Source organism: Euphorbia lathyris, chromosome 6 (assembly GCF_963576675.1).
Source record: "Euphorbia lathyris chromosome 6, ddEupLath1.1, whole genome shotgun sequence".
Lineage (NCBI taxonomy): Eukaryota > Viridiplantae > Streptophyta > Magnoliopsida > Malpighiales > Euphorbiaceae > Euphorbia > Euphorbia lathyris.
Genome location: NC_088915.1, coordinates 7,202,132 through 7,274,220, shown reverse-complemented (window position 1 = coordinate 7,274,220; position 72,089 = coordinate 7,202,132). Strand labels below are relative to the sequence as shown.

At 33.9% G+C, this 72,089-nt stretch overlaps 2 protein-coding genes and 2 non-coding genes across 5 annotated transcripts; all 4 read right to left on the bottom strand.

Annotated features, from left to right (window-relative positions):
- Window positions 1–46,191: 46,191 nt before the first annotated feature.
- On the bottom strand, window positions 46,192–46,274 carry LOC136234532 (small nucleolar RNA snoR114). Its single transcript, XR_010691406.1, has one exon. It is a non-coding gene; the product is annotated as a small nucleolar RNA snoR114 (small nucleolar RNA).
- Window positions 46,275–46,285: 11 nt separating this feature from the next.
- TRNAG-GCC (transfer RNA glycine (anticodon GCC)) lies at window positions 46,286–46,356 on the bottom strand. Its single transcript has one exon. It is a non-coding gene; the product is annotated as a tRNA-Gly (tRNA).
- A 3,455-nt stretch (window positions 46,357–49,811) lies between these two features.
- LOC136231919 (pheophytinase, chloroplastic) lies at window positions 49,812–59,052 on the bottom strand. 2 transcript variants are annotated; one of them, XM_066020943.1, is made up of 8 exons: window positions 58,708–59,051; window positions 56,683–56,775; window positions 54,438–54,649; window positions 52,571–52,715; window positions 52,390–52,462; window positions 51,126–51,272; window positions 50,908–51,033; window positions 49,812–50,068 (listed from the first exon to the last, which is right to left on the bottom strand). In XM_066020943.1, exons 1-8 carry the CDS (start codon window positions 58,959–58,961, stop codon window positions 49,979–49,981), a joined length of 1,140 nt encoding a protein of 379 aa, XP_065877015.1. In that variant the 5' UTR covers window positions 58,962–59,051; the 3' UTR covers window positions 49,812–49,978. The 2 variants fall into 2 exon arrangements, with proteins under 2 accessions (XP_065877015.1, XP_065877016.1); XM_066020944.1 differs by lacking the exon at window positions 56,683–56,775 and having other exon boundaries at window positions 58,708–59,052.
- Window positions 59,053–67,304: 8,252 nt separating this feature from the next.
- Window positions 67,305–69,512, bottom strand: LOC136232909 (uncharacterized). Its single transcript, XM_066022387.1, has one exon. The coding sequence runs from the start codon at window positions 69,233–69,235 to the stop codon at window positions 67,559–67,561; it is 1,677 nt and encodes a 558-aa protein (XP_065878459.1). The 5' UTR covers window positions 69,236–69,512; the 3' UTR covers window positions 67,305–67,558.
- Window positions 69,513–72,089: the final 2,577 nt, after the last annotated feature.

Below are 72,089 nucleotides of genomic sequence, written 5' to 3'. Positions count from 1 at the left end.
CACCAAAATAAAAAATAAAAATCAATTATACCATCTTCTCCATCTCTTTAATTTCTTTATTTTTCCTTGCTTTAGTTACCATCCCAAGATCTGATCTATCTATTCATCTATTAAAGAAAAGATGAGGTAAAAATAATGGCAGCCATATAATTTCTAGGGAGGTATTATACTTGAAGGCTTTTATGCTCGGCCAAGTAGTGAAAAAGAGTTTGTACATTGTATGTTTCAAGCATGGATGATTAGACATTTTGTTGATGATGAATTTTGGTGGATTTTTTTTAAGTCATTAGCCGTGAGTTTGCCACCAATTATTTGGCCTGGCAGTGATCATATATGGCATATGTTGAACGGTGTGCTCAATCTTGAGCTGCCACAAGATTGGAAAATGCTTGAGGAAATGGTAATATACGAGGATGTAGTGATGTATCAGCAGCGTTATGGAACTAGTCAGGATAGTCCAGCTCAATTTTTAGAGGATAATGAGATGGGGTTAAGAGTATGTGAACATCACTATGTGAACCTCAGGTTTAGGATGTCACACCCGACCCTAGACGGCATCAGGTATGAACGGAAAACAAGGTAACGAATTTTTGACAGTCTAAAAGCCAAACATATTTTCTAATCGATAACGATTCATTTGCACTACATAAAGTTTTATTTAATTATTTGGCTTGGACTTGATAATTCTATCAAGCTTTCTACGTATCCCGAACATACTTTAAATCTTTAAACCGGGAATCAAAGCCACGTAGTTCTACCTATTTTAGGTAGTTCTCTCAACTTATTGACACATTGATGAATTCAATAGACTTCACTTTATAGCTATATAATTTCGTTTTATCGCTACTACTATTCGCCATATATTTAATATCCTGATCTACGATTTCAATTCGTCGATTAACCCGTTAAAAGCTTAATTTAATTTCCTAATAGCTTAATTTAATTTCGAAATAGACCAAAACGCTTATTCAGACCATAGAAATTTATTTATTATATATATACGTGAATACTTTATCGATTCGACAACATAAAACTTAAACTTAAAAACTTTAAATCACGTTATCCAATCAAATCAAATCACAGATAAATATCAATATCGTTATATCGGCATTTTATCAAAATAACTCGTAACTAATCAAATGTTTTATCAAACCAATTCGTAATCAATCAAAAGTTTTATCTAACCAAATCCGTAATCAAATAAACGCTTTCTCAAACCAAATTCGTAATCCATCAAACGTTTTATCTAACCAAATCCGTAATCAAATAAACGCTTTATCCAACCAAATTCGTAATCAATCAAACTCGTAATTAATCAAACGTAAAACCTTATATCAAAATCAACTCATAACCGAAGACATAAAACCTTATATCAAAATCAGCTCAGAACCGAAAACATAAAACCTTATATCCAAATCAGCTCATATTCGAAAACATAAAACCTTATATCCATTCTAGAGTCTCTCCCCTATGTATCAATCCATAACCACATATTCACATAATCGAGACGTCTCTTTAACCTTGCCTAATCCCGTATTGGTCTTACCCCACACTTCGCTGCCAATACCCGACTAGGTCTTTACACTGTGTACACAGGCCATGTCCCTCACTGAACATGGTCTTCAAATATCAAAACCACCTATCCGGATTACTCTAGATGGATATAGAAATCATATAATCGCAATATACTCAAATCTCTTTTCACAATCAAATTTCCAATTCATATCATAACCATAAACCAATTGATTTCAAATAACTGTTTTCGTAAAAATAATCACAACTATTAAAATTAAGTATTAAAAATTTGTATAAATCACCGATTCGTAATTTAATCCAAGTCCAAGAATTAAATAGCTTAAAATATTATATCTATAAAATTTAATATCGTTAAAAGTAAATATTCTTATCGGATTACCTTCAATCACCGAAACAAAAATTCTAAACCGAATTGCTATTAGACTTGTTAAACCACGTTAAACTACTAAGAGTATATTCGTCCTAATTTTATATTCAAAATACAGTTACCGAATTGTCGTTATTAGTCACCGAAAATTAATCAGTGTGATCTATTAACAGCTGATCCAAAACGTCATCGTCTTCCTGAACAGCCAAAACGGTTTTTTTCCTCTCCTTATTTGAAAACCATTCTTTCTTATCAATGAGAAATTGGATCTCTCCCAAAATCCTCCGAAAAAAATCAACCATAATACTAATTATATATATTTATAGATATAATAAAGACTTCTTAACATATAAGTTTTTTTACACCTGCCCATATACATGGCAACATAAAAATTATGTGCATCATGGTGTAGGACACGTGGAGTTCTACTCCATGTATGTATAAATAATTCTTTTTTTTAATAAAGAATATAATTACTTATCAACAATAAAGCTAAATTTCCTTTAAAAAAAAAAAAACAATATCTTTATAAAAATATATATATAATAATAATATTATTATTATTTATTCAAAATCAAATTATATAACATATGTTTACGTAAGGTAAATAAGCGAAGGAAATATTAATTTTGGTCCTCCTTATTTATTCTCTCTTTTAAACTTATATCAAAACTTTTAATTTATACATTAACACATTAAATTAAGTGAGCTGCTAAATACCGCCCCTAAATTACTATCACCGCCTCCATTTGGACTTTTTTGCCCTTCTCATAATTTTGATCAAAAACTAAAAATTTTCTCTCCAAAATCATAAACCCGAAAAACAATAATCGAAATTATGAAAATAATTGATGTGTAACAACCTGAACCACGAAAATGGACGATTACGAGTGGGAAACATTAAAATTTACGTTTTTTTATCAAAGAACTCATGAAAATAATACATATTTTTCATGACGATTTTGTATTTTTTGTCACAAAAAATTGGGAAATTTTGCAATTTCGTCATAAAAAATTGAACGATTTAGTATTTTTCGTCACTAAAAATTTTACGATTTTGCACATTCAAAATTTGGCCTAAACGGATGCGGCATCCGTTCGGCCCATGGTGGGGGCGGACGCGGCACTCCGCCCCACCCATGTTGAGAACGGATGGCGCATCCGCCCGGCCCATGGTGGGGGCGGATGCACCATCTGTTCTCGCCATGGGTCGGTCAGAGTGCTGCGTCCGCCCCCACCATGGGCCGAACGGATGCCGCATCCGTTTAGGCCAAATTTTGAAATTTTCTCTCCAAATGTTTTTCTCAAATTTTGAAACAAAAATTATGCAGAGGGCAAAATTGTCAAAAGGAGGCGATAGTAAGGAATTTAGGGGCAGTAAATAGCAATACCCTAAATTAAACTCAATAGTATATTTAAAATAGTAATTAATTAATATTCCAAAATCTATATCGAATAATTTTAGACACGGACATGACACATGATCTATAGCTGCCATTATTTTTACCTCCTCTTTTGTTTAACAGATGAATAGATAGATCAGATCTTGGGATGATAATTAAAGCTTCATTAGAGGGGATAATGAGGTGGGGTGTTTGTTTGGTGGTTCAATTGATTTTAGAGAGAGAAAAATTAAGAGAGAAGAGAGACAAAAAGAAAAAAAAAATAAGAAATTAAAGAGATGGAGAAGATGGTATAATTGATTTTTATTTTTATTTTGGGGTTTGTTTTTTATAATTAGATAATAAAGAGGGTTAATTTATAAAATAAATAAATATAAGGACCAAACTAACTCTTTTCCCTTTGACTTTTAACACCGTTAGTCAATTTGGTATGTGTTTGCTAACGAAATGAACCTCAAGGTACCATTTTGCAAACTTGTAAACCACATTGGTGTTGTTCGAAAACAGGTGTAACCACAAGGTATATTTTTGTACTTTCCCAATAATAAATAAAGAGTGAATCTCAAGAGTCGATTTTGATCACATGGACCTTAATGACTATGTAGTATTTGGTCATTCACCATTAGATCTAAACTTATTAAAATCTTAGAATGGGGATTCAAAGCATCCTAAGACTTAGGTTTTATAAGACTAGATCCAACGATGAATGACCAAATTTGGTCATTAAAGTTCATGTGAACATTGTTGTGTGAGCAAATATATTATGTTTAGACAGTAGACGAGGCTCTAAGATGATAAGCAAGGCTCAATATACCTTTTATTATAATATGTAACACGCTAGAGTCATGTTTGCATGTGGCAATAATTGTAATTGCAATTTTATTATATTTATTAATTATGGTAGGATTTAAAAATATGAGAGAATATAATAATAATTTAAATATGTGCCATCAATTCCCATCATTTTTCGAGTTAGTATGTCAACTCCAACCAAACCCAAGAATCTATGTGTCATTACGTGTCAACCCAAAAATTACCTATTATATTATAAAAAAAAATCTTATTACTTACTAAGCTAAATTCAATTACATGTCGATTTCGTATAGTATAATCGGGTCGTGTGAAATTTTGCATCCTAAGGTATGAGATACAAATGTACAAAATATAATAATAAACACTAGGGATGTAATGGGGCAGGGATTCCCCGTTCCCATCGGTGACCCGCCCCGACGGGAATGGGAAATCCCCAATAAGGATCCTCATGGGATGGGGATGGGCATACTTTATCCCCTATGACGGGGATGGGGCGGGGATCGGGAATGGTATCCCCGCCCTGTTAGTCTCCGATGAGGATGATTTAAGTACATTTTAATTAGGTGATTGGTTGTTTTTAATTTTTAGTTTTTTTTAGTTGAAAAATTTGAGAATGGTTGTTAATACTAGCTATTATTAGCCACTGTTTCTTAAATGTTTTTATCTTTACTCATTTTTAAACATAAACAGTGATTCCCCGCGGTGAATGGGGAATACTAATAATTACAATGTCTAATTACTATTCTACCTTTGATATTTATATACATTAATACCCCTCCTCAAAATGGAGATTGTGATAAAACATGACCCAGTTTGTGAAGAAAACAATGAAGTACAATTGGTAAGGAGATCAGTTGAAGTTTGGTATAAATATGAGGTGTGGATAAAAACAAGGAAATGATGCGATACAATATGGCAGACGATGTTCAAGTGTTTAGTGCGTTAATAAAAAAACTGAAATTGAAGCAATATGAATGCAAGCTTCACTATCACAATGCAGAGGAATGGGTAACCTAAGTGAAATTTGAAATGCATGGAATAAATAGGAGATCCATTTTACATATGTTCATAAACCCAATTTCTATTTTTCCAAATCTCTTCGTGGGCTTTCTCTCAAATCACTCCGACCTCTTTTAAACCACCGTTGTTGCAGCATACAGCAATGCGACAATCTCCACGTACGTAACAATCTTCAAGGTACGATTTCGCTTAAGAAATTTCTCATTTAAGAAGGGTTAAGGATATAATTACCAAACTCATAAACAACCGAATCAAGTCTTTTTAGGTATTTATGGCAAATTTTTCTTAGTTTTTTTGTCCTCAAGTTGTTCGTATTAGGTCTGCAAGAACAATCGCACTTTTTTGTTTTAAAGGCGAAATCAAGATTTTGTACAAGAGATAAGTATATCAAGATTTCTGTTATACTTATCTAATTTTAAGCCCTTCTGCATTTTGTTGGAACATTTAATTTTCTTGTTTGTGTATCAGATTTTGTTGGGGCAATTGATTATCCTTATAGCAAATCCAATGCTATTGAGGATCACATGAGCTTGAAAAAGAAACACTGAAACATCATAATAAAAGAGCGTAAAAGTTGAAGTACATTGGTCCCAGGACGAGGAGTACAAATTTGGTGTTCAATAATCCTGGAAGCAACATTACTGCTTCTGAACATCAGTAATGGCAAGTAAGCAACTTTAATTGGTCCTCTTCCTACAAACCAAAACTTAAACTAGAAAAATTCAATATTATGCAATTATAGTATTCGTTCATAAATAAACCCCAAGTTTTTCCTGGAAACTGAAGCAATTTTAAAGAATAGTAGAAAGAGCTAAAGCTAGGTGTTTTCTTAAGCAGCGAAGGAACTAACCGAACTTCGGTTTTAAAGGACAGATGGTTGCATCAAATCAATCCGAGCAGCAGATTCATTCAGAATAAAGATTTAAATTCTGTATATGAGATGCAGGATTGAGCAGGAACCTAATGAAGAGGATAATAAATTGGATTTTGCGCAGAATCTAGACTGGAATTTTGAACTTCGAACTTCAAACTACAGAATGGTAAAGAAGAAGTAGAAAACTTTAAAATCTATTTTTATAGGTATTTTTAGAGAGAGAAAATAGAGAGGGAGAGTAAGTGTATTTAGAGAGAATGAAAATAAATTAAAAGGTGTATTTGATATATTATTTTTGTTATATTATTTGATATATTATTCATGAGGAAATGGTGTATTTGATATATTATTTTTGTTTTGGGTATACTTGTGATAATTAAATATTAAGGGGATTAATTTATAAAATAAATATAAAGATAAAAATAGCTCTTTATCATTTGATTTTTTATTTTTTAACACCGTTAGTCAGTTTAGACTGAATTTGCTATTAGACTAAACCACAAGGTACCAATTTGCAAACTTTTAAACCACGTAGTTTATATTTGAAAATGACTCAAACCACAAAGTTTATTTTTTGTACTTTTCACTGAATCTGTTATAGATTTAATCTTTAATTAATTAAATTGTTTACTACTTAATAAACCAGCTTGACCTATTCAAAACCCACAAAAAAATTTGAATCCAAATTAATCACTTCACTCGATAAATAAATTAATCCATTTCTAAGAGAGAGGAGAAAGAGAGAGAAAGGAGAGTTAGAGAGAGATAAGAAAGAGAGAAAAAGGAAGAGTTAAAGATAGAGTGGAAATGCTTAAAAATGGAGGAGAGAGAAAGAATACAATAAGGGACTAGGGTTAGGCACATATTCTATAGATACGAGATTGAACTAAATATTTAAGGAAAAAGATTCAGAATTGGAATGAAATTTTGACTATTTTTTACCAAATTCGACCAGTTCGGTCAAACAAAATCAGCAGTTTGGTCCGATTTTGGATTATTTTTCTAGAATATTCAATCTCATATAGTATCTTTAAGATCCGATCCCATTTTTCTTTAAGTATGAGTTAAAAATTGATGATGTGGTAGGTTGACTCAGAGTTCACCGGTCATTTTTTCCGGTTGTACAACACGTATGAAGTTTATACACCAAAGTGTGTTAAAGTTGTGCACCACATATGTAATGTACCAGGTGTACAATACAACCACATTCTACCATGTGCTGAAATTTAACCTATAAATTATATTGTTAGGATTCAAAAACCCCCATCGTTTGTTCTAACTAAGAGCTTAAGAGTATCTCCAACAGTCTTTTAGTTGGCTCTTAAGTTAAAATTTGAGGAGAGATAGTTAAAAATCAACTCCAACAATATCTTAGTGGTTCCTCAAATCACTAAGAGCCTCATCATCCTTTGTATTATTGAGGAGCTCTCTCCATTCCTAGTTCCCTCTTTATTTCGCTTTTTTTGTTAATAATTTATTATTGACGAGTTTTTTTTTCTCTCACTATTAGTAAATATAACAATAGTTAATAATTTTAATGATAAAATAGTTAATAAGGAGTGAATTCGAGGAGTCGATTTTGATCACATGGACCTTAATGACCATGTAGTATTTGGTCATTCACCATTAGATCTAGACTTTTTAAAATCCTAGGGTGGGGATTCAAAGCATCCTAAGGCTTAGATTTCATAAGCCTAGACCAACGATGAATGACCAAACCAAATTCATTTGGCCATTAAAGTCTATGTAAACATTTCTATCTGAGGAGTATTATTGGAGATGGTATGTATTAGTCACTCAAGTCAGTAAGAATCAACTGTTTATATTACTTTTAGAGAGTGGACTAAGAGTCTCTTGGAGATACTATAAGATGATAAACAAGGCTCAATATATTCCGCACTCGGCTATCCTCCAGCTTAAGTCTATGGTGTTGTTCCCACTCGCAGATGATACTGATTCTTGGTGTAAGCGGCTGACGAATTCGGGAAATTTTAGTGTTGCTACTATATATGCTCTTACCCATGTTGAGGCGAGTAGCACTATTCATCCTACTGTTTGGAAGGCGGGTTGGAGCTTACATATTCCAGAATGTATTCGGCACTTTATCTGGTTGTTATTCCATGATGGTACCTTTTCTAATGTTAAAAGGGTGGTGCGTCACTTGAGCGACGATGCCTTTTGTGCAGTTTGTGGCTATCCAGAATCTGTTATCCATATTCGTAGCGACTGTAGTAAAGCTACTGATACAACAACAACAAAGTCTTAGTCCCGAAATGATTCGAGGTCGGCTAACATGAACCATCATATAAAACCGTGAAATCAAGTCATGTCAGCGACACAAATTCGCTCCCTCCACTCCGTCCTATCCACTACCATATTTTCCTCAATTCCCAGTAAACTCATATCACTCTCGATCACCCTCCTCCAAGTTTGGTTAGGTCTTCCCCTACCCCTCACCACTACATCCATTTGCCACTCTTCGGTTCTCCTAACTGGCGCATCAAGCGCTCTACGTCTCACATGGCCAAACCACCTTAGTCGGTTTTCTCTCATTTTATTCTCAATAGATGTGACCCCTACTTTTGTCCTAATTATTTCATTACTCACCCGATCCTTTCTCATATGACCACACATCCATCTCAACATACGCATCTCCGCCACCGACATCTTATGGATGTGGCAGTGTTTCACTGCCCAACACTCCGTACCATATAACAATGCTGGTCTAATTATCGTCCGGTAGAACTTTCCCTTCAATCTATTAGGCATGCCGGGGTCACAAAGGAAACCCGTAGCACTCTTCCACTTCAACCAACCAGCTTTAATCCTATGAGCAACATCTCCATCTACTTCTCCATCCGTTTGGATAATAGATCCTAAATACCGGAAGCAATCCGAAGTCTGAACAACTCTCCCATCTAGGGTGATTGTCCCTGCCTCCCTACTCCTATGGCCGCTAAACTTACACTCCAAATATTCTGTCTTACTTCGGCTCAACTCAAAGCCTCTAGATTCTAGAGTTTGTCTCCACAGTTCCAACTTCCTCTCCACTCCTTCTTTCGTCTCATCAACCAACACAATATCATCTGCAAACAGCATGCACCATGGTATACCATCTTGAATTGAACTTGTTAGTTCATCCATAATGATGGAAAAAAGAAATGGGCTTAGTGCGGAACCTTGATGCACTCCAATCGTAATAGGAAACTCTTCAGTCTTCCCAACACTAGTACGTACACTCGTGCATGCTCCCTCATACATGTCCTTTATGATGTCAATATATTTTCGCGAAATGCCTTTCCTTATCAAGGCCCACCAAAGTACTTCCCTTGGTACCTTATCATATGCTTTCTCCAAGTCAATGAAAATCATATGCAAGTCTTTCTTCTTATTTCGATAGTGCTCCATTAACTGTCTCATTAGATGGATGGCTTCCATAGTTGATCTTCCCGGCATAAAGCCAAACTGGTTTTCCGAGATCTTCACCGTCCTCCTTAGCCTTTGTTCGATCACTCGCTCCCAAAATTTCATAGTGTGACTCATTAATTTGATTCCCCGATAGTAAAGCTACTGATATTTGGCAAAATTTAATTCCAGTAACAGATTTGTTGGTTTTTAATAGCTTGGAGTTTGTGGATTGGATTCGCTATGGTTTGAGTAGAAGAGGGACTTGGCTCGAGACTGAGTGGTCGGTCCTTTTACGGCCACAGTTTGGTGGATTTGGTGATGGCGTTGTTCGTTAATCTTTGAGACTAGCATCCTGATAATCCCCATTAAGCTGGATTTATTTTGGCCAAGGCAAAGAGAAATTACCAAAGCGTTCCGTATAGAACAGAGGTACTGTGATTGGCCTATTGGAGAGGTGTTGGTTAGGTGGGTTCCCCCGGATGCAGGATGGGTTAAATTTAATGGTGATGGTGCAAGCAATGGAAACCCGGGGCTCGCTTCGGCTGGAGGGATCCTGTGTGATGAGCATGGTCAGTGGTTAGGAGGTGTGGCGGTGAATCTTAGTTTTTGCACTGCAGTACAGGTAGAACTATATGGTTTGTATTTTGGCCTCAAGTACGCATAGGCTAGACATTACCACAAGGTAGAATTCGAAATGGACTCTTTGGTAGTAATTCAGCTTGTTAGTCATGAGGTGGTTCAACGACATCATTTTTCTTAGCTTATTATGGTGTGTCGTGATCTATATGATAAAGATTGGGAGGTGCGGCTCGTTCATATCCTACAGGAAGGAAACATGGCACCTGATTGGATGGCAAACTACACAGGGAGTTTGAGTTCAGGTTTTCACGAGTGTCATGCGCCTCTTGCAGGCATCCAATATATTCTTTTTTCTGATTTTTGTGGGTTAGTCATGTCTGAGCTGCCAAGGCACATTGACTGATTGAGTATGGAGAAGATGGACTGCGGTGGATGAATCTGATTCAATCCAAAGCCTGTGCCAGTTTTTCCCAAGCTAATTCAACAGCAAAAATAACAGCTCGTAACTCGGCTAAATGTGCATAGGAATTCGGAATAGGAAAGGCAAAGCAGCCTCTTGTGAAGCCCTTGCCCGTTCTGAATACTCCACCTGCTCCTATGGCACTTGGCGAACCAATCGCGGATCCATCTGTGTTAACTTTAATCCATCCTGCCGAAGGTGGTCTCCATCGAACTTGAATGTCATTTGGAGCAGGAGGGGGCCGAGTTCTGTCCACCGAAACGGTAGGTTTGTCGATGGTGTAGCGGGCTTCTGTTAGGTAGCCTTGAAGTCACATAATAGATGTTTGGATTGAGGGGAGCTCTTCATCAAAAATTGAATTATTTTTTATTGGAATTGAATTCGATTATAAAAACAAACATGTTAACAATTAAAAAATATATTTAACGCAAATCTTTTTAAGTGTTTATTGAATATTTTATGCCACAAGGGAAAATTTATTCTATGATCCCTTTTACCATAAAAAAATATTTAACTAACAGGGTTTTACAGTATTATGAATTCTAGACTTAGAGACTAATAAAAAAATTTATAAAGTTAAAATTTGAAACTATCTTGTTTTTAATATATGTCATGGGATTTTATTAAGATGAATTAAATATTAATTAGATATTAAAATGACTAATTTGTCTGGATTACTTTTTTTTTTAGAAAAAAAATAATTGTTTTATTTATAGGAATAATAGTTTATAACATAAATAATTAAAAAATTACAATCCAGGAATACATCAAAGAAACTTGAATTTGTATCTCAATATCATAAATCGTGATAGAGCAATAGTAGTCGATGCTTGAAATTGTCTTTAGCACAACTGCGAAAACCACACTCTCCCCACAACCGATTTCATAATCTTTTTCTCCAGACATGACTTATGATCTTTTACGGCGCCAGATAGGGAGACATACCATATATCATAATTACCTAAAGAACAAAAAACTACGAATATAGAAGAAACTACCAAATCTAGCATAGTATATAAATAAAAAAATTATACAATAAAAAAAACCAAAATGGAGTTTATCTTTCGGCTAAAAGCGGACAAGAACTCCAAAACTTGGATGAAAAATAGAGTTTCTTGACGGGTTGGTTTAGATTTTTTTTTGAGAAATTTGATTACTGTTAGCGATATTTTCAAAATATGCTAATTTCAACATTGTCACGTGTGGTTAGGGTGCGGGCGTGCCAGAGAAGATTACTTCTCAATTGAAATAGTTAAGTTTATGGAATTTGCGCGCCAAAACTTGAAATCTAATCGAAGCGATTGGCGAGGGACGCAAGGATTGAAAAAAGTCCCTCTTGGGTCTCTAGCGCCGTTATAAAAACTTTGCTAGATAAATTGTTTTATTTAAGCTAATGCGGGTAAATTGAAGACGAGAAAATAAAGAAATTTAAAGTGCGAAATCGACACGAAATTTGGTGAAAAATCGGTATTTTATTGATGTAAATGAAAGTTTGAATACATCTGTTTGAGGTAAGCATAAAATTGGAAATGAATTACAATTGAAGAATTTCTATACTAAACATATAGCTAATTCAATTGAAATGGAAGAACAAATCAAATACAAGGAATTGAAATGCAATTAAAATAAACTGGAATTCAACAACAAACTCGGAGCCACAATAGCTATCTCGGATTGATGTTGAATTTTGGTGTCGGCTGGAAGTTCTTGGAGGACTGTGGTCGGTCGGGCCCGTACGGTATATGATCTTGGCAATGGCAAAACGTTGGTAGGCAAATGGGGCAGATTTAACCCTCAACTTCGGGAGGCTCGTTTGGATGCTTAAGAACACGGAATTGGACGAGTAAATAGGCTAAATTTAACTTCAGGAGGTCAGGAACAAACTTCTACAAGGGATCGAAAGCTAAAACAGATGCTAAGTAGACGAAATTGGGAGTTGAAAATAACTGGACGAATCTGGAAAATTCTGGAAACAGAATGTCTAAAAGAATTTGGGCTGGAAAGATTGGCTTGTAAGTAGAGTTTCTGGGCACGGAATTGGGCAAATAAACACACTAGATCGAACTTCAGGACGTTAGGAAAAACTTTGTCGAAGGGATTGAAAGCAAAAAATGACTTGAAACAGACGGAATCGGGCTTTGAAAGTAGTTGGACGAATCTGGAAAATTGATTTGAAAACAGAATTATAGCTAGGAATTGAGCAAATTGAAGGCTTGGAATGCTAAATTGAATTGGAAAGGACTTGGAGAGAGGCTATTGAAACTTGGATTAAAGCTGATGAAGAGCTAAAAGAGGGATTGAAACTAAGAAAAATGAAGAACGAAAGGAAGAACTTTGAAGAACTTGAAGAACTTGAAGAACTAGGAGCTAAGAACTAAGAACTAAAAAGAGAGCATTGAGAGTAACCTTTAGAGAGGGGTTTGTATGTGTGTTGAGTGTGATTTTTTATGGAGGGGAGGGGGTCTATTTATAGTATTTTGGAGTGACATTTTGGTAATTATTCAGTGGCATTTTGGTAATTATAACTCAACTAACTCAACTAACTCCAACTAACTCTAACCAACTAACTTAACTTCCTCAACTTCCTCCAACTACCACTAACCACCGATGCCACATCATCCCACTACCTCAACTTCCTCAAACTGTTGTTGACTCCTTCCAACTGCTGCCGGAAGAGACGATACGCCCCGCGTATTCTTGGTTACGCCCCGCATAATGTTGATTACGCCCCGCGTAGTGCAGCTTCTAGAGTTGGCGCGTTTTGTTGATGGTGCATACACGTGGCGTACTTGGCATTACGTCCCGCGTAAGGAAGTATGTCCTGCGTATGAGAATGGACGTCCCACGTGTTGGAGCTTCTGATCTCGAAACGCCTTGTTGCCAAGTTTTACGCGTGGCGTCTCTGAGGTTACGTCCCGCGTATTGGAGCCTCTAAAGCAGACCTTCTCTGGTTGCTTGATCTACGCCCCGCGTATTGGAAGACACGCCCTGCGTAGTGCCGGACTTTCTCATCGGTTGGCGGTTAGTTTACAAGTGTATTTTTCATTATTTTCTAGACAAAAATAGAAACTATACCCTAAATTAAACATAAGTTTTCTATATACAAAAAAAATAAAATTTATTTTATTTTGGGCCAACAATTACATATACATTTTCAACTAATTTTTATTTCTTAATACTTCTCTCTTTAAACTCTCCTTTTTTGTATAATTTACTTAATTATTATGAATTAATTAAAATTATTTGTATTGACTACTAAACTTCTATTTTATTATAAATAAGCGTAAATTTGGGAGAGAAAAAATTGCCAAATTGAAAATCTTAAAAGGATATCTATTTGAGGGGATTTTATACTAGGGTCCGGGTTCCCCAACTCAGCTTAAAGACCTTCCACCCACAAACCGACAAGTGTCCCACTTTTCTAAATAATTAAATAAAAAACTATATACCAAAAAAACGCTAATGAGTTCCTTCTTCCTATTTGTTTGGTGCAGCCAAAACCAATTGCAGGTTGCGTATCTCCATCGGCTAAATCCTATTGCCTTCCCTGCCACTTACGAATATTAGCGTCAAAAGCTTCAATCTCTTAGCTAAATTACAATTCTGTTAATCATACTCCTCTAATCAGAAATAGAAGCTATTTTTTTGAACAACGAAATAGCAATCAAACTCTGCACCAGCACTCCTTTCTCCTTCTCCATTTCTTCAAAACAAAATCAGACCTCTCTTTTTTTTCCCTCTCATTGTCAAATAACCTTTATTGAATTCAAGGAAGAAGAAAAGCTAACAAAACAACAGGTAAATGGAATTTGGACTCTTATTTGGGGTGTGGAGGCGATGACCTAGTGCGATTCCGATCTCCACCATGTCGGCCGCCGGAGTTGAATCGGCGTTCGCTATCGTGCACTTATTTGACAGAAAGTCCTACGCTATGTCTGCTAAATCTGATATTGGGAAATCTGCTGCTGTTTCCTTTGCGGATGTGGTCAAGAACTCCATCTCCTCAACGGCAATTCCATCGCCGATGTTGGCTGCTCCCAACTCTTCTCCGTCTATGGTTACAGAAGAGGGAGGCTTCAAATCGATCAAAATTTCGCAGAAACTATATGAAGAACGCATCAAAGAAGTTCAGCACTCCGTCATTGGACGGGTTTCGCTAAACAAGGGGGAGAAACCCTGGAAGCACGTTGATCTTAAGCAGAGGCTGAATCAGGTTTGGAAGCGAAGTATGGACTGGAAATTAATATCTCTGGGCAAGGGATTTTATCAAATTGTTATGCCAGATGAAAGGGCTCTTCAGGATATTTGGAGTCAAGGGGCGATCTCTCTGAAACCTGGAATCATCAGATTCTCACCCTGGAATCCAGGCTTCAATCCGGACCTTCACAAATCCACGTCTGCACAAGTTTGGGTAAGATTTTATAATTTACCGTGGGAATTCTGGGATACCAGAATCATTGCTAGCATTGCTAGAGCTGTTGGCGTTCCGATTACATTCGATAAAAACACAGTCAATGGGGAATTTGGGCACTATGCTAGAGTCTTAATTGATGTTGAGCTATCTTTGGAGATTCAGGATAGGCTGAGAATTGATACTGATAATCAGAAGCAATGGGTCTTCCTCGAATATGAAAATTTACCATCACTGTGTGGAACTTGTTCCTCTGTAGGGCATTCATCTTCGGTCTGCCGAAGGAATACCAACTCGCAGGCTAAAAAGGATACGCAGGCCAAAACTAATAAAATGGTCTGGCGAAGATCTCAAGCGGAAGCTGCTGCTATGCAATCTGAGCCGTCTACTACTTTGCATAAGGAGGATGAAGAGGCAGGTTCAGACAGAAATGACAAATTGCTGCAGATGGTGCTGCATAATTCTATGACAGATGAGCAAAACACAGAACCGGGCGGGAAAGATGCGTGGGGAGATTACAGCGAAGATGAAAGAGGGCCTGCGGCTGGTTCAAATGTTGAGATTCACTTGCCTGAGGGAATTCCTAAATAGGTAAACTTCTTATCTGAATCTTATGAATGGACTCAACACATGCTTAGAACAAATAACAGAGAAATTTGCACAACCAATGAATTTGCTGCCGAAGGAAGCGATTGGATAACATCCCGCAGGAAACCAAAGAGAACCACCAAGGACTCTCGTACTCGTCCCTACACAAAATACATATGAATCTTTTATTCTGGAACTGCAGGGGAATATTGAATGACGGAACGCAGAGAGCTCTTAAATTGCTTTCTAGAACCAATCATCCTGATTTTTTGTGCTTAGCTGAGCCCATGGTTGAATTTGACAGAATTCATTCTAGCTTCTGGACCTCAATTGGAATGCAACGCTTTGATCATAATTGCAATAACTCTATCTGGGTGTTCTGCAAAATTGGTATCAGTACTCGATGCTCCACTGTGATCAGACATGATCAACACATCACTATCAGGTACAGTCTGAATCTTAATGATTACCAAATTACTTTTGTTTATGGAGATAATACTGCTAGCAGGAGAAGGTTGCTCTGGAATTCGATCCTTGAAAATTCAGATTGTGAAAAACGGATAGTCCTAGGAGATTTTAATGCCATTACCGGAGCTCACGAGAAAACGAGAAGGAGCCCACCTGAGAGCAGCTGTCGAGAGTTTAGAAATTTCATCAATATTGGGGGTCTGCATGAGGTTGAAAGCTCTGGTCTCTATTATACTTGGTCGAATGGAAGACGGGGCAACGACCATGTTGAATGCAAGCTTGACAGAGCACTGGTTAATGATAATTTTATGGACTGCTGGGATAAGATATCTTGCTCGGTTCTCCCTCAGAACAAGTCTGATCACTGTCCGATTGTCCTCTCCTGTGCTAATGGGAGTGCCAAGAGAAGTAGGTTTCGTTTTCTTTCCATGTGGACTACACATGATTCCCTGCACAATCTTGTGGCTGATCACTGGTCCTCCTGCAACGTTTCTCTCCCACCAGCTCAGTTGTTATGTCACAAACTTAAAACTCTCAGGCACAAGATCCGAACTTGGAATAAAGAAGTTTTTGGATGTGTCGATAGCAACATTGCCGCGGCCCTGACAAGGCTAGAGGAAATTCAAGGAACTATATCCAGAGAGGGTCTCAATGATGAGAGGTTTGATGAAGAGCTTGTTGCACAGCGTGATCTGGATCTGCAGCTGTACAGACAAGAACTCTTATACAGGGATAAGAGCAGGGAAAAATGGCTTGCCGCCGGGGACAGGAACTCATCATTCTTCCATCGATCAGCCAAAATCCGTAAGGTTCAGTCCTCCCTTGACAACATTCTTATTGATAACACTATTGTTAGTGATGAAAATGTGGTTTCCCAGCACGTTGTCGACTATTATGCTTCTCTTTTCACTGGCAGAGTGAGACACATTAATTATCATTCAGTGAGAGAGGTCATCCCTCAATGCGTCACTGCTACTGATGATGTTAGCTTAACACAGAGACCCTCATGCGAAGAAATCCGCAACATTGTGTTTAGCATGAACAAAGACAGCTCACTTGGGCCTGACGGGTTTGGAGGTACCTTCTATCAGCATTACTGGGATATTGTTTGCTATGATGTCTGTCAAATGGTTTTCAGTTTCTTTGATTCGGGATACATGTTGCCTGGATTGAATTCAAGCATTATTGCTCTGATTCCCAAAGTTGAAGGCGCCAATGAAATTCATCAATTTCGACCGATAGCTATGGGAAACTTCAGCTACAAGATCATATCGAAAATTTTAGCGGACAGACTTGCTCCAATTGCCTCCAGGATCATTTCTGACAACCAATTTGGTTTCATAGCAGGAAGAAGCATCCATCATTGTATAGCTGCTGCTTCTGAAGGCATCAACATGCTCAAAAAGAAGTGCTTTGGGGGCAACATGGCTCTCAAGATTGATATTAAAAAGGCTTTTGACACTCTTGACTGGAACTTCCTTTTAGCCGTCCTTGAATCGTTTGGATTTTCCCTGCAATTTAGGAACTGGATTTTGGAAATTCTGAGATCGGCCAGAATTTCAATTGCTCTTGGAGGAGGAATAAAGGGTTTCTTTGGATGTTCCTGTGGAGTCAGACAGGGTGATCCTCTCTCTTCTATTCTGTTTGGATTTGCCGAAGACTTTCTGGGCAGGTGGATCTCAAAATTAGTGGCAGAGGGCAGATTTGACCCAATGAATTACACTTGCACTGAAGCTTTCCCTTCTCACCTGCTATACGCGGATGATATGATGATTTTTGCAAGAGCTTCGACAAAAAACATGAAGTGTATTAAAGACCTTTTTAGCATGTATGAAGCCTTCTCTGGGCAGGCTGTCAACTGGAGCAAATCACAAGCTTTATTTGGCAATTACATTACTGCTGTGCGTAAAAGCAGACTCTCTAACATCCTGGGAATCTCGCAGACCAGCCTCCCGATAATCTATCTAGGTGTTCCGCTATTTCAGAGAGCTCATAGATCTCGATTTTTGCGCCCTATGATTGACAAATTTCTCAGTAAGTTCAGCCTTTGGAAAGGGCACTCTCTATCCTTTGCAGGTAGGCTCACCCTGGTCAAATCTGCTTTAACTGGTGCACTAGTTCACTCTTTTCTGTTGTACAGATGGCCGGCCTCTCTTATTGCGCGTGTTAACAGAGAAGTCCGTAACTTTCTTTGGACGGGGGACAAAGACCGAAGAAAGCTTATTATGGTTCCCTGGAAAATGTGTTGTCATCAGATTGCAAACGGCGGCTTGGGTATCAAAGACTTCAGAATCTTTAACACTGCCTTGCTTGCTAAATTCAACTGGGATCTGTTACAGGGATGCAGCTTTATCATCAATTTGATCAGATGCCGATTTTTTGAGAGTTCTGGCATACCTAAACGATACATTGCCAATTCCTCAATCTGGTCTTCGATAAGAGCCAATTTTGAGTTAATTAGAGAGGAATCGGTCTGGTGGTTTAGAGAAGGCTCAACCTTAAACTTCTGGATTGACAGATGGATTGTTCCAACAATTGCGGATCAGATTGGTATTCCGAGAAAATCTCAGGCAAAGCTTCTTGAACCAATTCGGAGCTTCAGGCTTAATGGAGATTGGAATTAATTGCTTGACATTCCTGCGCAGGTGCAGTCCAACATCAGACAAATTGAAGCTTTTGATGGCAATGACCTATGTATCTGGATGCCTTCTGATTCGGGAAAGCTAACAGCTCGCCTAGCTTACTTGCACCGTCTCCAAGGTGAGCCGGTCGCATGGAGCAAGTTCATCTGGAATTCTTTTGTTCCTCCTTGCCGCGCTGCCACCTGTTGGAAGCTGATCCACGGTAAGCTCCCTCTCCAATCTCTGCTGCAAAAACATGGTTTCCATATGGCTCAACGCTGCGAATTATGCAAAAATAATGATGAAAATGCTGCTCACTTATTTGTTATGTGCGATGTTGCAAAAGCACTGTGGAATTTGGTTTTTGATGTTTTTAATGTCCGCTGCAATCTCAATACCTCTTTTGCTGATTTCTTCTCCATGATTCGGGAGCTTCGTGTCAGACGAAGTCGGAGAAAGAATTGGATATTTGCTGTCATAACCTGTACCTGGTTCATATGGTTTACTCGAAACCGTGCTATATTCGACGGTGAGCTTCCTTCAATCCAAATGCTAAAGTACAGGCTTCTTCTTTTGATTAATGAGAGTTGCGCGGCCTCTGTTGTTGGTACCCATCCGCCACCTGATCCAGATTTTGTGGTGGTTAGATGGACTGCTCCGCCGGCAAACTGGCTAAAGGTCAATACAGATGGAGCGTCTGGAATTTCTGGTAATGCCGGGGCAGGAGGTATTTTTCGGAATTGCAGGGGTTTTGCTCTAGGATGCTTCGCCTTTCCTATCCGAAACTCTCCAGCACACATTGCCGAGCTTAAGGCAATCATCTTTGCAGTCAAAGCTGCGTGGGAAAGGAACTGGCGGAATTTATGGATTGAATCAGATTCCGTTTATGCTGTTCAATTACTGAATAATAATCAAGATGAAGTCCCTTGGAGGATAAGAAGAGATTGGAAAGCTTGTCTTCACAGGCTGTCGGTAATGAACTGGAAAGGTAGCCACATTTTCAGAGAAGGGAATCACGTTGCAGACAGGCTCGCGAGCCATGGGCAGTCCGCCACTTCGAACTATTGGTGGCATTCGGCTCCTCACTTCTGTCAGGACTTGGTGTTTAATGACATATGCAATGTACCGCATATTCGTGTGATGTAACTTTTTGCTCTTTTCTTTCTCATTTCTCCTCTCCTCCTTCTGCTGTATTATTTTCATTTTTTTTATTAATAATAGGGTTGTTGGCTGTGCTGGAGGTGCCAACCTAGTTGGGATGTCCAGCCTTCCTTCGCGTCCCAACCTTCATTAAAAAAAAACAGGTAAATGGAATTTGGATTTTTCAGAGAGAGAAAGATGAAATTTCACAGACAGAGAGAGAGGGAAATTTTTGGCGCATCTGGAGCGAGCTATATGAGAGGGTTGGTTCTGGTTAGAAATTAACTAATGAGGTGAGTCGGTGATGATCGACGACACTGCAATTTGTTTCAGTTGCTTCGGAGGAAGAACTGATGAACGTTTCTTTTTTTTTATATATGAATATAATTATTGGATTTTATTTAATTATTTGGAAAAGTGGGACACTTGTCAGTTTGTGGGTGGAAGGTCCTTGAGATGAGTTGGGGAACCGGGACCTTAGTATAAAATCCCCTATTGGAGACGGATGAAGTATATAATATGAATTCACTGATATTAAAAACGAGATAATAATTTAATAAAGGCAAAAGTATAAAAATATTGCGAATTTTTCCATCTATAAAGGTGTTTTGATTGTTTAATAATTTGCAAATAATGGTGAAATTTTATCGATTTGCAAAAAGGTAAAATGTTTTTAGGGGTTTTATAATTGTATCAGTAAATTACTGTGATTAGATCTAACGATCTTAATTGTCGGAAAGCTGGTGTAGTTGTCATTTCAAATAACACCTCACAATGTACGCCATAACATGTGGCAAAAAGGTGATTTTTGAATATCCTAACTCGGGGAAAAAAATTTCTGTCCCGAATTCCCTGTCCCCTTCCCTGTCCCCCATTCAATTTTTGACACGTGTCCCTTTAACTACACTTTAACCAAAGTTAAGTATATCTAACCATAGTTAGTAGCAATAAAGTAAGATAAAAGGGACACGTGTCAAAACTTGAATGGAAGACAGGGAAGGGGACAGGGAATTCGGGATAGAAGATTTTTTTCCCCTAACTCGTACCCCAAATCCAAACTCAATTTTTTCTTATTTTTTTAATAATCGCCATGTGGTGACATGTGTTAGACATGTCGTGAGGTGTATTTATTGTGACATTCACGATACCTTTTCGGTGGTCCAAATTATCGGATTTAGCCATTGTGATTTTCTTGTCACAAATTTTATTGGACAAAAGCGACTTTAGTGACACCCTACTTTAATGATAATAAAAACTCCTTACTTATAAAAAAATTTCACTAAATTATTTTAAGGCCTAATATGCAAATAACCCTCTGAAGTTGTCCAAATGTTGCAACCACCCCTCGAACTTTCAATTGTAACAACTTACCCCTCAAACTTGTTCAATTGTAAAACATAACCCTTCAAACTTGGGAAAATTACACAGAAATTCATTTTTTTAAAATTTTTTACAACTATGTCAAGTTATAATTTTGGATTATTTCAAACTAGTAAAATCAGTACTTTTAATATACTTTAAGGATTGGAATTTATAAATTAGACATCTAAAATATATTTTCTAGGATTTATGATTTATGAATTGGAGTCTACAATTTTTAAACTATGGTGTAAAATCATAATATGTAGTGAATAATGATATATTAAAAATTAAGTTTGCTGATATGACTTAGTTGTAATTTTGTACTTAATTATGATATTCATGTATTTGACCCTTCAAACTTGTCCAATTGTAAAACATAACCCCAAATTGCCCACATGGACTGTAATTCAAGAAACACATGAAATACAAAAGCTGCAACGCTCGTGAAGTGTGATAATCAGATCTTTGTCGTGATACGAATCCGGGGAAACGTTTTTACATTGCTTTAAGTACGGGGTAAAAAAATTCCCAATTTGGGGTTATGTTTTACAATTGGACAAGTTTAAGGGGTAAGTTGTTACAATTGAAAGTTGGAAGGGGCAGTTGCAACATTTGGACAAGTTCAGGGGTTATTTGTGTATTAGACCTTATTATCAACAATGACAATTTTTAATTTCAATTTCTTTTTACTTGAAAATGTTTTATATGTTAAAAGAGTTGTAAATAAAATGAATATTTATTACATAATAATAAAAGTTGAAAATTAAGAATGGTTGAAAAATATTGATGTTGGTCCTTGAAGTGTAAAACCTGTGTGTTTTTGGACTAAAAATATAATTAGTTTGTGGTCTTTCAAATTAAACATTGATTTATATATTAATGGAAAATTGATATATAAAAAACGACAAAAGGTCTAGAACAACAAGGTTTGGGCTAAAAATAAATAAATTTTGAAAAAAAAGTCCCTACACTTTTAAACTATAATTAAAAGGAATAATATCCAAATTTACCTCTAACATTTTTAGAGAAGTTCAGATTGACACCTAACGTGTGAAATGATGTAATTTTACCCCTAACGTTGTCAAACAAGTTCAATTTTACCGCTACACAATAAAAAATTTGAATTGGCTGATTTGACAGTTATTTGACTATCACATCATATCTTCCAAACAAATTTGAAATAAAGCAGTTATGTGTATTTTAACGGGTTGTTTATATTGTAATAACATATAGTAAATGTTTTATGCAACATTTTGTGATTAACTTGTACCTAGCAAATTTAAATATTGTCATTTTAACAAGTTATTTGTAACTGTATTAGTAATAAAATAAATATTTTAGACATAATTCATATTTGAAAAAGTCTAATGTGATAATTAAATAACAGTAAAATAACTTGTTTAAATTTTCTGTTAGATATGGGTAAAATTGATTTTCTTTAATAACGATATAGATAAAATTACAGAATTTCATACAATAAATGTAATCAGCACTTTCCTAAAAACGTTAGACGCATTTGCACCTTATTCCTAATTAAAAGGATAAACCGTTAATGTGTGGGGGACAATTTACTCTATACTCTTTCCATTTCATATTACATGTATTTTTAGAGGTTTGTATAGAAATTAAGGATATTGGAAAAAAAAGACATTGTTGCCCCTTATTTATTGATTCCAATATTTATTTATTCTATAATAAGTCCATTATTCTAATTAATTTCTGTAAACTCGCGTTTTATAGTAGAAAAAATGATGACCTAACGTGTACTGATCATATAAAATGACATGTAAGATGAAACAAAAAAACATTTCTAAAAAGACATGTAATATGAAACGGAGGTAGTACAATATTTGACCACATTTGGGAAAGGGCTAATATATTCCTAGCTCCCTCCAAGTTGTTCAAAAAATAGCAAGCGATCCATGAACTTTAAAATATTATAATTAACTTCGTTAACTTGCTTATTTGGAATAAATAATCCTCCAAAAATGTTAATATTTGTGATTTTAGGAGTTTTTTTTTTCCTTTTATTAATGTATCAGCAAATAAGTTAGATGTACCAGGAAATATTTTGGACATCTTCTATTTCTATTATAATGTTATGTTGAACTTTTTTTGAGTTTAGAGAATATTTGTTCCAAATAAGCAAGTTAAGCGGATTGGTTATAATATTTTAAAGTTCAGAGAGTCATTTGCAGTTTTTGCGCAATTTAGAGGTGAGATTATATTAGGCCTTTGGGAAATAAAAACCACAATTAGCTAAAGATGCACAAGTTACTATAAGTTTAATTGTATTATATATTAGGCAAAAAAAAAACATTATTAGGCCCCTAATTTTTCAATTTTTAGTTCATTAAACCTTTGATCTTTTATTTGAATACATTAAGCCTTTGATCATTTATTTTTTGTCTCATTGAACTTAATGACCAAAAAAAGTAATTTTCAACATAAAATTCGGTTAATAGACTGTTATTTATTGCACCTACACCCAAAATTTGTAGTTTTTCATTGTTTAAAGCAGTTTTGAATGCGTAATGTGGCTATAAGAAAACTGTAAAAACCTTAATTCAAAATGTAAAAAAATATTTTTTTTAATAATTTCAAATACATGTGAAGTTAATAACGCCTTTCTAACATAATTACATATTCACAACATACTATAATTTGGCAATCAAGGGTTTAATGAGACCAAAAAAAGGATCAGAGGCTTAATGTATCCAAATAAAAGATCAAAGACTTAATGAACAAAAAAATAAAAGATCAAAGACTTAATGAACCAAAAAATAAAAGATCAAGAGTCTAATGATGCATTTTGCCTATATATTAAGCATCTTTTATTTTAAATTATTATTACAAAAAAAAATTAAGATTACTTGTGCAAGTCTAGTTCAAATTACATTAAAAAAGCAATAATTTAACCTAGATAATGCAATTTAAAATTCATAATATGTAATTTCATATTTTTACTTAAACTAAAATGGAATAATGGAGAGATAATAACTATTTTTCCAATATTCATTTAAATAATAACTTCTTAGTATCAACTTTACAAATAGGTTTGAGTGTTTTCTAAATATAGTACAAACCTCTAATCTGTAATATACATATTTGTTTATGACTGAATAATTTTTGGATCGATTTAAAATCGAAGTATCTGAGAAATACAAGCCAAACTTATGTATAAATTGGTTTGGTTTGGACCGGTTTGAAGTTTCCTGATAAAAAAAATCTCGACATTTTCTTTTATTTTCTATTTGTTCCATGAATATTGACATTCTTCATCTTGCATTTCCCTAACCTCTTGTCTTCATTGATGTCCTTCTAAAGTATGATCAACTACTTCCAAGCTTTAATAGTCTGAATAGCAGTATCATTCAGACTATTAATCTCATCAGAAGTACTGAAATTGAAGACACCAATTCTCGTCCTGCAAACAGATTTAATTCGTAAAATTATTAATAACCATATTTAAAGACAATACAAGGCAAGCTGATGTTAAAAGATCAATTCAAGCATCAGAGTCATAATTAAGATATTGTCAATTAGAACCAAGAAAATTAGTTAAACACATACAAATAAATAAATATAAGAGATTGATCGTAATAGATATGGACAATTATAACTAATACATACTTTTCTTCACCATCGTCTTCCTCACAATAATCACATATTTCAAGATCAATTTCAAATAAATCTGAATCATCATGATCTTCCTGACAATAACAACCGCTTCGAATATCGATTTCAAATAGATCCAAATCACCATCGTCATCTTGTTCACCACCTTCCATGTTTTCCTCCAGTACATCTCTAATAGCTTGTTCCACTCTTCTCCCAGGTTTTTTGGACGGAAACCAAAGTTTAAACGGCACACAACTTGGTAATTTCAATTTCAGTTCTTGCTTAATAGTACGACGAATACAACTATTCTTTGATTTCTTTGAATTGAACATTGAATTGAAAAGGTTAACAAGTTTTCTTGATTTCAAAAGTAATACATTTTGATTTCTCGACATTTCTATTTCACTTTCTAAATTTCTTTTTTAAAATAGAGAGATTAGAAAATGTTATTTTCATTTATTATTGATTAGGTATAGATATTTATACAAGAGGTAAAAATCTAAACAAGGAAAGTTAATAAATTTACATGTATTGAATATTGACCAGTGAGTATGACTATTGACTGTGATATTGACTATTGACTATTTACATCAATCACCTATAAATTCCTAATTTTTAAAAATAAGAAAATAATAACTCAACAATATCTCAACACCTCTCAAGTTGGAAAATGTGAGGTAAAAAAATATATAGATTATATTAGGTTAATTATTTAATTGATTTTTTACTGTAATTATAATTAGATTATAATTATCTATAAAGTAATTAAACTATTTAGAATCTAAACAGGAAATATAAATATTTATTCTATTAAGTATTTATATTAGAAACTAACTATTATATATATATATATATATATATATATATATATATATATATATATATAATATTATAAAGTTAGAAAAAGTTAGTTATTTTAATTTATATTTGGTTTAGCTAAACCTAATGTGATTAGAAGACTAATTAGCTAATAAAAAGACAGCTTACCCCTATATACACGGAATTCGGCCAACACACTACCAATACCCTAGTTGAAAATTGTTTTTGTTCTAGTCCTAATTTTCTCTCATAGTTACAATTAACCGAAACTCGTTTTGCTTTCGCGTTTTGTTTTTCGCTCTTGGTTCATATGGATTACTATTAGATACATTCTACTTTGGATGTTAACAAGTTGAAATTGGATTACCGATCGAGTTGATCTAACTTTGTTCAAGGTTTTTATGGTAAGCTCAACAAACGTAGATAGATTAAAAACGGTAAAGCGTTTATGCTTTTTAAACCGTTCTAAATATTATTGTCCAATAACGAAGGTACTCATTTCTCGGGTTAAGGAAATAGTTTATAAAAAATTTAATTATTTTGTTGCATATGATATTCCTAACATTGATATCAAATCGGGATTGCATTTTACGTTATTCAGTGTAATTGAGCTATAGATTAATTATTGGATCGTTCGAGGATTATACTGATTTTTATAAAATTCGATTTTATAAGTTTCAGGAAACATTTTGAAAATTTGATTTTCTATTTCGGGAGCCGAATTAAGAATAATTAATAATAATAATAATAATAATAATAATAATAATAATAATAATAATAATAAAAGGTTTACATGATCAGTAATTGTAGCTACTATTCAGGTCCTACGGCACGCGTTGCAGGATCCTAAAGTCCGCAAGCTGCTGCTGACCTAGGGCGTATTGTGCTCAAATATGGTTTTCCCTGAAGTCATGCATGAGCCGTTTTTATTTTATTTTATTTTTATTTTTATTCATATAAAATAAAATTAAGTTTATTATATAAGATATATATAAACCTTATTAAATTAATTAATTAATATAAACGAGTTAATCACGAAGCTTTATTAATCTGAGGTGTAATTTGAATTTGTTTGTTTGGTCAGATTCTCTCATGAGCTAGATGGTAATTCAGCTCGAAAGAGGACTAATTGAATAAGCCTCAAATTATAATGAAAAACAGAGTTAAAGAGAATGATTGTCATTTACTTATTTCAAATTTACAGTCCAAACAGTTATATTGAGATGTATAATTATGAAAATAGAATATTGTAGAGGTCCAAGTAAAGAATACAGAGAATGTGATATGAAATCTGGGATAAAGGTCTACAATTTACCGATGCTTTTACATAAGTTTGTGCAACCTTAACATGTCTATAGTACTTAAGTTATCGAGATGTTATATATCTCTAACAAGTATATAGTAACGATGTTATCGATGATGTGTTGGTCACACGATCTATTTACGAATATGAAAGGAGAAAGGTAAAGCGAATTTAATACGTGGAAGTGGGAGATGTAGGAAATCCGCCCATACTAAATCGGGTTCGGGTGGATTCCTAATCGGATTCAGATATTTATCTAATTAAGAAATTAGATAATTAGGAATACCACTAATTAATTAATTGATTAGTTAGTTAGGAATACTAATCTAAGTATGAATTTAGAATATTAATTGAAGAGGAATAAATAACTATCTAATCCTTGAAGGAGAATGATACTTAACCGATTTTAATTCAATTTAATTAATTGTCATATTAAAACCAATTAATTATTTTATAACCGTAAAAAGAACACTATAAAATGCATGGTTCATTGATTCATTCTGGCCTGGTTGTGAACAGGCCTGGTTGAGAACAGATTCACATAGAAACTACTGTTATTCGGGAATTACTTTCTATATTAGCTAGCATGGCGGGCTTTCCTATTGTAAACCCACTTATAGATTTTGAGGAAAGTAAGGAGGATGTACAAGGACAGTGGCATAATGACACCATGGATGAGCATTTTCTGCCGTCGTCTAATCTTGGTGAAGAAGGAGACGAAGAAGAAGGCGAATACGAAGAAGAAGAAGAGGAAGAAGGTGAATACGAAGAAGTGGAAGAAGAAGAAGAGGTATTTAGTATTTCACCAAATGGCGTTGCAACGGAAGCTTCGCAAATTCCTTTTAGTTCGGGGATGCAAAATCGCAAGAGAGTAATCGGGCATCTTGAGAATGATATGCACAATCATTCACTTAACCGTGGAAAAAAGAGAATGAGAAGCGATGGAAATTGCGATAATTTGAATTCAACATCCGAATTCGATTTCAATATGGAGCAAATGCAACAAGTAGTGGGACAAGCTCGAGTGTCCTACGATGCAAAAGAGCAGGCTTATCAAAACTTGAGTATGCAATATCAAATGTTGTTTACGGAGTTCGATCATGTGAATAACATGGTTCATAGTTTACACAAGGAGAAGATGAAGGAGCAAGAGAGACGACGTATACGTAGGGAGACTTATAAGCTCGAACACGAACTATACATGATGGGAAATCTCTTATTAGATGGCTATAAAAAAGCTTTGAAGGAGGCAACTAAAGTATTGGCGGAGTGTAGAAAAAATTGCCCTTTGCCTGAAGAACCGATTTACAAGGATACAGGTTTCGAGGGTCTTGTTTTGAGCGCGAGTGAGCTCGAGAAGCTACGATTTAAACACGCGGAATCTGCTCCGTCGGAAGAACAAGTTACTCAGTGATTTATTTAACTGATGCAGTTTTATGCTTTTAGTGAAATTTGATGGAAATTTCTTATGTTTGATGTGTAATTTTAGATATGAATTTTAACTTTGACTGTTGATTAGGTGTTAATGAATTTTCCTAATCTAATTGTGTTTTTAATCTAAATGACAAAGATCAATTTCATATTAATTCATTGTTTTTCTTGGTGTTTTTAGATTTATTTTCTGTAGAGTTGTGCTGAGTTTTTGGATACGCTAACTGAAACCGAAATGGATACCAAGATACAATAAATAAATAAAATACAAAAATACTCTTAACGTTTACCAATTTTACCCTTAACATTTAAAATTGTGTAATTTTTACCTTTAAGCTTGCCATCCAAGAAAAATTTTACTTTTAAGGTTGGCAAGTTGGGCAATTTCAAAAATTATTATAGAACACATATGTTTTGTTCTTTATTCTCCACCAGTTGCACGTAAGATGATTGTAAAAAAAAGATTTCATATTTTTTGTGATTTAATAATAGAATTTGATATTAATATTTTTAAATTCGGCCAAATATTTGAGTTTTTGTCCAATTCATACAAAATACTGTATATATTTTTAAATTTTTAAATTTTTTTTTACGTTTAATCATATGTTTGTGATTTGTCACTAATGAGTAATAAAATGATATACATGTCAAGTGTTGTAAAATTGCAAGTTGATGGAGCTATTAGAAAAAAAAAATAAAGATTTTAATCATATATTTGTGATTTTAAGCAAATTATACGGACGGTCCGAACATTTTAAACAAGTTGAGGGGCTATTGGAAAAAAAAATAAAGATTTTTTCTTTTTGAGAGCTTTTAAAAGATGATCTAGATAGTGGGGTAGCTGAGCTATGGTAATTCATTGGGTAAATTAATATCCATTTCAGTTACTATATCCAAAATTACCGTTTCATTTACTCACAAAATTACCGTTTGAGTTACCGTATCCAAAATTACCTATTTACATTAATTCTCTTATGTCCTTTTTACTTTACATCAGTCGATTAATTTCATGTATAAATGTAATTTTCATGGGGTAACTTACACCCATTGTCACTGACCTTTGCATTACCACTGAACTTTAAAATTTAATATAAAAGTCACCCAATTTTACAATTTTTAATATTTATGGTCATTCGACGCTTCAAAATGACCACTGACGTCTTTAAAATAAAAAATTTCAAGAATTAATAACATTCTAAACAACTTTAATTTTTAAAAATTTTCGTAAAAACATAAAAAAATGAAAAAAAACGTGAAAACTCGAAAATATGAAAAACAAAAAACTCGAAAAACGTGATGAAATATTGCATTTTTTTTGTTTTCATCCTTTCTTATTGTATTCTTTTCATGTTTTTCGTGTTTTCTGTTTTTGGTGTTTTTCTCATTTTTCACGTTTTCATGTTTTTCGATGATTTTAATTGTATAAATAAAATTTTATGATTACATTTTAACTAAGCAAATATAAGTATTGTAACAGTAATTAAGTTTCATCATTTTTTTAGTTTGTCAGCTAAACATGGTAATAGAATCACTATTTCATTCCATTTCATTACAAGTTTGATTACATTACATTGCATTACGTCATACCAAACGGACCCTATGTGTTTTAGGACTAAAAATGTAATTAGTTTGTGGTCTTTGAAATCAAACATTGATTTATATATTAATGGAAAATTGATATATAAAACATTAACGAGAAAAGGTCTAGAACAAGGTTTGAGCTAAAAATAAATAAATTTTGAAAAAAAGGTCCCTACAATTTTAAACTATAACTAAAAGTGATAAGGTCCAAATTTGCCTCTAATGTTTTTAGAGAAGTGCAGATTTACACCTAACGTGTGAAATGATGCAATTTTACCCCTAACGTTGTCAAACAAGTTCAATTTTACCGCTACACAATAAAAAATTTGAATTGGCTGATTTGATAGTTATTGCATATCACATCGGATATTGCAAACAAGTTTGAAATAAAGCAGTTATGTGTATTTTGACGGGTTGTTTATACATATTGTAATAACATAGTAAGTCTGACTAATCCAGTACAATTTTGAAGCTGATGAGTAATTCTCTCTCTATAGGAAGTCCAGACCTTTTGGGATGGACGTGTCTCATGGTGCACACCAAGATTGGCACAATCTCTCCTAACCAACCATTTTAGGAGTGAATGTGCCAATCTTGAGGGAAATTTCTCCCTATACAGGAAGGAAAGTCATCTCCCCTGCAGCCCAATACGCCGCTTTCTAGAAAGGGATGTTATGTAATCAACCACCTTCAGAAAAAATTAATCGTGTAGGCAGGGAAAAAATACGATTTTGGCTTCACGAAATGAGGATTAGCGAAACATGCGAATGTAAATGCGTAGGGAAAGAGGTGATTTCACTTCGCTAATCGATGTTTTCTCAAGGTATGCGAGGTCTGAAACGTGACGATCTACGTCGCATATCGATGCTTTCGCGAAGTCTGCGAGGGAAACCATGAACTTTTCTACTCGCAGACTTCGCGAACTAATCGATTCACGAAGTAGATCGTCACGTTTCAGGCTCTTTCTCTTCCCAGATCTTCACGAAATCATCGACTACGCGAAGTGTATTTATGAAAAAACGCAGAAAAAACAGCAGATACTTACATGTTTCGCGCCTTTCACCCTTAAAACCGACAATAACAATATGATAAACTGGGAAAAACGATGGAAATAACATAGAATAACCATTTTTTATGGTAACAAGAAGAAAGAAACCAAGTAACGAGCAGGAACATGAAGATGAAGAACCATGGCTTCGTGTTCTAGGATTAGGAAGTTGCAGAATCAAAAGATGAAGATTATGGGTGTTCAAACTTGGGTTGGATGGGTTATAGTATAATTTTAACCCAACCCATGTAAGGAACTTTTTTTTAAAATGGGTTGGGTTATAGTGGGTTATGATGGGTTGTATGAATTTTTTAAGTGGGTTAGATGGGTTGGGTTATAGTGGGTTTGATGAGTTATTGTATATTCCATTTTTTATTGTACTGATTTTTTTTAAACTGCTGATTTTTTTATAATAATAATAATAATAAGTAAACCTCAAAATTATAGTTAAAGATAGGGGTGTTCAACAGTCGGTTCGGTCTGAAAACCGAACCGAACCGAAGTAATCGAATACCACCTAAAATGAAAACCGAACCTAATCGAATAATATTAACAAGCCGAACCAAACTGAATATTTCGGTTCGGTTCAGTTTGGTCCTCGGTTTTATCATTTATTAAATAAATTGTTACTCATATATTAGTTTATTTTATATTATATTATTAAAGTATATATGAAAAATTCATGATTATAGACGAAAAAAATCATGGACCTAGTTCACAATATAGGTTGAATGTATAGTAATATTATATTACTGTTCATTATTAAACATTTAAATTAATAATACTTTAAAAAAACTAAAAACAATTTATATAATAAAATAACAAACCTTTTCACAGTTTGCTTGATCACAAACTCTCCAAAAGGAATTGATAATAGTAGAAGAACGTGTTAAACTAATAACTTTTGTTTTAAAACGTAATTGAATAGTCTTTTATTAATTCAAAAATTGCAAACTGTTAAATCTGATAATTAATAATAATAAATTGTTAATTCATCTTTATTTCGGTTGGTTCGGTTAATTCGGTTATTTTATCATAAAAATCGAACCGACCGATATTACCGATATATTTTAATATTGGAAACCGAAACCGAATCTAATAGACCGAAAACTGAACCGAAAAACTGAAATACATCGGTTTGGTCGGTTGTTTCGGTTTAATTCGGTTTTTGAACACCCCTAGTCAAATGGTAATAAATCAATATATTAATATCAAAATACAGACCGATGAAAAATATAAAAAAATTAAAAGTCAAATCAATCAACCATTGACGAATCTTGTTCCACGACCATGGGTGATCTTGCCTTTTCGAACTTTAAAAAGTAATTAAAATCAAAATTAATTAATAACAAACAAAAACAATGATGAAAAATAAAAAAAATAAAAAATATGGGATAAATTATTACCTATCTCGTGGCTTAAATTAATTAATAACTCTGAAGACGGTGTCAATGGAGGTGTCGATTCCAACAGTGGCGTTCGACGAGCGAAGACGGTGGTCCGACCAGGAGGCTTTAAGGCGGTGGAGGAATTTGAATGGAAGATATTGGACGGGTAGGGTTTACGTAATGAAAGAAGAAATTAATTGGATGGGTATTAGGTTTTTCACAAATGAATGCTATTTTTTTTTTAAGTTGGGTTGGTGGGTTAATTGGGTGGGTTATTATAACCCAGCCCATGTAAGTCAAATAATTTTGTTTGTAACCCATCCAACCCATGAAACCCACATATAACCCATATATACATGTTACATGGGTTGGATGGGTGGAGAATGGATGAGTTATAATAACCCATCATATTTGAACACCCTTAATGAAGATAGGAAGATCAAAAGTCTTGAAATCATTAATGGAGGAGCCAACTTTTTGCGTAACCAAGAAGAAGGGGGGAGTGGCCGTTCGCGTTGTGGAAAGTGGGAAGATTAGAGGTATTATGGGAAAGTCACACAAAATCAGTCTAGATATGTAGTAGATTGAGTAAATGGATTAAATATGTAAATGGGCCTCCCATTTAACCTAGTTTTATAATTTTCCCTTAATTAATTGATTAGTTAATTAGGAATACCAATCTAAGTATGAATTTAGAATATTAATTGAAGAGGAATGAATAACTATCTAAACGTTGAAGGTGAATGATACTTAACCTATAAATAGAGGTCTATGTCAAATATAACGAAAAGAGACAATCAATTCATAGAATCCGGAGAAAATTTGTTCCATCTTTCTTTGCAAATCGACACCATTCTCATTCTCTATAGTCCATTAGAGTTCATTTTTAGATTATGGATTAATTATTCTTCCTCCCGAATAACTTTAGGATGTGACAAGCATATAGGACTGGCTTATGGGCGTTTCAGGTCCTAGGCGAGATATAAATTATAGACTCTTTATACATAAATACAATTTTAAAACTACATATATTATATAATTTTATTTGATGAAAAAATATATTTTTTATAATTTCTTTTTTTACTTTTTGTAGTTTTTGTATTCCCTTCATTTATATTTTTCATTCCGGTGGGGCCCATCCCTCTGTATCCGCCCATGTCCCCATAAAATTTGAGGTTGTGATGGTTCTGGCCCCGCTGTCTCCAAGAAATTTAGATCGATGTCTAATTAGAATACAAAATTGACCCAGGTCCTATTAGTATCTCTAAATCCAAAATTCTATTTTTTTTTACATGTTAAGTCCTCTCTAAATCCAAAATTCTTTTTTTTTGGTCTGTTAGGCCATTCTTAATCCAAATTTCTAAATTTTTTTGGTCTATTAGGCCCTCCCTAAATCTGATTTTTTCTATTAGACACATTTTTTTACATATTAAGAATCTTAAACACAATGTAGCTTAATTTTGAAAATTTTTACATTGGTACTTAAAAATTGGTTATTGACCATTCAGATTATAACACATATATATACGGAAAAAATTTGAACAAGCTCGATTTATCGAAAAAAAATTTACACATTATGTGTAAAATCAGTCCCTCAACCGAACAATCTTATATTCCCCACTGCAAACAGAGATCGTTCGATTATTACTAGTGAAGACGCAACAACAATTCGGTGAAATCTTCACAAAACCATTACCGTTAAAGTTGTTCAGAGAGATGATTTAAAAGATGGGATTGGTGAATTTGCATTTGCTAGTTTGAAAGGGGTATTAGATATAAACATCATGTAGTTCAGGGGCAAATTTGTAATTATCCAAACATGTGTCGCATGGAGAATCTACGAATCAAACTAAACTAGAATGTGGAAACCGTCGGGATACGTAGACCAATGGGAGAAGAGTTCTGAAATCATTCCGGATTATATCACTGATTTCGTGGCTGGAGTCAATGAAGGCCGTTTTAATAAGATACAAATTGCCCTTATTACATTAGAATTCCATCATTCGGAGGTTGACACATGTTCAGATACAGAGATAGGAAAAACTGACCAACCGACTACCTAAATTGCCACTGACATCCTCTATATAGAACGAGAAGTCGCATTCTTTGCAATTTACGGCTAATTGCTCATTGCTCACATTTCTTAAACTCTGCTAACTTTAGCATCATAGTGGGGTCACTAGTCGTCAGTCATCGACCCCTCCTTGATCTCATTTTCTGTCTTATCTTAGGTATCAAAGGAATCTCAAATGATGCCAGAGTAGTATTCTCAAATTTACTCGTATCAAGTAGCATATAATATATTAAAGTGTAGGATAAATAATTATAAGGTTCCTGAGTTTTTACTTAATACAATAGTTAGTCCCTCTGTTTTTAGAAATAATTATATAGTCCTTCAGTTTTTGTGTTCATCAGCTCCTTAGTCCTTATGTTTAAGTCAATGGTCAAACTATACCAAATAAATTTTAAAATACCAAAATTACTTTTACTCTATGTTTTTAATAATAAAACATCTATTTTTCCTATTTTATGTTTTTTTCTCCTTTTTTCCTACATAATCTCTACAATATTGAGAATTAATTTATTAAAGTTTATTGACTAAAAAAGTGAATGAAAAATATTTCAAAAATTATGAAAATAGGAGCAAAACTATATAAATTTTGTAAAAAGTAAGTTTTATTTATCTCTAATAAATTTTATAAAGGGTAAATTTCAAATAAAACCTTTGTGGTTTCACTAATTTTCATATAAAGGACTGTGATTTACTTTTTGTCAAAACGAGGATTGAGGTTTCGCATTTGGATTAATGCTATTAAAACCATCTTTAACGACTTGAAAATGAAAATTTTCAGAATTAAAGTTGTTCAATGTCATATTTTCTATGGAACTACATTTTTTATTTTCGAAAATCATCTTTTTTGGAACTTTCTCTCTCTAAACATTAACTTTCGCTCTCTTTACCAAACTTCATCTAAATAATCTCAAAATAAAAAAGTTGAAGAATTAAAGTTGCTTAGAATATTAGTAGTTCTTAAAATATGTCATTTTTGAAGTCGTCAAGGGTGATTTTAATAGTATCAATCGAAAAAGTCCTTATTTTGCTAAAGTTGAAAACCTCAATCCTCGTTTTGATAAAAAGTAAACCACAGTCCTTTATCTGAAAATTAGTGAAACCACAGGGGTTTTATTTGAAATTTACCCTTTTATAAATGAAGAAAAAAGTTATTTTTAAATTTTTTTACTAATATTTAATGTTAGTTTAAAGACATTATATTAAAAAATAAAAATTTAAGAGAATAAAACTACATTTTTAATGATTAGTATATACAATTATATAAATGTTGGTATATATATACTTCATAAACTTTATTAAAACTATTTAGATTAAATTTAAAACTAAAAGATAAGTTTTTTTATGTAAATAACTAGGGAAATTTGAACTTTCATTTACAAAAACAAATGGAAGGATTAAAGAGTTTATTAAAATAAAACTTGGGGACCTTATAATAATATGATGGACCTATTAGTATGTTAAGTAAAAACACAAGGACTTTATAATTATTTACCGTAAAGTGTAATATATCTTACATCAAATTAAGAATTTTACATAAATTGATATATTGTTAAATGATAGTAAAAGTTTGTATTAATTAAACAATTTAGCTAACATAAAATATTACTAGATTAACACAATTTTCATATATATCTGCATTCTATATACTTTTTATGGTTTTTTTGAAGAGGAAACCTTTTTATTTGATAATTATAATTATAACTATAATAAATAATAAATATTTTTCAAAATAAAATAATAATAAATATTTATTAGAAAAAGTCTTCAAACCATTTCGGTATATTTAGCAATTCAATTCAGATGAAATTTCAGTTTGAAAACTTTATTATTTTGTAACTGGTTATAATTCAAGTTAATTGAATTACATTTGACAATTCAATTCAATTTAATTTCCAGTTTGAAATTTTTTTTTTTTTTTTTTGTAACTGATTATAATTTAATTGAATTAAATAATCATTCCTGCATTTGCCAATTCAATTGAATTTTCAATTTGAAAACTTGGTTGCTTTGTAACCGATTATAATTCAATTCAATTGTAATTGTAATATTAAAACCAATTAATTGTTTTGTAACACTCAAAAACCACTCTTTGTAATTATAATTATAATATTAAAAAATAACGGTCTTCTAGTATGATTTGGTTGATGGCTTTGCATTACACACATGTTGAATTTGAGTCAGATGCGAAAGTAGTTGTGGATGCGATTCTGTCAAGCAAAAGAGACATCTTAGAGTTTGGATCTCTTATTCATGATTGTCGATTTATTCTAGGATCCAATCCCGTTTTTAAATTGTCATTTATTCCTCGTTTAGCAAATAGGGCTGCTCATTTGGTAGCTAAGCAGGCCTATTCCAATGCTAGCGATTTTGTATCTTCCGAAGTGCCGGAATGGTTGTTAAACACTATTATTGAGGATGCGAATCCTATTATTTTATGAGATTTCCGATTTTTGGGTTCAAAAAAAAAAATAACGGTCTTCCAATTCAATTGAATTTCCAATCTGAAAACTTTACTTATAAATAACCGATTATAATTCAATTTAATTAATTATCATATTAAAACCAATTAATTATTTTATAACCGTAAAAAGAAGACTATAAAATGCATGGTCCATTGATTCATTCTGGCCTGGTCGGAAGAGATTCAAATAGAGACTACTATTATTCGGAAATTACTTTCTATATTATCTAGCATGACGGGCTTTCCTATTGTAAACCCGCTTATGGATTTTGAGGAAAGCAAGGAGGATGAACAAGGACAGTGGCAGAATGACACCATGGATGAGCATTTTCTGCCGTTGTTTAATCTCGGTGAAGAAGGAGACGAAGAAGAAGGCGAATACGAAGAAGAAGGCGAATACGAAGAAGAAGAAGAAGAAGAAGAGGAAGAAGGTGAATACGAAGAAGTGGAAGAAGAAGAAGAGGTTTTTAGTATTTCACCAGATGGTGTTGCAACCGAAGCTTCGCAAACTCCTTTTAGTTCGGGGATGCAGAATCGCAAGAGAGTAATTGGACATCTTGAGAATGATACGCACAATCATTCACTTAACCGTGGAAAAAAGAGAATGAGAAGTGATGGAAATTGCGATAATTTGAAGTCACCATCCAAATTCGATTTCTATATGGACCAAATGCAACATATAATGGGACAAGCTCGGATGTCCTACGATGCGAAAGAGCAGGCTTATCAAAACTTGAGTACGCAACGTCAAATGTTGATTACCGAGTTAGATCACGTGAATAACATGGTTCATAGTTTGCACAAGGAGAAAATGAAGGAGCAAGAGAGACGACATATGGAGACTTATAGGCTCGAACACGAACTATACAGGATGGAAAATCTCTTAAAAGGCTATAAAAAAGCTTTGAAGGAGACAACTAAAGTATTCGCGGAGTATAGAAAGAAATGCCCTTTACCTGAAGCACCAATTTACAAGGATACAGGGTTCGGGGGTCTTGTTTTGAGCACGAGTGAGCTCGAGAAGCTACGTGTTAAACACGCGGAATCTGCTCCGTCTGAAGAAGAAGTTACTCAGCCATTTATTTAACTGATGCAGCTTTATTATGTTTTAAGTGAATTTTGATGGAAATTTCTTAACTTTTATGTGTAATTTTAGATGTTAATTTTAAATTTGACTGCTGATTAGGTGTTAATGAAATTTCCTAATCTAATTGTGTTTTTAATCTGGATGACAAAGAGCAATTATATAATGTTTGTATCTTTTCATTGTTTTTCTTGGTGTTTTTAGATCTATTTGCTATAGAGTTTGTGCTAAGTTTTTGTTACTGGGAATGCACGGCCGCTCCAGCATTTTAGAGACGTTAGGCCGTTATAAATTAAAAGGGATAATGTCTAAAAATACCCTAACGTTTACCTTTAGTAGCAATTTTATTTCTAATGTTTAAAATGATGCAATTTTATTTTTAACGTTGACAAGTTGAGTCAATTGAAGAAATTATTTATCAAATTGTTTTCTCGGTCATTAATCTTGTAATATACACTTCATATGTGCGTCATTTTATCAGTAATTAGTAACAGATTAGAAACATGTGATTAAATGTGGAAAAAAAATCTAAAAGTTAAAAATATATTGTATTTTGTATGAGTTTAACAAAAAAAATTCAAATATTTCACCGAATTTAAAAATATTAATCTTAAATTCTATTATTAAATCAAAAAAATATGAAATCTTTTTTTTAGAATAAACTTAGGTGCAATTGGTGCAGAATAATGAACAAAATATATGTATAATAATGTTTGAAATTGATCCAACTTGTAATATTAGGGGTAAATGCTTCATTTTAAACGTTAAGGGTAAATTGTTCTTACCTATGAACGTTAGAGGTATTTTTGCAACTTATCTCAAATTAAAATTTATCTAATTTTTCACTAAATAAAGGTCAAACTTTCAGTATAATTTGCATAACGAAACTATTAACAACTGTATTATTGTTAGAGTAAATTGAACAAAAAAACTATGTGGTTTAACCTTTTGGACATGTAGTCTTCTGGTTTAAAAACTTACAAACATGAGTGTGTGGTTTGTGCGGTATGCAAACAAGGGCATTTCGTCAAAAATCGTCATCGTAACTATTTATCTAAAAAAGAAGCGATTTGAAGAAAAAAAAAAATTGTTCTCAAGGTTATCTCCCGCCGACCGTAGTGACTATTCCCTTTCGCAAATTGTTTGTACCTCTATAGATGGGACTGCTGGCCACAGAAATTCTTTCTATTCCCAAATGTGAGGATTGATTGGAAAAATTAAAAAGTTTGACAATTACCCTATATATAAGGCCTGACTAAAATCCTTATTTGTAAGTTTTTAAATTGTCGGACTGTGTTTACATATCATGCAACTTTACCCTTATTGTTAAGAGAAAAATTTTAAAATAAATTTTGTGAACCTCCTATTGTGCCATTGTTGTTGAAAGGCGGTAATTAAAAAAACGACAATATGTGCTATTATTGTCGATTTTCGATTTCATTTTAGTTGGATATGTTTACTATTAAATTCAAATAGGAGTCAAAAAAAATTATATTCAGAATGTAATTAAAATATATTTTTGGATTGGAGGCCCCTTCAAAACCGGAGGCCATAGGCGACCGTCTAGGTCAGCCATCCTTGGAGCTGGCTCTGTGTGAACGGATACGGTAATTGAAACGAAAATGAACACCGAGATACAACTAGGAAACAAGAACATAGGGAGATGTGTGAATAATTTAAATACAAGAGTATATTCATAAATTTTTAATAATATTAGGGATTTACTTCTAACTAACACAGGAAATGAGTTTTCATAATATTTGGGTTTTCAGTTTTTATGTTTTCCGAAATTTTTTTTTTTTTTTTGTGAACCTCTATATTAGAAATATATAGACCTATCCACGAGTTCGGGATACCTGTCCGGCCCGCCTAGATCGGTGTTTTTTGGGCCAAGCTTGAACAATGAAATTTGATCATAAGTCTAGTCCGGTCTAGCCACGCTAAAGCCCGTCTATTTTTTTGTGGGTTTAGGATTGATAAAAAATAGCACAGACCGCTCTAAACCGGTTCCCTATTAATATTAATTATTAATGGCCTAAACCATATGCAGCCTCCTAAACTTGTCAATTTTGGTCATTTTACCCCCTGAACTTATGAGACGACCTATTTGCCCCCATTGACTATTTAAAAGTGGTATTAGCAACTCTCTATTTTCATTATAACGGAAATAAGATGAAGTTTCAATATTAGTACAAGTGTTCATGAAAGTATTGAAATCAGCCTGCATATATGTAGACGATTTAGGAGTTAAAGCTATATGCACTTTTTACAAGAAAACTTGTGTACTGTCTATACTAACCTCATTTGCAGCCTTTTTTATTATGACTTTAGTGCTTGCAATGAGAACTTGTCATGATTGTTTCCGTTATAATGAAAAGAGGGGGTTGCTAATACAACTTTTAAATAGTTGAAGGGGCAAATAGCTCGTCCTGTGAGTTCAGGGGGCAAAATGACCAAAAGTGATAAGTTCAGGAGGATGCGTATGGTTTAAGCCATTAATAAATTTTTATATATTTATATATTAATTATTTAATTTTAAGTATAAATTTTATTTTTTATAATTAAAAAATTACAGTAGTATTCGCATGGACCCTAATGACCAAATAAATTTGGTCATTCACCGTTAGATCTAGACTTATTAAATCTAAACCTTAGGATGTTTCGAATCATCACCTAAGGTTTAGATTTAATAAGCCCAGATCTAATGGGGAATGACCAAATTCATTTTGTCATTAGGGTCCATATGAACACCACTGTTAAAAATTATGTATATATTTTTAGATGGGTTTATATGGGTTGGGATTAGGATTTGATTTTTAAGTCCGAGTCTAGTTCGGCCCGAACCCGCCTAAATAATAATAGTGGGCTGGACTGGACTTGGGTTGATCATTTGTACATGAAAGCTCTGTAGGTCCGGCCCAAGCTCGGCCAACCCCGACCCATTGACATGTCTAGAAATATATATATGAAATGTGAAATGTTACTAAAGATGAATTTCGTTCAAAATACTGCTTTTTCAGTAAACAGAGATTTTTTGTTTTTTGTAAAACAAATCTATTTTTTAGTTATAAAAGGCAAATAAAAGATGTCTAACTAAACACTTCAAACTCTCCATTTCAAAATGAAAATATAAACACGAACGAAAAAGTAGATAACCAAACACGTTACAATTGATGACAGAGCACCAAAATAAGAGTATACTATTGATTCAAAATCATATTTTACTGTATGAATAATTAAAACTTATTTGAAAATAAAATAAACTAAAGGGCTGTATAAAATCAAGGGTTAATTAAAAAAAAAATATTTTGTGGTTTGATCAATTTGCGATGTGGTATCTGTGGTTTTTTTTTTTTTGCAAACACAATCCTATGGTTGCAAAATTTAACATGTTTTTTTTACTTTGCTAAATTTGGCCGATAACGACCTCAAAATAAAAAATTTCAAGAATTAAACTTGTTTGGTATCATATTTATTATGGAACCATATTCTTAATTTTTCAAAATCGTCATTTTTGGAGTCTTCTCTCTTTAAACATTATCTTTCTCTCTCATAAAAAACAACACCTAAATGATCTCAAACCTAAAAAGTTGAAGAATTAAAGTTGTTTAAAATATTATTTAAGTATTGAAAATTTTCATTTCGAAGTCGTTATCGATCAAATTCTGACAAAGTGAACTCAAATGCAAAATTTTGCAAACCAACATGGTTGCGTTTGCAAAATAAAAATACCACAGGTACCACATCGCAAATCAGCCAAATCACAGAATACTTTTTTATAATTAACCCTAAAATCAACATCTTATGTTATCATAAACCATTCAATTTTCTCTTGATTGATTTTCTAATTAATTCTTGGTTATAAATCATGATATTTAAAGCTTGTTTGGTTCAATTGTTAGCATGTTATAATGAGTTGTTTTAGGTCAGCTTGTTCCATATTATATATAATACTTCATATCTATTGAAGAACAATATTCAAGAACAAAATAATCATTTTATTAAATTAAAGAAAATAAACAATAAAATTACAACGAACTAAATATAATAAAAGTGGATTAGCGAAAGCAGAAGATTTTGAAGTCTAATTAGATCAATTTTCATAAGACATATTTTGTCATATTCGATAATTGTCTCTCAATATAAAACAAAAGTGTGAATCCAACTCTAACCATGTATAAAACCAAAAAAAAAAAATCCCTTAGAAATATATATATATAATATATATTAACAGAGATTTATATATGTTTCTTAAATTGCTAAAGATGATTTTTTTTATAGAAATTGGGACGAGACAGAGCTTGGGCAGGGCGAGCGCCCGCGGTCCAAGAATTGAAAAACCCAAATATATTAAAAAAAGAGAAAAGTTTGAGTTAAACAAGAAGAGGAGAAGGAGGACAAACAAAAAGAAAAAAAATATAAAAGAGGGAGTTAGGAGAATCTTAGATGACTCCGTTGTCAAATTTGGAGACATTTATACTTAAATTTTCTTAAAAAAATCTCATAATTAATACATAATATTCATTATATTAATTATTAGTATTAAATTTTCTTACAAGGTCGGTTTGGAACCTAGATCGGGAGTGCGTCGGCCTAGGACCAGGGCTGGAAGGGCCTAAAAAAATAAAAATTCTAGGCATATATATATATAGAGAGAGTTTAATTTTTTTATTCTTATATTAATGTCATTTAGGCTTTAAATAGCTGAAATAAATATTTTAGACATAAAAGTGATCCGTAAATAAAAAAATTTAGACATAAAAGTGGGCCGAAATAAATATTTTAGACATAATGTTAGGGTTAAATTTGCACAATTTTATACGTGAGAACTAAATTTACACTTCACATATAACGTTAGGCTTAAATTTTCCCTTATCCCTTAAAATTATTAAAAAGCAATTTTACCCCTAACGTCTAAAATTGTGCAATTTTACCCCTAACGTTTGTAGCCAAGAGCAATTTTACCCCTAACGTCGATAAATTGGGTCAATTTCAGAAATAATTTATCAAACTGTCCTCTCGGTAATGAATCTTATCATCTACACTTCACATGTGCGTCATTTTATCAATAACAAATCATAAACATATGTTGGGATGTGAAAAAAAATAAAAAAATATACTGTCTTTTGTACGAATTAGACAAAAAAATTCAAAAAATTCACCGAATTTATAAATATTAATCTCAAATTCTATTATTAAATTACAAAAGACATGAAATCATTTTCTTAGAATGAATTGATATCCAATTGGTGCAAAATAATGAACAAAAATATCTGTGTTTTATAATAGTGTCGGAATTGACCCAAATTACCAACGTTAGGGGTAAAATTGCTCTTGGCTACAAACGTTAGGGGCAAAATTGTACCATTTTAGACGTTAGGGGTAAAATTGCTCCTGATCCAAAACGTTAGGGGTATTTTTGCACCTTAACCCTATTTTTTATGAGCAATTTCATCACAGTCTTTTGTTTCGTAATCTCTTCTTCATCCATTTGTAGGTGAATAAATATTCACTGTTACGTTCTGATAACACAATTTAAGGATAATCAATTACCCTAACAAAATTTGATATCCACCCCGGAAAATCTATAAAATGGTTATATAGAAATTTCAAGAATAATTTAATATGATTGTATAAAGATTGCGTTTACTTTAATTAGTACATTTTTTTTTTGTTTAGTTTGATAGTTGTTAATGAAGCGAAAACATATCATGTATGAACTTCAAATCACTTTTGCAAACATGTACAAATTATCAACCACCGTAGAAAATGGGTGTTGTTATATCAAGCCACCAATTCCCACCCCTAGCCTAACGAAATGACCAAACTGCCTTTATTGGTTTTGGTCTTTGAAATGTTTTTTTTTTCTCTCTACGAAACACGGACGTGTGGCTATCACATGCCTCACCACGTGGTGAGGCGTGACAGCCACATGCCTCACCACGTGGTGGGGCATGTGAACATCACGCCTCACCACGTGGTGAGGCGTAATGTTCACATGCCCCAGTGTGATTTTTTTTTTCAATTTTAGATTTTAATTATTACTATTCTAAACAATTATAAATATTATAATTATTCTAAAAAATTCTAAATATTATAATTATTAACATTATAATAAATAATGTGAGGCGTGATGTTCACATTCCCACGTGTGATTTTTTTTTCCAATTTTACATTTTAATTATTATTATTATAAATATTATAATTACTCTAAAAAATTCTAAATATTATAATTATTAACATTATAATTTGAATTATAATTATTAACATTATAATTAAATAATATACATTAAGTATCAAACATGTGTTAAAATGTGTTAAAAACAATAAGTTCTACAGAATTCTAAATATTAACAAATTACAACAAGTCAATTCGTCCGGTTCCATTCCTCAATGAATCGAAAATGGTACAATTTTATCCCTAATATTGGAAGCCAAGAGCAATTTTACCCTAATGTTGGAAGCCAAGAGCAATTTTACCCCTAACGTTGATAAATTGGGTCAATTTGAGAAATAATCCATCAAACTATTTTCTCGGTCATGAATCTTGTCATCTACACTTCACACATACGTTATTTCATCAGTAACAAATCACAAACATATGTTGGGATGTGAAAAAAATAAGAAAAAAATATTAAAAATATACTGTCTTTTGTACGAATTAGAATAAAAAATTTAAAAAATTCACCGAATTTATAAATATTAATTTCCAATTTTATTATTAAATTATAAAAAACATTATATCATTTTTTAGAACAAATTGATATGCAATTGGTGCAAAATAAAGAAAAAAAATGACTGTATTTTATAATAGTGTCTGAAATTGATCCAATTTATCAACGTTACGTAAAATTGCTCTTGGCTACAAACATTAGGGGTAAAATTGCACCATTTTAGACATGGGCATGTGAACAATATGTCTCCACCAGTGGTGGGGCGTGATGTTCATATTTAGAATTCTTTAGAATTTATTGTTTTTAACACATTTTAATACATATTTCACACTTTATATATATTATTTAATTATAATGTTAATAATTATAATTCAAATTATAATGTTCATAATTATAATATTTACAATTTGTTAGAATAATTATAGTATTTATAATTGTTTAGAATAATAATAATTAAAATGTAAAATTGGAAAAAAAAAAAATTCTCACGTAGGCATGTGAAGAATATGCCTCCACCACAGGTGGGTAGTATGAACATCACGCCTCACCACAGGTGGAGGCATATGAACACTATGTCTCCACCTGTGGTGGGGCGTGATGTTCATACGCCCTACCTGTGGTGGATGCATATTTTTCACATGCCCCGACACCAAAAAGTTGATTTTTAAAAAATCATTCGATTTTACTTACAACAATCGTAAATAAAACATATTTTTGAACAAAATTACGTATCATTAGTCATTTCCCATGTTTTTTCTTTACCGAATTAGTCCGGATTAGATTTTAGAGAGTTTTGTGTTTTTGAGAGGATTTGAAAATTTGAGAAGATGAGTGAATTTGTTGAAAGGGCAATTTCATCTTTTCACGGGGCTATGGGTGAGAAATGATGGCTAGGTTTAGTAATCCACTAGAAAAATTTATCTTTTTTTTAACCTGAATCATATATTAATGGAATTGGCATCCTCAACAATAACATTTGACAGCCAATTAGACACTAGTTGTTAAAAAATCGCTAATATTGGAACAAACCTCCCTAGCTACCAAGTGTGCAGCCCTATTCGCTAAACGAGGAATAAAAGACAATTTAAAAGAAGAGTTGGATCGCAAAATAGCTCGACAATCATGAACAAGCGATCTGAACTCCGAGATATCTTGTTTACACGCATGAATTGCTTCAACAACGAGCTTGGCATAAGATTCAAATTCCACATTCATATAACTCCGAGATATCCTGTTTACACGCATGAATTGCTTCGACAACGAGCTTAGCATCAGATTCAAATTCCACATTCATATACCTCATAGAAGTAAGTCAAATCAGGCTCGTGCGTAAAGCAAGTGCCTCAATTACTCATGGCTCTTTTATACTTGGAATAAAACTGCTCCTATTCCATAGAAAAAATTTATCTAAATATCCAATTTTGCAAACTATTTGCTCATTTTTATTAAATTTAAAAATTAATATTAATATTTAAATAATAGATATAATTCTATTAATATTTTCGAAAATCTTTATAACAAGTTTATTTGAACTGTTAAAGTATAGTTTTACATTTAATATTCAATGTAAAAAAATTGGAAATTCATAGTAAAAATATGAATCATCAAGAAAATCAAAGTCCACAAAAAAAAAAAAAAAAAAATTAAAAAAAAACAAGAGCTAAGCAATCACTTATTCTGATCCTGGAATCAGACGACAGTGATGACCCCTCATCACTTTAGTGAATATCATCACAGCTCTACACAAGAAATGCACCAGCCGGGAATCGAACCCGGGTCTGTACCGTGGCAGGGTACTATTCTACCACTAGACCACTGGTGCTTGGTGTTGTAGAGGTCCACAAAAAGTTATTATTGAATAAACAGACCATACTTTTCTTAGATATATAGCAATGGTTAATTCCCCGTAAGTAACTAATAAACAATATAGGCATTATACTCATTTGGTCCTCAAACTAAAGTTTCAAAGTCAATTAGGTATCTAAACTATCAAAAATCATCAATTAGATCCATGAACTAAGCGAAAATTATCAATTGAGTCCTAATCCTATTCTAAAATCAGAAATTGTGACGATTTGATATAGATTGTGATAATTTATGTGTTGGTTCAAAATTGGTTTGGGGAAGAGGGTCTAAAACTGTTCAAGCGAATGATTTTCGATGAGGCCTCAATGAATGATTTTTGTTTAGAATGAGGATTCAATTGATATTTTTTGGGAGTTCAGAGACCCGATTGATGATTTTAATAGTTTAGAGTTCTAATTGACTTTGAAGCTTTAGTTTAGGGATCCAAATGAGTATTATGCCAACAATATATGCCACGTATTTTATATGATTTTAAAGAATAAAGGCTTAATACCCTCTCAGCCCCTTCAAGTTGGCCCAATACTGCAACTGACCCCTCGTACTTACACTTTTAACAAGTAACCCCCTCCAAACTTGTTTATTTCGAACAAATAACCCCTCAAATTGCTCAATTGGAACAAACAACTCCTTAAGTTGCTTATTTAAAACAAATAACCCCTCAACCCAAAAACACATTCAATATAATATTACATCAGAAATAAAAAGATTTCAAATTATCGGTTGCTACATCTAACTAATCTAGAGATACATTAAGTAAAGGGCAAAAAAAACTCCCGAAATAACCTATTTGAGGGGTTATTTGTTCGAAATAAACAAATTAAGGAGGTTACTTATTAAAAGTGTAAGTACGGAAGGTCAGTTGCAGTATTGGGTCAACTTGAGGAGGGCTGGGAGGGTGTTAAGCCAAGAATAAAATTAAATTTCGTATCTAATTATCTTATATAATTAGATAATACGTACCCTATGTAGAAAATTAAATACATAATGATTTCTTTTTTTCTTTTTTGAAGTAACATAATGATTTCTAAATTCTAAACATATATTAAGTTATATTGTTAGTTCAACTTAACTTTTATTTTAGATGTTACTGGGATAATTTAGTTGTACCATAATCGTATTATTATGTTATCTATAATCGTATTAGCTATGTTGAATGTTTTTTTAGATTTAGGAATTATTTGTTCCAAATAAACAATTTGAAAGCGTTAATTATAACTTTTTGAAGTTCATGGTCAGTTGCCCGAACGACTTGAAGGGATGTATTAGACCTACATTTTTTATAAGATTATATATGAGTATAAATACAATACAATAACATTATAAGTATTATGATCAGGTTATTTCCTTAGGGTCCGTTTGGTACGTTGTAATGCAATGTAATGTAATCAAAGTTGTAATGTAATCAAATGTGTAATGTAATGGAATGGAATCATGATTACATTATCATGTTTGGTTGACAAATTTTAATAAAATCCATAAAATGCAATTATCATTACAATACGTAGGTTTATGTTAGTTAAATACAATTTTCATGTTTTTTTTTTTTTTTGCATTTTTCGGATTTTCATGTTTTCTTCAATTTCTTGTTTCGTTGTTTTTCTCATTTTTGTTTTTTTTCCGTTTTTTTCATTTCACGTTTTTTCGTGTTTTTCATATTTTTTCTCGTTTTCATGTTTTTCATTTTTTTGCATTCTTTTCCGTTTTCGGTTTTTTCACATTTTCGCATGTTTTTTCTCATTTTACCATTTCGTGTTTTTCATATTTTTTCTCGTTTTCATGTTTTTTCATGTTTTGCATTTTTTTCTCGTTTTCGATTTTTTCACATTTTCACATTTTCGCATTTTTTTCAGTTTTTATGTTTTTATGTTTTCATGTTTTTTTTCGTATGTCGTTAGTAATAAAAATACAAGGGCTAATCGTAATGGGGATTCATATCTATTTTGTTTGTAATGCCCATTACATAAATTTGTGAAGAAAAATTGAAGGATGTAATGGTGATTCCATTACGACAAAAATTATATGACTAACCAAACATGGTAATGAACCTCCATTGTAATGATCATTCCATTACGATGTCCATTACAGCGTACCAAACGGGGTCTTATTGTATATGAAATTTTCAATCCTCAATGATATAAAAAGAGGAGGATAGAATCGCATGTTCTATTCAAATAGTTTTAAGCATTTTTTTTCCATTTTTCTTTTATGTTTTTTCCGTTTTTCAATTCCAATGAAGTGAAATCTAAAGGGGTTTGCTATTCACCGCCTCCAAATTACTTATCACCATCCCCTCTGGGACATTTTCTTCCTTTTTATTTTTCCATTCAAAAACTCAATATCCTCTCTCTCCCGAGCCAAAATTGGATTTATGAAAAATGGACCCGAGAATGTCGAGGAAATCGAATAACTACAGTTCCTATTTACACTAATTGAAATTCGTCTCCAAAAACTAACCGATTTAATCAATATATATATAAAAAAATTCATCGAAAATGCACTGAACGGGTGATTCACACCATTCCGCCTAAGTATAAACGGATGAACTATCTTTTTCGGCCTAGGCGAAACGGGTGGATCACCCATTTCTAGACATGGGTGATCCACCCGTTTCCGCCTAGGCAGAAACGGATCCGTTTCTGCCTAGGCGGAATGGTATGAATCACCGGTTTAGTACATTTTCGATGAATTTTTTTTCCGAAACCGGAGATGAAACTCGTGTTTTCGATTCAATTTTCAAATAAAAATACTTATCCGGGGAATCATTTTCCTTTATCCTGTTTAAGTTCCATGAATGTTCTTCGGGTTTTTGAATTTCGAAGAAATTTGAGAGAATTTCAGTTTTTGAATTTAAAAAATGCAAAATGCAAAAGTGTCCAAGAGAAACGGTGATAAGTAATTTAGGGACGGTAAATAGCAATCCACAATCTAAATGAAAATGCTAATTCCAATCAGTGGTGAATATAGAATAGATTCGCTGGGTGGGGTGGGCGGGACAATTTTACACAGTACATGTGTAAAAGAAAAATTTTCTAAACAAACTAGCTCAAAACAAAAAATTGCTTATATATATATGTTATTATCTGAATGGTCCAGAATTAATGTTTTCGTACCACTACAAAACTTTTCAAAACTAAACTAGATTTGAACTATAAAAGTAAGATTGAATTGTTTTGAACAAATTAATGGAAATTTATTATCTATCATATATTAAACAAGCTGGATTTTATAATTAAATACAAATTCAATCAGTTAATTAACCATTCAAATCTTAATTTGTCAGAAACAGAGGGCTGAAACCATCTGTAATAAGGATACTTCCAACGTCCGAGGGACCGAAATCATTCATAGTAGGGGTAGTTACGGCCTTGGCCCCTCCAGGACGCCTCGGTCTCCACCCTTGATTCCAATATGTTAAATTTTAACTTTAATTGTATTTATATCAAATTCATGAGTCATGACTAAGTTTCTCATCAGAAACAATATTATGGTAAACTTACAAAAATAATGAACATATTGTTTGCCTATTTTTCTGAAAAAATTACATTTAACAGCAGCAATGAATATGAACAACCAATGGATCAGCTGACAGTCGAAACAGATGATTCGGCTGCAGAATTACGCGCCACGAATGACTCGACAAGTGGGTTCACGAGATCAGGTGCTTCATCCTTCAACCAAATTAATAATTCAATGTCACATAATATTACCATTAGCATGAAATAATGATTCATTTAATTACACTACATCTGATTGTTGCAGCGGGAACGGACATGGACAGGGACAGGCATACGCCTATCCGTAGGAGGAAAAAACAATACGTGACGCCTATTGCTGCTGGTGCACGGGAAAAAGGAGCGGAAGGATTAGGGAATAGACCAAGGGGAAGCAGCTATAAGTTCTTGATTTTCATGGAGAGGTATTGACCGGGGTTTATTTAGAACAGGAAGCTACGTTTGAGACAGAATTTAATCCAAGTTTTGATGAAAAATTAAGCTCAATATTTGATAAATATGATGAGATAGAGAAAACCAATGTTCATCAAGCTCAGTAACGGATCCAGGATTTCTTGAGAGAGGGTGCTTATCGTGATTTATGGGTGCTAAATTAATATCTTTTGAGTGTTTTTACATTAAAAAAAGAAATTAAATCCCCGTTCACAGTTTTCATAGAACTTTAGGCATTTTCCAACAACCCGTGGGTGCTCAACCCCTCTAAAACCTCTGGATCCGTCTCTGATCAAGCTCAAGATGAACTATACGATTATGAATTATTTGCAGAGCTATGAAGCATATGCTTAAAGTTTAATCCTTTCGTCCCCCATCAAACCATGGACGAATATGACTAGTGAGTTGCAACTACTTGCATAAACATTCCAGTTTCACATACACACCAAATCCAGCACATTAACAAAACATGGGAACAAATCCAGACACGTAAATGAATCGCATTTTGTGATGCTGATGCTAATGTGAATGCATATACGAGAACGAGAAAAAGAGAAACAGACCTGCGGGCAGTGACCAACGTTAGGCAGCACAACAAAATCCTGAACGGGATCGAAATTTCCGTACATTCTGCCAAGTTCAATTGGCTCCCACGGATCCTTGTCGCCCCACGCAACCAACACAGGGCACTGTAAAACATGGAGACAAACATTCATGAAGTAGAATTTCAGTAATCACCACAACAAGAGCTAGAAATTTTGTATAGTCTAAGAAACTGTACCTTAACTTGAGGCAAAAGGTCCTCAGGAAGAGGGCCAGCTGAGTAACAAATGAAATCCAGAAAAACATCCACAGCACCAGGCTCAAGTCCTGGAAGAAGAATTTTCTCAACAAGTTCTTCTGTCACCTGGGAGGTGTCGTGATAACACTGCAACGCGATATACGAAAACTGTCAACATCTACAAGCAAATGGCTAAATTTACTGAACTTCAAAACCGGACCTGAGTCCCCGAACTTTGTCATTTACTAATATAAAAAGTCCCTTATGAAAATAAAGGACCACAAAATGACTGACTGTTGACGGCCTCAAAATAGAAAAGTCCAACAATTAAAATTGTTTAGAACCACATTTTTTATTTCCAAAATCACCATTTTTAGATATTTCTCTTTCCTAACCAAAAAACGCCTAAATGACCTTAAAACCAAAGATATATAATGGAGGGTCACCTGCTATTGAGTGGTCAAAGGTTTGTTAGAATGTCATTTCCGTCAGCTATATAATGGAGGGTCGCCTGCTATTGGAGTAGTCAAAGGTTGTGCGGTTTTTATGTTAGAAAAGCGCAAAGTTTAGGGACTTTTTTTTATCTAATTTTGAAGTTCAAGGGCTATAAAGAAAGTAAGGAAAATTTGAGGGGCCATGGGTGTAATTTATCCGGCTAACTTATGTTTTCTATTATTCTTCGTTCTTCTTTTTTTACCCAACCTAATTTGGAGGTCAACCATAACAATAAGTTAACATTTTCAAGCCATTGATTGAAAAAAGACACTTCTATTTTTTTTTTTTTTTTTGGTCAGTATCCTCATTGAGATAATCCTGATCGGGGCTTAGTCACAGACACAGTTAAGGCTCCTCAGGATGTATTTTGTGGGAATCGAACCTGAGATCTCTTCCCACAAAGTTCATATCTTTTCATTAAAATATTGTTTCCCTAAGGCATACACAACCCATCCAAGTTGGCCATAAAAGCCGATTACCGAACTTTATGACTCTACATATTTGCTAAAAGTGGCCTATTGGCCCCTTTGCTTTAAGTGACTTATTGCCCCCTCCTTGAACTTGCTTTAAGTGATGCGCACTTCAACTTGTCCAATCTCCACTTGCTCTACCGCGTAGAACTTGAGTTAATCATGCACTTTAAACAACTTCAAGGGGCTAACCGGTCGTTGAGGGATCATTAGACTTTTCTGGACAAGTTTGGGGGCCAATATTAGGCCAATGTTGTTACTTAAGATAGAAAAGACAACTATTTATTTTCACATAAAACCTGGCATAGAATGCTCTTCACGGACGCTGATGTGGCAACTGATTTGAAAAAGAGTTTTCCTAAATCAGTATTCCTGCAAAATAGGATGATTACATGAATTTCAAATAAATTGTGCAACTTATCAAAAAAAAAAAAAATTGTGCAACTCTCAGAAAAATCATCTCAGTTTTTGCAGTTTTACCTCAGCAAACTTTGGAATGATTTGATAAAGGGTCTTGCAAACCATGGCTGCTTTTTAATATGAAGCATACGCAAAGATATATTTAACAAAAGAAGGCCACGACAAATCTCTGGCTCCATAATTGATGCTTGTAGACCAACAAGTCCTGCGCCAAAACCATAAAAGCATGAGGCAGAAAAAAAAAAAAAGCATTCATAATTTCACACTTCGAAATGTCGTGAATATAGCAACCAACCACTATGTTACACGGGAATGGAAACTGAAACGGAAATGGACACCGGGAACGATATTTCTAGAAAAACTTAGCTACGAAAAGGTAATGAAAACGGAAGAGAAATGGAAACGGAACGGACACGAAAGGCAGAAACGCTAGTGAAGAAGAGTTTCCGTGCAACACAGACCACACAATTCATCAATATAAACAGCACCAATGTCTCACCATAGGATCATTTTGTAATCCTCCCCCTGCCTCGTGTCACGGGGCCGTCCGAAGGCCTAGCCAATGCCCCGTGTGGCGCCGAGGTTTCCCCGAGTCTCGTCCAGCCAACACCATCCGAAGGGGTCTATCCCCCTTTTAACCGTAGGCATCTCGTCAATTCATACATCTGTAATCCGTCCCGGAGGGGTTTATCATGGTTAAACCTCGATATATAGATAACTCGCACTATTGGCCCACCCAAAGTGTCCGTCGAGATTCCACCCGAACGGAGACATCCGCCTCCCTTCCCGAAGGCCGGATGCCCGACTCTCCTAGTCTATAGTGGACTAGGGTGGATCACTTAAACCAGTCCCCACAACTGGCCAGGGGTTGCCGGAGATCCGACGCCTGAGACCCTGTGTCCCTATAGTGTTTCTTATGCCGACTCCACGCCTACCTCCAGTAGACACTCCTATGGTCCATACACCACTCGCCGATATTCTCCCCCAGTCGACATAGTCGACGGGCCCGTTCTTCCCGCTGCTGCCGCAACTCCTCGCTGATGGCTTAGTCTTCCACAATTCTACCGTCAACCTTCCCCCAATGCCTTTCCTACGCCAATACCAACGCCTTGGCCCAAGCCACGGGCTGAGATTTGCCTACGGCCAAATCTCCGCACGTGACACCTCGGGCGCACACACACACGAGACAACCTTTAAAACTTGAGACTGCTCTACAAAACCAATTTTCATAGGCTTAATAATACGTAACGGGGCCATAGAACTTGCATAACGAGAAATTCAATTTGATTTGATCCTCCAACTTTCAACTGAACCTTGTTCATGTATGTGATTATAAATTCAATAACTTTCAAATGCCTGGGCTCCTGAGTGTAAATTTATGAACACCTACATTATAAAACCGTTTATCTACCATTGTAGTAAATCAAAGTATATGTAGTTGAATTTAAAATGCAGAAAATTCAGACTTCGAGGACATTGCAACATTTTTGTGGTATACAAAACATATAAATTTAGGTTACCTAAGGCATCATCAGAGAAGTTATTTTCCCTTTTGCCAAAAACTGGACATCATAATGATTGATTTATAGAAAAATTGAACATTGGGACTTTCTATAAATTAAGCTACATGATTTACACACTCCATTATCAACCCTAATTGTTAATTAGGATCCAATAACCCATCATCAAATAACTTGTTTATAATGTATCCGCTGACAAAATTCAATACTATAATAGAACCATCTTCTACGAAACAAAAAGATACCAAAAATGATAACTGCAGACATTTGAAATTTTTCCAGACACATAAGATCAAGCAGTAAAAGGGAAGAGAACATTGCAAGTTACTTCTCACTGTGAGCACAATCCAATACTATGATAATCAGCAGTTAAATATAGAAACCATGAAGTATCAAGAATATGGTACCTCCAATTGAATTGCATATAAAATATGCTTTGTCTTTAACTACTTCAACACAGAAGTCATTTAGCTGGGTGCCCCATGTCTCAAATGTGTAGAAGGTGTTGTCTCCAAATTCCCGAGGATTCGGTTTATCAGAGTATCCGTAACCAATAAGATCGATTGAATATACTCTGTGTGATTTTGCAAGAACAGGGATATTTTTCCTCCAGTGGTCACTGTAATAAACAAAGTTGCAAGACTGAAGTTGAGACAATAAGCACAAAACCATCAGAAAACACATTATTTCTTCTCAGCTCTCAAGATATCATTCAGAGAATAGATATACAGAGGGACAACAACAACAACAACAACAAAGCCTTAGTCCCGAAATGATTCGGGGTCGGCTAACATGAACCATCATATAAAACCGTGAAAATCAAGTCGTGTCAGCGACACAGATTCGCTCCCTCCACTCCGTCCTATCCACTACCATATTTTCCTCAATTCCCAATAAACTCATATCACTCTCGATCACCCTCCTCCAAGTTTGCTTAGGTCTTCCCCTACCCCTCACCACTACATCCCTTTGCCACTCTTCGGTTCTCCTAACCGGCGCATCAAGCGCTCTACGTCTCACATGGCCAAACCACCTTAGTCGGTTTTCTCTCATTTTATTCTCAATAGATGTAACCCCTACTTTTGTCCTAATTATTTCATTACGCACCCGGTCCTTTCTCGTGTGACCACACATCCATCTCAACATACGCATCTCCGCCACCGACATCTTATGGATGTGGCAGTGTTTCACTGCCCAACACTCCGTACCATATAACAATGCTGGTCTAATTGCCGTCCGGTAGAATTTTCCCTTCAATCTATTAGGCATGCCGGGATCACAAAGGAAACCCGTAGCACTCTTCCACTTCGACCAACCAGCTTTAATCCTATGGGCAACATCTCCATCTACTTCTCCATCCGTTTGGATAATAGATCCTAAATACCGGAAGCAATCCGAGGCCTGAACAACTCTCCCATCTAGGGTGATTGTCCCTGCCTCCCTACTCCTACGGCCGCTAAACTTACACTCCAAATATTCTGTCTTACTTCGACTCAACTTAAAGCCTCTAGATTCTAGAGTTTGCCTCCATAGTTCCAACTTCATCTCCACTCCTTCTTTCGTCTCATCAACCAACACAATATCATCTGCAAACAGCATGCACCATGGGACATGACAATATAATTACACTTTAATTTTATGTTTCAGCCGAAAGAGGTGAATCTGTAGACAGGTCCTGAAACTTAAAACATCAATTAACCAGATTCTTACATTGCACATATAACCTATGCTTTAAAATTGACTGTTGCACGACACATAAACAATTTATGACAAATATTTCACACTACACATGAGTTTACAAGCCTGGGAGAGTGAAAAGGCCATGTTCTTCCAAGTATAGGCCCCAAAAATCTGACCTACCGGATTACCAAAATTAGAATGAATCCTTTACAAAAGAGGGAGAGGAAAACTGAAAGCATTGAATATTTCATAGAAATCAGGCGTGTTGGACTAGGCCCAAGTATATGAATTTTTCATTGAGACCAAAGAGCCTTTAAGCCTTCCTTAAGTCCTTCAAAAGGATATAGAAAGTGTCCATTGTCACACATTGGAAATTTGTCACTTGTAAGTGCAATTTGTAGAAAGGGTCCAATATTTTCGGACTTTTGATTACTGCTTCTTTTTAAAAAAATGTTTCCACTTTTCTTTGTTCCAAAAATTGAACTGAGCAAATCTTTTGAGTGTTCGTATAATATTAGACCAATTCTGAGCTGTGCAATTCAGAATCATATTTCTTTTGTGACTGGGTTGTTTTATCCTAGGGACAACTGGTATTTCTGACTGCTTGCAATACAAAGGCAGTGCCGCGAATGTCTTAAAGTGAGGACCTCATCCGCGACTCATCCCATATTACTATGTTCGTAACTTATTTTTTCTCTATTCGTGCTTCAACAAGGTGTCTTTACTCTATGGTCAAGTGGAAAAATTGAACATTTAGTAGCTAACTGGACAAATTGAAAATGTGCCGAAGTCCTGAATACAAGCACGAACTGTCACGATCGTTATAAGAACATTCATCCTCAAATTTTAAAAAGGTATAGAACAAATGAACTGCTAAAAAAACAAGGATGACAATGTGAAGCCTTTAGTAGATTTAATACCTATAGCAATTAGTTGTCTGCTAATAAGAAGCAAAATGTCAGTTATGTAGACCTGTTTGCTCCAAAACCATGAACTAAAACCAGGGCAGGACCACTGTTTCCAGAATATTGATAGCGAATCGAATAGCCCTTCCACATCCACATGCTGTAACAGGAAATATAAGTATCAAATATACAAGGAAAAAATTATCACAGTGAAACCGGCAACACTGTTAGATTATCAGATATAACTCAAGCAGTTTATAACAAAAATACTGTTAAAGAGTTCTGCTATTCTAGTTTAAAAAGGAAAGAGATGTTAATGAAGTCAGCCTTCGTAACTATAGCGGGGCAATTCAAAACCTCATTAAGTTTAGGATTGGTATAGATCATAGATTAGCTAGACAAATGACATCATGCAAAATAACATCACGTGGATGACGTCATTTCCGCCCTCTTTAGAGTTAAAGGACATGTGCGGGATTTAGCGGCCCAAATACAACAATAGTGGCCCAAACATGAAATGCAACAATCAGAGTTCCAACCTACCAGTGCAAGGAAATCTTCTAAAATCCTACGAGATAAAGTATTCCTCCCAGAATTCGAAATCCTTGAAAGATACGGAATCCTAAGCTCATAAGGATTCCTAAAGAAGTGACAACCTTAACCTAAAAAACCCTATAAATAGACAGGTATTGACACAAGGTACGGTACGTTAAGTACTATCTCTAAACTAGTTCATACTCTATCGGAGCGAGTTCGCCGGACTTCGGCCCCTCTGACCTAAGTTATTGTTTTGTAGGTTATCAACGACATCGGATTAGTAAGGCCCTTTGGACACGTGAGCAGAATCAAAGCGTAAAAAAGGCGTCCCCATTTCACAACTTCAAACGCACGAGTTAGGGGGGAAAATCGCGAAAACGTCCTCTTATGAAGCAACTTTTACCAAATAAATCTTGAAAGAATGTCCAAAACACCAAAGAAGGAGGACATCACATGTATGATGCTATTTCCGTTATCTTTACAATTAAAGGACACGTGCGGGATTTAGCTAGACAAACAAATATCACAATTAGAGTTGTGACTTAAAAAATCTCAGCCTATAATTTGACAGAGCACATCCAGATTTTCTTTTCAATGCACCTGAAGAACAACCCATAAAGGGTTAATTTGGCCCTTCATCTTGTCATGATTATTTTGCTCCAAAATGAAGATTAAGCATCAATTTGGCTCTTCAACTTAGCATTTTTTTATCATTCGTCCGAATAACACATGCTACTCTTGGATTAATTTGACCAAAAATGCCTAGTTGTAGACCAAATTGATACCTAAAGTTTATCCTGAAAACCTAGCCAAGTGTAGGTGCCAAATTGACCCTTTGTCCGAAGAATAGTGATATCACATCAGAAAAAGAGCAGCTAGAAGTTGAACTACACACATGGATCAATGAGTGAGCCCTTAATCAAGAGGCATAACCGTCAAGGACACGTGTTCCAATCACAAAGAGGAATCTGAAATATAGGCTCATGTTCCCTAAAACACGCGGGAACTTAGGGAGTGAGGAAGCAAGTGCAAAAGCCACATGAACACGTGGGCTAATGAACCATTGCCACCTAAAAACCTACTCAATACAGGTACCCCTCTCTATCTCTATAAATAGACATCTCAGATATCATAAGGTACACAACAACTTCTTCGTCACTTTCCTTTCTAGACATTATACTAAATCTCAGTATCTTCGCCTATTTAAGCATGGAAGCCTATTTAAGCATAGACACCGTACTCCGGCCCCATATGACCCTATATGACGGTTTGCTTATGTCATTTCAGGTATACTAGAAGGTCTATCAAGCTTACATTGCAGTTTAAAGACATCAAATAACAAATTTGATTATGTCAAATCTAGTCCGAATGTATACTAAATCCAACATTTAACAATTAAGAAGCTGCAGCAAATTTCTTCAAATTACATGTTCATGGCATCTTAATCAACAAATATGTTGCAAAACAAAACAAAACTGAAACCATACCCATTATTCCAATGAAAATGTCACGGCAGCAATTACGCAAAACTAGTAATTGAATTCCATTTTTATACCTGCTTATAGCTTGAGGAAGTTTGGTGCTGTCTTCTGATTGAATATCAAATGAAGTATCGGCGGAACTCGAAGATGCAAACAACCTATTTGATTTAATGCCTGAAAGATTTGGAATCCTGTGAGAAATTGCAAAGTCATGGAAGTGAATTTTTCTAGAATTTGGGAGAATACTTTTCCCTCTTTTCCTTGGGGAGAATAAAGATGGTAATTCAGGGGTTGTTAAGGATAGTGGAGGTGTACTTGTAGTTGACATTGGAAGACCAAATTGCTTTGAGAGAGAGAAAACAGGAGCTTGGGATTAAGAGAGAAATAAGCTTTTTCATGGATTTTTATGTTCTGTTCTGAGTGCAAACACGTAGACGAAGCTTACTATTGGTTTGGATTAATTAGGCTTTTTTATAATTAAAAAAAAAAGAAAAAAAAATTTAATGAGCCGTCCCCAAATTACTTATCACCGCTCCTTCTTGGACATTTTCCCACTTTTCATTTTTCCATTCAAAAACTTAATATCGTCTCTCGTCCGAGTCAAAAATTGGATTTATGAAAAATGGACCCGAGAAAGTCAAGGAAATCGAATAACTACAGTTCCTACTTACACTAATTGAGATTCGTCTCCAAAAACTAACCGATTTAATCAATATATATATAAAAAAAATCATCCAAAATGTGTTAAACGGATGATTCACACCATTCCACCTAGGCAGAATGAGCCGTTTCTGCCTAGGCGGCAACGGGTGGATCATTCGTTTCTACCTAGGCAAAAACGGTTGATCCACAGGGGAAATGGTGTGAATCACCCGTTTAGTACATTTTGGATGAATTTTTTCTCCGAATCCGGAGATGAAAATCGTGTTTTCGATTCGATTTTCAAATAAAAATACTTATCCAGGGAATTATTAGTCTTTTTCTTTTACCGTGTTTAAGTCCTATGAATGTTGTTCGGGGTTTTGAATTTCGAAGAAAATTTGAGAGAATTTCAGTTTTTGAGTTTAAAAAATGAAAAGGGTAAAAGTCTCCAAAATGGGACGGTGATAAGTAATTTGAAGACGGTAAATAGCAATCTATTTTATTTATTTTGAACTTTATCTGTTTTAAGAATCATGTCACAGATCAATTATTTTTCCACATTGAACTCTTAATCATTGATTCTATTATGGATTCGGCCATTATTTAACTTTTCCACTGACTTTGGACAACACGAGCTTTTGAGGAATTCGGCTTGTTGAATTTCACTTCTGTGTGACAAATAAAAATAAATTTATTGACTAGTGGAGAGAAAGTAAAAAGTAAAAAGAAATTACTGAAATTGATTTCTACTATGTTCTTTTAGGATAGAAATCAAGTTTGGAAGAACCTGCTAGAAATTGATTTTGGTATTAGGGGAGAAGATTGATTTGGCGATTCTAATACTGAAATGAGAGAGAAGGTCGAGGTTGGAAGAACCTATTGAAAATTGATTTTTGTAATTTCTTTTTACTCTCTATCTATCCTAGTCAATAAACTCTTATTTTTATTTGTCCATGTTAATAGGCCGAATCGCCTAAACGATGTGTGTCGTCCAAACTCGACGAAAAAGTTAAATGAGGGCCGAATGCATAACAGAATCAATGGTTCAATATGGAAAAATAATTGATCAGGGACTTGATCTTTAAAACAGTAAAGTTCAAGGGCTTAATTATGCTTTTTTCCTTTCTAAATCGAATGGGAATTTAAAGACTTAATACATCATTTACTCCCTTAATTTGTCTAAAAAGTTTGATTGGCATTCTGAACTTTCAAAGTGTCTTGATAGCTCTCTCAATTTGCATAAAATATTCAGTTAGGTCTCTGGACTTGCATAAAATGTAATCAATTAATCATTCGGTTGCCAAAAAAAAAAAAAGTAGATACATGCGGAATATGTGTTGCATGTGCCTTAGAATATTATTACATAATTCATAAAATGGATCAAAAAAAATTATTATTTGCTTAATTATAAAACTTATCTTCTCTAATATTAGATTTACATACCCCAATTTTGGTCGTTTTATTTTGTTTAAACGTGTGTAATACATCTTTGAGATATAGTGTAAAACTAAAATATTATCGTATTTAGCAAAGCGAAAACCAAGTCAAGGTTTTGAAAAAAAAAATACAAGAATACAATTGACAGCAAATGCGATCACATGTTTTTTTTTTTAATTTACCCTTCATAGTTTGCGACAACACTTCGTTTGTTTTTGTAATTCGAAAAACAACATAATTTCTATTTAATAGATATTGTTGTTTCGAGCAATAAAGTTTAGGTAAGGGTAGGTCTATACACTCTCAATATCAGGACAAACCACAGATCTCGATGAAGATTTAAAGTGGAAAAACAAAAAAATGAAAAAGGTAAAATAGTAAAACTAAAAAAAATCGGAAAACAAGAAAAACGAGAAAACGAAAAAATAAAACAAAAACTAAAAAATCGTGGAAAACAAAAAGAACCAACAAATGAGAAAATAAAAAGAAAAACAACAAAAAAAAACTAACATTGGAAAATTAGAAAAGGAAGCGAGAAAATGGTAAAAAAAAAATTGTTTGTCCACAAAATAAAAATTTTTATCTAAATAAAAAAGTATATAATAAATTTAAAATAAAATTTAGTAAATTGTACTTCTAACGAGATGTGTGGCTAGTCTACACATCGTGTGAGTTATACGGGTTCGTTGCAACTAATGTAAAAGCCAGACATCCGACGTGTGGAAAAAATTAAAAGTTTCTACTCAAAATCAAATAATTCACAAACGTTGTGTGAAGTGTAAATCGGCGCTCCAAAATTACGCACAATGTGTGTGGCTTAGCGCGGTGTGGAATGAAATTCTATCAGCCATCTATGCACGGTTCAAAGATTTGTGACGACTGAGACGTACCAACAAGCACCAAATCGGACCAATGACTCACACTTGAAGTCAGACACTTCATTTACACATGTGCCAAGCCATCCACAACCTATTACTCACTAATAGACATGTCCATGGATCAGATCAGATCGGGCTCGTGCCGGGCCCACCGGGCTTTTATGTAAAAATGCTCAGTCCAACCATAGCCCATCTCACTATTAATTTAGACAGACTCAGGCTTAAAAATCAAATCTCAAGCCAACCCATATAAACCCACCTAAAAATATATAAATATATAAATTAATAATTAATATTAATAGGTGGATCGGACTGTGCTATTTTTATCAATCCCAAGCCCATCCAAAAAATAGGCAGACTTTAACGAGCCTGGTCTATAATCAATTTTTATTGTCCAAACCCGATCTAAAGGATACGGGCCTAGACGGGCCGGATGAGTACCCAGGTCCGTGGACAGGTCTACTCACTAACCCAAGAAAATGAGAAAAGTGGAAGGAAATGGCTAAAGAATCGAACAAAAAGAGGATAAGTGGGATGAGTTCAAGTGGCGAATAGAAGACAAGAGCAAAATAAGAAGAGTGGAATGAAATGACATGTACAGCCAACTAATAATCTATAAAATTATAAATTGGACCCAAAGCTTCCATTTCAAACTCCGCCCAACAATCCAAAAACACATATCGAAATCTCCTTAGACTTTGTTCTTCATTTTTATAAGTTTCTAGCTCTAATTTTATACCAAAAAAATCTTTTTAACCTCAATTTACTCTTTAGCAACCCGTTTTCAAATTTTTGATCGTTCAATTGTCGATCCTGTACACGGAAACTCGTTTTACAAGCTATTATTTGCATCCTAAATCATTCCACACATTTTGTCTAGCTTTTTATACACTTTCCCCACCCCTTTCGTTTTTACGTGCTGAAGCCTTTAAAGTTCGTTGATGTCCTTAATTTTTATACAAACCTATCCTTAACGTCATCAATTTGATTTTAGCCTTTCGTCTGCCTCATTTCTTGTGTGGAAACCCATTTTACAAGATATTCTTTGCACCCTAAATCATTCCACAAATCTGAGATTGCCGGGACTCGAACCCTCGACCGTTTGGTCCTAGAGGCTCTGATACCATGTCATGTAACCGATTGAACTAAAAGCTCGAGCTTATAGTTGAAGTCCAATCATAGATTTTATATTAATCCCTGACAACATGAACTCATTCTTAACTTTCCGAACTTCATTTTAGCTTTTAGTTTTACTCGATTCCGTTTCCAAAAACTCCCGTACGAGTTATTCAAATTCCGACCCAAATCTCCTCAAAGTTAAATACTCATTCCATTTTATAAGTCGTTCAATATTGTTCAAATCAGAAATCTGAAGATGAAATCAACCTCGCTCTATGCTGATCGCTCGAAGTCCTTATAGTGTTCGCAGATCCAAAGTCGACGTCAATTCAACGCCTCATCGAGATAGCCAATTATAGCTCCGAGTTTGTCGTTTGAATTTTTAATTTCATTTTATTTATTGTGAATTTTGCAATTCAAATCTTGCACGAATGATTTGTTTACATTTTATGCTTGCAATTGTCTAGCTATATTGATATAGGTTCATTTGAATTGTAATTATTTATCATCAAACATATGTATTCAGATTTGTCCATTATCAATAAAATATTAATTTTTTTTATCAAATCTTATGTCAATTTCGCATTGTCATTTTTCTTTACTTACTCATCCTTTATTTATTTGCAAAAGCCTAATACACAATAGCTTTAAATAATCTAGCAAAGTTCTTCTAACGGTGCTAGGAACTCAAGATAGACTTTTTCAATCATTGCGTCTCTTTAGTTTCGTTGCCACACCTGGTTGGCTATGAAAGCTTTTCACTACTTATTGAGCTACTTACTTTGGACAATCGTGTTGATTAAGATTTCAAATTTTGGTGTACAACTTCATAAAATTAACCATTCATATTAATTGAGAATTAATTTCTCTGATACGCTTATATTTAAACCACATATAATAAGATTGAAATTAGCATTATTTGAAAATATCGCTAATAAGAACAAACAATGAGAAAGAAAAAAGAAAAATATAAAAAAGGTGAAAAGTAGAGGATAGAAACGAATCTCAACTATCGCGGAATTCCTCTTGTGAATCAGTATGTTAAGAGCATCTCCAATAGATGTGCCTAAAAGAGTGTCAGCTGATGTGGCATCAGGTTTGGCAACTTTTAAAGGGTGTCCACTATTGAAGTGATTGTGGGTGCCAAGGAAAGTTGTCAATTTTTGGCAACCTTGTTTATTATTTTTTAATATAAAATCTGTGGTCCCTCTCCTATAAATAATAAAATCTGGAGCCTTTTATTTTTAATATTTATAATAAAATAATAATTTATAGGATTATAATGACAACTTTTCAAGCAACCTCTATTGGAGCATTTTTTTAAGTAAAGGTTGCCAAAAGTAATGTGGATGAAAGAGACAATAAAATATTATATTTTGGAATTATGTGTTAAGTTTTGGCACTCTTTTAGGCACCTTTTATTGGAGATGCTCTTATTGCGAGTTAGACGTTGAGGACACCAGGCATGTCTTCCTGGAATGTGAATTGCCACATGCGGTGCAGTATGGCGTGAAGTAGGACTTTGGAGTTCATACATTCCAAGATATCAGCTGCGGTGAAATTTCCTGCATTATTCTTCAAATTAGTGGCAGCTGTGTCGGCTCATCTCCGAGATGAATTCATGAGTTAGAGCATCTCCAATAGAGTACGGTAATGTTTTTTTTGGCAATTTTTAAAAATTGCTATCTATTAGTGAATAATTGAAATTTTCAAACAAAGTTACTGTCTTTTGGCAACCTTCCGATAAGAGCATTTCCAATAGAAGGTGTTTAAAAGAGTGTTGGCTGATGTTGCATTGGGTTTGGTAATTTTTGAAGGGTACCTACTATTGGAGTGATGGTGGATGCAAAAAAAGATTGCCAATTTTTTATAATGTTGCTTCAAGGTTATCAAGTTTTTTTAATATAAAAAATGATTTACTTGAATATTATGGGTATTACTATTTACCGCAACCAAATTCCTTATTACAGCACCCATTGGACAATTTTTCCCTTAGCATAAAAAAAATTCGAAATTGGAAAAAAAAAATTGAGAGAAAATTCAAAATTTAGCCTAAACAGATGCGGCATACCGTTCGACCCATGGCGGGAACGGATGCGGCATCCCGTTCGAGTCATGGTGGGAACGGATGGGTCGAGCGGTATGCCGCATCCGTTCCCACCATGGGTCGAGCGGTACGCCGCATCCGTTCCCGCCATAGGTCGAACGGTATGCCGCATCCGTTCCCATCATAGGTCGAACGGTATGCCGCATCCATTTAGATCAAATTTTGAAATATGTAAAATCGTAAAAAATTTAGTGACGAAAAATACTAAATCATTCAATTTTTTATAACGAAAAATAAAAAGTTCTCCTATTTTTGTGATGAAAAATGTAAAATTGTCATGAAAAATATGTATTATTTTCATGAGTTCTTTGATAAAAAGATGTAAATTTTAATGTTTCCGACTCGTAATCATCTATTTTCGGGGTTCAGATTGTCACACATCAATTATTTTCATAATTTCAATTATTGTTGTTCGGGTTTATGATTTTGGAGAGAGAATTTTCAGTTTTTTATCAAAATTATGAGAATGGCAAAAAAGTCCAAAAGAGACGGTGATAAAGAATTTGGTTACGTATTTAGCAGTATTGGTGCACCTTTTTTATAAGTCTCTCTCATTTCACTATTTGTTGATAATATTTATAATTAAAATAAATTATATATAAAGTAATGATTTGTGAGATCATTGTGGCAACTTTTAAAATTACTTACTATTGGAGTATTTTTAAACAAAAATTGTCAAAGAGTGATGTGGATGATTAAATTAATAAAATATTATATTTTTATATGATATGTTAAGTTTTGCCGCTTTTTGGAGCAACCTCTATTGGAGATTCTCTAAGAGTGCTTAATTTTTTTTTTCAATATAAAAAAAATGATTTAGTTGCCTATTGGTCAATTTTTATAACAATATTTATGATGAAAATAAATTATATATAAAGTAATTGTTTGTGAAGTCGTTATGGTAACTTTTAAAGTTGCTTACTATTTTGTTTTTTTTAACAAAGATTGCCAAAAATGATACGAATAAGTTAGAAAATAAAATATTATAATTCAGTATTATGTATTAATTTTGGACAATCTTTATAGCAACCTCTGTTGAAGATACTCTTGTCGGAGATACTCTTGTGGCACATTTGGCAGGACACAAATACTAAGCATTGAGATGTGATTGTAACACCAACCAGTAAGATCGTATTCGAAGCTACAGATGCAATCTGTAATTGGAACCAAGCTCAGCAGCTCCAGCACATTTCCACCACCTGACCATATGTCCGAATTGGCACCGTCCGCCTTCTCTGAATTTTAAGAGTAACACGGATGCTGGGATTTTTGGTGCTTGAAATGTTGTAGAAGTGAGTGTAGTTCTTCGGATCTCAGACGGATCATTTAAAGAGGCCCGAATGGAGCAACTTGAAGGCATTTCGCCTACTAAGAAGGTCGAGGCAGCATCACTTTTTAAGGCATTGGAATGTTATATTCGAGAGCGATGCAGAGATGGTAGTGGAGATTACAAGATTCATGAGTAAAAAAACAATTTAATGACTTATTTCTCCAATTGATCCAATTTGTCAACGTTTGAAATAAAATTGCTCTTAGAGTTAAAATTGTAACATTTAAAATTACTAATTTTTACACCTTATCACTGTAACAAATAGGAAAAAACTACTTCCTTTTTATATTTATATGTTTTTTCATCAAATCCAATATTAATTAGATTATTAAAATAACTAACTTACCCTTGATATTAGGGTAATTTACAAAACTAGACCTTAAGAAAAATCCATTTACATTTAATACTAAAGGCAAAAGGCATAATTAAACCCCTGAACTTTATATGTTTTAAGGCTTGATCAATTATTTTTCTACATTGAGCCATTGAGTATTGATTTTGTTATGAATTTAGCTCTTATTTAACTTTTCCATCGTGTTTGGGAAAGGAGAAGATCGATTTGGCGATTCTAACGTTGAAAATTATAAAATAGGAGAGGAGAAGATAGAGTTTAGAAAAACTTACTGGAAATTAATTTCTGTAAATTTTATTGTTACTTTTTACTCTCTATCTATCCTAGTCAATAAATTTTTATTTTTATTGGTCCACGTCAATAAGTCAGATCGTCCGAACGATGCGCGCCACACAAACTCGACGAAAAAATTAAATGGGCCAAATCCATGACAAAATCAATGATTAAGGGCTCAATGTAGAAAAATAATTGATCAGAGATTTGATCCTTAAAACAAGTAAAGTTCAGAAACTTAATTATGCTTTTTTGCCAATACTAAATTACCCTTAATATTTCTCTCTTAAATCTCTACTTTCAATGCAAAAATTCTCTCTTATTAATTTTTATAGCTTAATTATGATTATTTACATTTAATACTAAACCTCTGTCTTTCCATAAATAAATTTAAGAAAATATTCTCAAAAGTGCATTGATAATATAATACGACAAATAAAAATGATCAAATCGAAAAACCTAAAACGACATAATAAAAAAAAAACGGACAGAGGGAGTATAATCTAGCAGCAAAACAACAACAAAGAACCAAACAAACCCAAAATCTGAGCCACCACAGTTCACTTCAATGAAGATTTGTCAAAGGATTAAATGAATAAACATAGTTCAAATTTATATTACAAATATATAGTTCTTCTGAATAAATGGAATCACCAATCATCAATATAATAAAAGAACATAAAGATACACAAATAACTAGCCAAAAATGAGCTCAAAGATATGAACATAAACATATAACTGAATCAAGAACATAAATTTTTCAAAAATCAGAGATGTCCAACCTGGTTCAGCATGTATTGATCCCATCCTTGCAATCACTTGTCAAATTATAGAACGTCTCGACCCGCGTCTTCGCTCTGTAAAGAACCTCAGTATCTACCGCAACTCTCATGTACCCATCAAAGGCGACCGGCTGGCCATCGTTAAGAAGAGAAGTCTCATTGTACCATTCACTTGAGTTTCCCCACAATTCATTGTAATCATCTAGCAAATGAACCTTAAAATGAGATCTTAATTTGTCAAAGTAATTGTAGAATGGTTCATTTGTAGCTATATATAGATTTCTCCATGGCTGAATCATTGTTTGAAGCTTTGTAGCAAGAGCATCAGGTGAAGTATCAGCATCCAAATGTGGCCAGAGTTCTTTGTTTTGCGCTTTCTCTCCTCTAACGACATGAGCAGCATCGAAATCCCAGTCCATTCGTCCGCTTATCTCTGTAACTATGTTCATCAATCTCTTTGATTTCCAAAGTGAGTGCCATGGTCTCTGAATGTACTTTGAAGCTTCTCCTTCACATACTCTGTACCAGTAATTGTCCGGCTCCGGTGCATCAAATTGCCTCCATATAACTGTGCTCTTATCTTTCTTCAGTTGCATAGGCGTCGTCTTATGCGTCACAACTTTCCTAACCGGAACTTTCTTCTTATGGGAACGATTCCATCTCTTCCAATCTCTCACAAACTCACTCTCTTCCACAATTGATGATGTTTCCTTAAGATGCTCAAAATCAAAATAGTATCTAAAATCCTTCCCCTCCTCATCCTTTCCGCTTGGATTATAGCTACTCGACAAGCATAAACTCAAATCCAACACGAATGTTCGGTTCAAATACATAGCCTCCCCTAATCCACACAAGAAACTCCACATATACTGATTCATTCCCTTACAATAATCCCCACCTCTTGAATAATACAAGTACCTCCCTTTCCTAAAATTCATCTCCGATCCCAAGCTCGGGATTGTATCGTTTATCTCATCATCACGAAACGACGGTGCAATTTTCGGATTCTTCCCATAGCTTCTGGTGGCATTGTATCTGCTCCTTGGCCTCCGAGCATTAATACCCGAATGCCAACCATTAGCATGCACAATTTTATAACTACAATTCTCTCCACGCCCAAACCTAAACCTCCTAAAATCTCTATACTTCCTCCATGATTTCTCTTTCTTGTTCCTAAACCTCCATGCTACATCACATTCATCCGGTTTTGACCCATTAACAGGAGTTTGATACTCAAAAAAAGCAATTGACTTAAACCATTTCAAATTAAACTTCTCAACTGTAATCAAAACCCTAGGGTCTGAGCAATTCACAACCTGCAAATCCTCACAACCAGATGAATCAAGTGTCATATTAGTTATCTTCTCCTCAGATTTTTCAATCACTTGTTCAGTGACTGGTTCAACCGCTAAAGCAGGTGGAACGGCAGGTGGAAAAACGGATTGCAAATCCTCACCAGTTTTGAGAATCGAATTATCATTTTTAAAAGTAGCATTTTCACTTTGAGTAAAGAGTTTAGTAAGTGCAGGAGCTGATTCTAGCCATGGATCTGGAGGTTGATAAGTAATAGCAATAACTGTGAATATCAAAACTGTGAAAACAAACACAGAGAAACACAAATTGCTTATTAACTTAATTAGATTTTGCCCTATCGGCTCTGTAGCTGGATTTGCGTCTTTCATGAGTTCTTCAACACAATCTTTCCCAATCTAATTCAACCTAGATCTCGAAATCAATCCCCCAAAAAAACCTATAACAGAATCATTCATTCACGAGTTCTCCTCATTTCTGAAAATCTGGAAACAAGTACAGAAAGAGATTGAGAAATTAGAACGAACTTACTAGGAATTGAAACGAAGCTGAAGATTGATGAGATCTAATGAGATAGCTTTGAGCGGAAGAGACGCAGGAGGTAAGGTAAGGTAAGAAAGAGAGAAGAGTGGATTTGAACTGAATGAGAAAAAGCCGTCACTCTGTATTTAATTACTACTGTGAAGGTGATCCATCTTAATCACGGATTAATGACGTATAATGACGGATTAAATTTGTGATTATGATGCAAAACCATTATTACAATTTTTCAATTATTTTTTTTATTTATTATTTTTCAATTCATTTAAATTTGAGGTAACTGCAAATTACTCTATATAACTAAATTACAAGTATTATTTGATTAAAAATTTACCTTAACTTATATATCATTTAACTACAAATTTCATAAAATATACAACTTATTTACAAACTTTTAAACCACGACAACTGTCTTTGCGAATCGGTCAAACCACAATATTTTTTTTTTATAGTTTTCCAAAAAAAAAAGGAAATTTTATTCTAAAATGTCATAAATAGTAAAATTGAATATTTATGGGTATTTGTTTACTCACTTTTCTTCTTTTATTTGTCTTTTCATTTCAAAAAAAAGAGATTTAGTGTTCGGTTATAAAACTCGTATTTACCTTTTACACATTAAAAATAGCTTTATAATAATCCTTGTTTTTCAGAAAATCAATTTTTTCCAATAGTAAACCGTAACAGCAAACATCATGTAAACTAAACGAACCCTTAATATAAGTAAACTAGAACAATTTCCAATATTATTAAAAAAATTAAATATTTTGTTTCATGTTATGTTTTTATCATTTGTTCATTAATTGATTAAGGAAGTAAGAGTTTAATTATTACTATTATTTTGTGATTTTAGAATTGATTTAGGGATAAAATGTTTAAACTCGATTAAATATTTGAATTTTTCTTTATATTTTTTGTCAACACGTGATAAAAATTTGAACAAGGCCTATATAATATCACGTGTGTTGATAAGATCTAAAAATCTAAAAATAAACATAATGAATAAAAATTTCATCTTTTCTCGTTGAATTAAAAGTTGGAAAAATATGTTCTATACATAGGAAAACTATCTCGCATACCCCGAGAGATACAAATTGTCAAAAAGAGTGAGTATAAAAATAATTGTTTGTTTTGATTTATTTGTCGTATATATCACAATCTCTATCATAGATTCTCTACCTCGAATCATGTGCTAATCATTAACCATTGATTTCACTTGTACCTTTCCTTTCTCACACGAGTTGCTGGCATGGATCATAAGTTAAGGTGAATAATTGGATGTTATGCGGTTTGTTGTAGAATTGTCTATAGAATGTTGAATTAGCTGTGATTTATCAATATGTACTCGTATCTTTAGTCTATTATTGATGAGTAATAAAATAATGATTTTAAAATTAGTCTGACTAATTAACGTTAGACCTTCAATTATACTATTTATGATATTAAAAATAAAATTATTCACAATAATAAAAATATTTTTCTATTTTATTCCTGTTTTTTTCTTAAAAATATTTCTCCATATATATTTCTTTATTGTTGTTTATACTAGCTTTAATTATAGTTTAGTTTGTATTGTATATTTTCAAATTTCTTTTATCTTAACCATCTTATTTTTTCATTTTTTTTACAAAGAGCGAAAGACTTTTTATTTATAAGAATAAGAATTAGTTACATCCGACATAACAAGAGACCTCACAAATTGAAGAGTTGGGTCTAACTCAATAGAACTAGGATGATCAAACGAAGCTTTTGCGAAGAAGTCAACAACTTTATTAGCTTGTCTTTTAACTGCCGGGAGACAGAATCAAGGGCAAACAAGAGCAAGGCGGCGACAAGTAGAAATGAGTATACCAAACTAAGACAAATTTGCTCCACTTTCATAAAAAGCATCCACGACTTCTTTAGCGTCTATCTCGACCTAAAAATTCCACATACCTCTAGCCCTAATCCACTATAAAGTCTCTTTCAGTCCATACACTTTCGCCCACTGAGCTGACCATCCACCTGCAACAACCTTCATGCGAAAGTGAAGAATCCTTCCTAATGAATCCCTAGGGACGGATTCGGAGGGGCTTGGGGGGCCATTGTCCCTGAAAATAATAAAAAAATTTATAAAAATTGTGTACATGTTTTTAATTTATTTTTATATATAAACAGCAAAAATATCAATTTAGCATCTATAAATCACGAGAGACCACCACAAATACCCACTATAAGTGATTCTTGGATCTGTCATTGTGAATCCTTACAAATTAAACTTAAATCTACAAGACTACTATTGGGATCAAGAGACGCATCTATATTCAGTTTTAAACACCCCACCGGCGGGATACATACGCCACTTCTCGGAACCTGAAACCATATGACCTTCCACTCTATAACTCTTAATGCAACGGTGATAATCATCTAAAGCGTCTTGAGTTAACGAAATTGATCTGGTAACATGCATAATTTTCCTATTCTAGCACAAAAGTTATCTCTTTGATTGCAAACAGGGGCGGAGACAGCCGGAGCCCGGGGGGCTGAAGCCCCCACGGTCTCCGGCACCACCCCTGAGGAACAGTAGTCGAGTCCCGAAAAGCCTCCCTAAGAAAATTAAAATAGTTTTTATAGACTTAATTATATGACATGAAGCTATGTTTGCCTTGTTGGTCTAAGTGGTTGTTAAAAGATATTTTGTACACCTGA

Bases quoted from the DNA above. Each gene is read 5' to 3' on its own strand.
- LOC136232909 (XM_066022387.1), bottom strand. From the start codon at position 69,235: ATGAAAGACGCAAATCCAGCTACAGAGCCGATAGGGCAAAATCTAATT.
- LOC136231919 (XM_066020943.1), bottom strand. From the start codon at position 58,961: ATGTCAACTACAAGTACACCTCCACTATCCTTAACAACCCCTGAATTA. The intron at 54,650-56,682 runs GTCTACATAACT...TGTTTATTACAG, and splicing joins CATGGTTTTGGAGCAAACAG to TGACCACTGGAGGAAAAATA. The intron at 51,034-51,125 runs GTACAGTTTCTT...CATGTTTTACAG, and splicing joins ACCTTTTGCCTCAAGTTAAG to TGCCCTGTGTTGGTTGCGTG.